This window comes from Meriones unguiculatus (genome assembly GCF_030254825.1).
Source record: "Meriones unguiculatus strain TT.TT164.6M chromosome 5 unlocalized genomic scaffold, Bangor_MerUng_6.1 Chr5_unordered_Scaffold_121, whole genome shotgun sequence".
NCBI lineage: Eukaryota > Metazoa > Chordata > Mammalia > Rodentia > Muridae > Meriones > Meriones unguiculatus.
The window spans coordinates 1-71,932 of NW_026843572.1; the positions used below are offsets into that span (position 1 = coordinate 1).

A 71,932-nucleotide genomic window follows, 5' to 3' on the forward strand; every position below is an offset into this window, starting at 1 on the left:
GAAAATCCAACACTGTCGTCTGGTCTCCTCAGGCACCAGGCATGGATGTGGTGCACACACCGTATTCAGATGATGCACCCATATGTACAAAATAAGACTAAAGAAATCTCAATCAATTTTTAAAATTATTTTTAAACCCATAGAGCAGGTGTTTAGTGGTTGAGTAAGGGTCTTCCTCGCTCTAAATTTTTTTTAATATTTAATTTAAAAATTGTATGTGCATAAAAGTTCTGCCTACATATATGTTTATGCTCCACAGAAGTGCAGCAGAGGCCAGAAGAGGTGTCTGATCCTCTGGAGCTGAAATTGTTTTGTGAGTGTGAGCAGTCACGCCCCTATGCCCATAGGTCACACCCATGGCATCACAGTCCTCTGCAAGACCAACAAGTGCTCTTAAGCAGTGAGCCTCTGCTCCAGCACTGCTTGCACTCACAGTGCAAACGTGATACCACTACTCTGCCGCCGGTCTTTGCTGTGTATCACTTGAGGAAGGTGCCAGTGGGCACTCTCTTTCTGTCCCCACACCACTGACAAAAACATTTCCATATGTGAACATGTTGTGTGAGACAGCCTGAGTCACGGGTCCTGAGTCACTCATAATTGGCTCTAGAATAAACAGTCTCTTCTTCCCTGACAGGTAAGAACTAAGTTTAGCATTGACTATGGACACTGAGGGCCTCTGGCTCTCTCAATCCTGACCCTGTCTCCTAGAGATTCTGCCCCTTAGCACACAGAAACCCCTGACCTCACCCTGGGTGCCCTTTCTTCAACAATGCCCTCAAACTCAGAGGTGCAGCGACCCACCCAGATGGTCACTGGTTTGTGGTATTCAGGGCAGGAAAGGGTTGGTAATTATATTTCCTTTACGTTGTTGTCTTTCTTCCCAAGTTGATTCCTGTGGCACAATAAAGCTGGTCTCCCTTATTCCACCCTCCAGTTAAAGCTTTTTGTCTACAACACTTAGCAGTTTTATTTATTTCACTGCAGTTCGTTTAATTCCATGTGACACTTTCTCTCCTATCTTGTGACTGTGTTTTGTAAATTCATGAGCTTAGGGGCAGGAGAAACCTGATGAGCAGGCTGCTTACACAGCCATCCAATAAAGCAGGCTTTTCAAATCTCGCAACTCCACCCCTATGCAAGGCAATGAACAAATGCAAATGGTACTTCCTCTCCTCGAGGTTTTATAATTCCTCGCCTCTCAGCTTTCAAGTTTCAGTCTTCCCATAGCTGAAGCTCAGCTTCTCAGCTCTGAAATGGGAACCCCAGACACATCTGTGGGCATGCTCACTGCCACAGACTGCCTGCCGGAAGGACAAATGGGTATGTATGGAATTTGAGCAAACTACAAGAGCAGAGAGGAGCTTCATTGGGGAAGGGACAGCAGAGGAGCGGAATCTCATGCCAGTGAGCCTGTCACAGTGGATCTCTGAGGAAAAGAGAGGCTGCAGATAGGATTAGCTATGGGGTTGATACATTAGTTATTCTAATTGAGATACAATACTTGAATAGTTCCTTAGCAAGAGAAAAGAACAGTGACTTACCTTACAGGAGCCAGAGCCACAGACACAGCTTTTGTTTTGTTTTTGTTTTTGTTTTTGCACTTGGCTTGCTAGTTCACTTTTTTCTCACGGATCTGGTAAATTATACTCTGGTGGATTATATCAGGTTGCTGTAGAAGATGCTTGTTCTAGATGTGTAATGTTATGGAACAAAATAAATAAAGATGATTAGGCATACAACAGATCTTCTATATGAAAGTGGTTTATTAGATGGGGAGAGAGAGAGAAGGGAGAGTGCAAAGAACAGGACATGATGGGGGAAAGATAGTGAGAGAGAGAGAGAAGGGGAAAGAGAGAGGGGGCGCCCCAATAGAGAAAGGGGAGAAGGCCAAGAGAGAAAGGACAAAGAAAGGGACCACATGTCGGGTTGTCCCTTTAAGGGACAAGGTAACCAGGTGCGGCCACCTGGCTGGTGACACGTGATGACATCATAAATCGCTAGGCAACCCAGAAGCAGGTTTGGTTCTAAAATCCTAACATTCTTCCATTTTTTTTTTTATAATTAAATAGTGATGAAATTGGGCTGCTTCTCATGTAAGGTAAGTTAAAGTATATATAAATTTAGGTTGATTGGAAGTGGCTCTTGGTTGCCATGTAAGGGGTTAAGAGAGAAAGAAATAAGAGCAACAAAATAGCCAGATTACATGGTCAAGAGGAGGAGGAGAAGCCTCTGCCCTGGAAAATTTAGGGTAGAGGGTTGTCAGTAGAGAGTTGCCAGCCATGCAAGGCAGCAGGTAGGGACAGAGGAATGCCGGGAGAATCTGGAACTGCTTGTCCTGGTCCTGAAGCACATCATTCCAGCCTTTTGTTAATAGTAAGTGAATAACGAGCATAGATTCTCTTCTGGCTACTTCTTGCTGACACTGGGGCCGCTGTAGGGAGGTCAAAAGGCTGAAATGCTGGCCAACTCCAGGAAGAACAGGCTGCTTTGATGCTGTCCAGGGTCTGTAAGAACATCCATGGCTGGGAGGGAAGGTGCTGGTCCAGCTTGTTGGAAGTCTGTGAGGTCAGACTGGAACACTTGTGGTGGCTGCTTTGGTGCTATTGTGGCTATAGGAAACATCTGTGTCTGGCAGAATACTGAAACATATATATATATAGGCAAAAGATTAAGTAGGTTATAGAGAAAATCCTTTAGGAATGGATTTAAAACGTTTGGGAGAGTGAACAGATGTGGGTGGTTTGGATCAAAGAGACTTGAACATGGTAACCTTCATTTCACTGGGGGGACCTTCATTTACCCAATCATTGGCCGTAATGAAAAAGGCTTTGTTTTGGATCTGTCATTGAGGCGAGGTTTGGTTACAGAAGTGTGAAAACTTATAGGCCCTAGCAATAGCAGGCACTAGGTGTAGAAACCTGAAATTCTCCAGAAGATATCCCAGAGGAGAATCTGGAGGAATGGGAATCTGGGCATTTCTCATTGGGAGGCAGAGAAGCCAGTGACCTTCCAAAGGCATCTCAAAGGTAAGGTATGACTCAGTAGAGATGGTCCTACCTGGTCCAATAGCTCATCATCTTTTGGCCAGAGATCAGGGGCACAGTTGCCCAAGCAAGCACAGTTCACCTAGTGCTAGGATTTTCCTGTGTGATAGAGGGGAGAAGGGATGTGTGAGTGTGGGATGCTCTCCCAAGGGAAAAGAAGCCCTAAATGGAAGTCCAGCAGAGAGGGCCAACAGTAGCCAGTGAAGACTATGGGTTGGGGGGTGGGGTCCTTCTGTCTCAAAAGATAGTGGGGAGTTGCTGGACGTTCAACAGTCAAGTTTCCCCTATCAAGAGAAGCATTTTAAGCTGATAAATAAGTTGAACTCACCAATCCAGTGGCTGGTCAATGAGGAGAACGCACCAATCCAGCCCATGTTGCATGCAGCAAGCACATAGCGATCTGGTAGCCAGGAAAGGGAAGTCCCAAAACCAGGGAAAGGGGAGAAGTCCCACCCTCTGAGATAGGCAGTAAGTGTAGTACTTATCTGGAACCCAATTGACCTGAGAGGTGGATTTGGGTGATTTCCTGCAGCTTACAAGAATTACATTTAAGTTTTACAAAGGGGATAAAACTTTAGACATGTTAGCATCACAATTGTAATCTGCACTGAAATGTACATTGTAGAAAAGGCAGTAGAGATACACATTTGTGTTAATGGCACAAGCATTCTTAAAGGTAAACTCTGAAAAGGCACAAGCCTTTCGTGAAGTAGAAGGGAAACTCACTTGAGTTTTAGTATAATACTTTTAGTATAAGCACACATTATGGAGATTTAAATCTTCAGCTTAGAACCATAATAGTACTTAATATAGTGGAATGTTTTTGTATTAGAGTTAGATTAGTAAATCAGAGCTCTATTGATAAGGCCAAAACTCTGGACAGTCAATACAACAGTAGCATAGGAACAGGAGGAACTATTAAGTAGTTTTATCTATTCAGGATATCTTAAATTACCTTAGACCTTGCAACCTTTATAAATTGTATTTACCCACCTTAAAACATTTTTTTAGACATTTAAACATTTATAACTTGCATTTGCCAACCTTAAGATGCCTTTTTAGACTCTCAAATAATATATATTTTTTTGAGGGGGGCCTTTGTGGCTACTTATTTACCATGAGACCTAGGTGAGACTGTTACGAAGATTCATTGTCCTTTAGCTAAATAAAGCGATGGTAAAGGTTACATTTAGGCCTGTTTTTTTAGTCTGGCAACAAAGCATATTATGTCTAGACCTGACAATAGCAGTTCTACGATTTAGGCATAAGGCCTCGTCTCCTGCATATGAAGAGAACTGGGAAGGCATCTGAAATGTCCCAACACAGAAGTTGGCAAAATGTCCATGGGACCCCATTGTGAGGCCAAAACAGGCCTGTAATGTTACTCTGGGTTAGGTGAGAGTGATGGAGGTCCCTGAATCAAGGAGCCATATATTTGTCCTCTGCTAGGCCAATGAGCTGAAAGGTTGGAAGTGTCTATGGCTCTTCTGCTGGTTGAACCTCCATGGCTGGGCACAGAGGACAAGCCTGTTTGGGAACGTTTTGACTTCCAGAGGCCAGTCTGCTGACAGGCAGCTATGGCTTGTTGAGGCAGCTGTAGGACCAGTGTCCCCTTTGGCTGCATTTGAAACAGTCACCTGGTGGAACTGTCTTTTGGCCATACCCCCGAGGGATGGGACACTGCAGACCTCTGTCTTTTGTGTGGGAATGCCAGCAGCCTCAGAGCAGCAGCCAAGGTCTGGAGCATAGTTATTGCTCTGGATGAGCCAGTCAGGAAGGCTATTATTTTTACCAATTCCTGTATGGTTACTCAAGGACCATTCCCAGCTGTTTATTACAAATTGCAGTGAGACCATGTTTCCATCTGTAGCACTATAAATATATATTTGAACATCTCTGAGATGACTATTAACTTGCATTTGTTAACCATTAAATATTAGGACTTTAGGTTTTGTCCTTGCTAAGTTGGAGTCTTAAAAGTCATAAATATAGTAAATTAAAGTGAGAGCACAACAGTTTTCTGTAGGATTTAGTATATAAAAAGTTTATAGATTATAAAAGTCTAAGGTTATACTATAGATTAATAATACCATTTTTAGAAAATAAGACCAAGCATATTTTAACCTTTTGATAGAGATACAGCACAATGACCAAGTTTTAACATAAATACCTATAAAATTAATAGAGCTTAATTTAGAATATTGGTAGAAACCTGTATGTAGTAACCCCCAAGTTAGGAGTTTTAAAACCAACAATTTAGTAGAACAGTATAAAGCAATTTTAAAAAATTACATTTGAATTTATTATAGGAAACCCATTAGCCAGAAGGCCTAGTGGAGAATCTGGATCATAGGTAGCACATGGCAGAAGAAACAGCAATAGCATTTATTAATTTAGAAACTGAAAAGGCATAGGCAGTTAGATATATATTTTAAACAAACTTAATTTGAATAGATATTTATAACCTTGAAATTTTATTTTTATATAAAATTTATTTTGAAGCAGGGTTGAATTTTAGATACTAAAACATAACTGAATATTTTTAAAAATCCATACCAATTTAAAATGAAGCTTGTTGTTGTGACCTCGTCTAAAAAATAAAATAAACAGTTAATTATCATTAAGGAAGCCTTGTAAACCCAATGAGAAAAATTATATAAATCATTATGTAAGAATTTAAATCGTATATATATATATATATATATAATTTTTTAAGAGCAGAATGTACAGAAATCAGGAAGAAAAGATCTTTTTAAAGCTTGGAAATAACACCTTAGAGTAGTCAGAATTTTGAAAGACAGGAGTGGTGGCGTGGCTTGGAGTTTTGCAGGAGGGAGGGGTGATTACATGGCTAGGCAGAGTCCAATTGCCTGGAGTTAAAATGGCCACGGTAGCCATGTGGAATCGGATAGTGAAGCTGTGGCTCTGCCCATTTACGCCCCAGACCAACATGGAGTCAGAAGTCTCGCAGGAGATTCAAAATCTAGTTCAAGGGAGCTCGGGCAGCTGTGCGGGGGTGGGGGTGGGGTAGCCATTTCTTACCTAAAGCAGCTTGCCAGATTTTCCCAAGCCCCAGCAGCTGCTGCCGCCAGTAGCAGAGTGAGTTGTAGCAACAGGTAGCAGCCTCAGCCGGGAGGCTAACTTCCCAGGCTAACTTCGTTGCTGCTGCCACTGCCAGCAGATGTGCCATGTGCGATAAGACAGCTGAAGAAGAGTGAACATTTTCAGGCATAGATAGAGCAGAGAGAGAGCTGTTGCACAAATTCATTTTGTCCTAGAGGAATTGAAAAGGGTCTGGCGAAGCCATGGGACCCATAGTTTCACGGCACCAATGTAAAGTTATGGGACAAATTGAGTAAAGTCGATAAGGCATACAACAGATCTTCTATATGAAAGAGCTTTATTAGGTGGGGATGGGGAGAGAGAGAGAAGGGAGAGGGAGGAGAACAGGACATGATGGGGAGAAAGAGAGAGAGAGAAGGAGAGAGAGAGAGAGGGGCACCCCGATAGAAAAAGGAGAGAGGGCCAAGAGAGAAAGGACCAAGAGAGGGACCACATGTTGGGTTGTCCCTTCCAGGTGTGGCCACGTGGCCAGTGACGCATAATGACATCATAAATTGCTAGGCAACCCAGAAGCAGGTTTGGTTCCAAAATCCTAACAATATGTCCCCTATGAGTGAAGGAAATTCAAACAACAGCTTTGCATTGTGCACATATGACAGTTGTTGCCTGGGATGCTGGGGCTTGTGCTTTGGTATCACCGGCCAGCAGTGACACCTGAATGCCACCTGAGAGAGGGCTTGGAGAGAGAGGGGGGGGGGAGAGAGAGAGAGAGGGCGACACAGAGAAGGGCACCAAGTCTACATGCTAATCCAGGTGTCGATTTAATGGACGTCAGGTTAACACTTACGTAGGCAAAAAAGTACAAGCAGTTTGTCATGTAGGAGCTTTACTTGGTCAAAACATAGGAGAGCTCACTCAAGGTTACACAGAGCCTGCTGTCTGGTTACTATGGTTGCACAGAGTTTCTCAGGGTCAGAGCAGTCCGCCGTAGGACCACCAAGGTCAGTTTACGAGGGACTGGACTTTGGAAAATAGCCAAAGCCAAGAGGCCAAATTCCACTGCTCAGATGCCATTAACGCCAAATTTGCCATTAACTCCAAAAAGGCTGTCACACTTTAGAGATCTGCTTTAATTAAAAAAAGAACTGGAAGGGGGTGGCATAGGGTGGGGGCTGAACCCACCCAGGACCAAATCCTTTGCAATTTGAGCTCACAGTAAAAAATAGAAAAAGAATATAATGAGGTTCTGTACTTTAGTCTTCGGAAAAGAAAGAAAATTGTTTCTTTTGTTTTGTAAATGTCTATGCTTCATTATATTTCATCCTTTTATCTTCTTTTTTCCTTCTTCCTCCACCTTATATTTTTTTCATTTAGGGAGAGAATATTGAATTTTGAGAAAACAAAACTGATATCAACCAAAACACCAAATTCATGGCAAATTTTAATGTTCATAACTTAAACCAAGAATTCTTCTAACTGAAATTACTATTATTGTTATTATTATTATTAATGCCGATGATGATGATGATGATGATGGATCGATCAATTGACTGACTGATTGTTTGACAAAGTCTCATACTTTCTCTCAAGCTGGCCTGGAGCTCGTACTCCCTGTGCAGGGTTGACTTTTGAAATCCAATACTCAAATGCTTACCCAGTGGGAACATTTCCTGTTGTCTAAAGTGCACCTCTTGTGTAACTGGAGGGTTTTTTTGGCAAATTTACTCTTTTGAAACCACAACTGGTTTTGGCACTGATTTTTTTTTTTTAAATAAAGCTAAAATCTAGGCCAACAATGTTTCCTTTGTTTGTTTTTAATTTTTTATTTAACTTTTCTTAATTACACTTTATTCATTTTGTATCCCCCCATAAGCCCCTCCCTCCTCCCCTCCCGCTCCTACCCTTCCTCCTCTTTCTGCATGCATGCGCCTCCCCAAGTCCACTGATAGGGGAGGTTCTCCTCTCCTTTCTGATCTTAGTCTATCAGTTCACATCAAAAGTGGCTGCATTGTCATCTTCTGTGGCCTGGTAAGGCTGCTCCCCCTCAGGGGGAGGTGATCAAAGAGCAGGCCACTCAGATTATGACAAAGGCAGTCCCTCTCCCCATTACTATGTAACCCACTTGGACACTGAACTGCCATGGGCTACATCTGTGCAGGGGTTCTAGGTTATCTCCATGAATAGTCCTTGGTTGGAGTTTGAGTCTCTGGGAAGTTCCCTGTGTTCAAATTTTCTGGATCTGTTGCTCTTCTTGTGGAGTTCCTGTCTTCTCCAGCTCTTAATATTTCCCACTTCTTACATAAAATTCCATTCACTCTGCCCAAAAGTTGGCCATCAGGCTCAGCATCTGCTTTGATAGTCTGCAGGGCAGAGGCTTTCAGAGGCCCTCTGTGGCAGGTTCCTAGGTTGTTTCCTGTTTTCTTTTTCTTCTGATGTCCATCCTCTTTGCCTTTCAGGATGGGGATTGAGCGTTTTAGTTAGGGTCCTCTCTCTTGCTTAATTTCTTTAGATGTACAAATCTTAGTGGGTTTATCCAATGTTGTATGTCTATATGAGTGAGTATATACTGTGTGTGTCTTTTTGCTTCTGGGATAGCTCACTCAGGATGATCCTTTCCAGGTTTCACCATTTACCTGCAAATTTCATGATTTCCTTATTTTTCATTGCTGAGTAATACTCCATTGTATAGATGTACCACAATTTCTGCATCCATTCTTCAGTTGAGGGGCATCTGGGCTGTTTCCAGCTTCTGGGTATTACAAATAAAGCTGCTGCGAACCTTTCCAGCATGTGTTGTCACTTGAGGTTTTGATCTTGGCCATTCTCATGGGTGTAAGGTGAAATCTCAGGGTTGTTTTGATTTGCATTTCCCTAATGGCTAATGACATTGAGCATTTCTTTAAGTGTTTCTCTGCCATTCTATATTCCTCTACAGAGAGTTCTCTGTTTAGCGTTGTTCCTCGTTTTTTAAGTGTATTACTTGGTTTGCTGCTTTTCAGCTTCTTTAGTTCTTTATATATACTGGATATAAGTCCTCTGTCAGATAAAGGGTTGGTTAAGATTCTTTCCCAATCTGTAGGCAGTCGCTTTGTTTTGATGACGGTGTCCTTTGCTTTACAGAAGGTTTTCAATTTCATGAGGTCCCATGTATTGATTGTTGCTCTTAGAGCCTGTGCTGTTGGTGTTCTGTTCAGGAAGTTTTCTCCTGTACCAATGAGTCCTAGGGTATTCCCCACTTTTTTTTTTTCTAGCCAATTTAATGTGTCTGGTTTTATGTTGAGGTCTTTGATCCACTTGGACTTTAGTTTTGTTCAGGGTGATAAGTATGGATCTATTTTCATTTTTCTACATGTACACATCCAGTTGGACCAGCACCATTTGTTGAAGATGCTATCTTTTTTCCATTGTATGGTTTTGACGTCTTTGTCAAAGATCAGGTGTCCATAAGTGTGTGGGTTTATTTCTGGGTCCTCTGTTCGGGTCCATTGATCCACCATTCTGTTTCTATGCCAGTACCGTGCAGTTTTTAAAACTGTTGCTCTATAGTATAATTTAAGATCAGGGATGGAGATACCTCCAGAAGATCTTTTATTGTAGAGGATTGTTTTAGCAATTCTGGGTTTCTTGTTATTCCATTTGAAGTTGAGAATTTTTCTTTCCAGGTCTGTAAAGAATTGTGTTGGTAATTTGATTGGAATTGCATTGAATCTGTAGATTGCTTTTAGTAAGATGGCCATTTTTACTATATTAATCCTGCCAAGCCATGAGCATGGGAGATTTTTCCATCTTCTGATATCTTCTTCTAATTCTTTCTTCAGAGACTGGAAATTTTTTTCATACAAGTCTTTGACTTCCTTGGTTAGGGTTACTCCGAGGTACCTTATGTCATTTGTGGCTATTGTGAAGGGTGTTGTTTCCCTAATTTCTTTCTCAGCCCTTTTGCCTTTTGTATACAGGAGGGCTACTGATTTTTTTGAGTTAATTTTGTATCCAGCCACTTTGCTGAAGGTGTTTATCAGCTGTAGGAGTTCCCTGGTAGAGTTTTTGGGGTCACTCACGTATACTATCATATCATCTGCAAATAGTGATAATTTGACTTCTTCCTTTTCAATTTGTATCCCCTTGATCTCCTTCAACTGTCTTATTGCTCTAGCAAGGACTTCCAGAACTATGTTGAAGAGATATGGAGAGAGTGGGCAGCCTTGTCTTGTCCCTGATTTCAGTGGGAATGATTTAAGTTTCTCTCCGTTCAGTTTGATGTTGGCTATAGGCATGCTGTATATCGCCTTTATTATGTTTAGATATGTGCCTTGTATCGTTTATCTCTCCAATACTTTAAACATGAATGGATGTTGGATTTTTCAAATGCTTTTTTAGCATCTAGGGAGATTATCATGTGGTTTTTTTCTTTCAGTTTGTTAATATGGTGGATCACATTGATGGATTTCCGTATATTGAACCACCCCTTCACACCTGGGATGAAGCGTACTTGGTCATGGTGGATGATATCTTTAATGTGTTCTTGTATTCGGTTTGCGAGTATTTTGTTGAGTAGTTTTTTGTCAATGTTCATAAGGGAGATTGGCCTGAAATTCTCTTTTTTTGTTGGGTCTTTGTGAGGTTTAGATACCAAGGTGACTGTGGCTTCATAGAATGAGTTTGGTAATGTTCCTTCTGTTTCTATTTTGTGGAATAGTTTGAAGAGAACTGGAGATAGCTCTTCTTTGAAGATCTGGTAGAATTCTGCGCTGAAACCATCTGGTCCTGGGCTTTTTTTGGATGGGAGACTTTCAATGAGTGCTTCCATTTCCTTGGGGGATATAGGACTATTTAAATGATTTACCTAGTCCTGATTCAGCTTTGGTAAGTGGAATTGATCAAGAAAATTGTCCATTTCATTTAGATTTTCAAATTTTGTTGTGTATAGACTTTTGAAGTAAGTCCTAATGATTGTTTGGATTTCCTCAGTGTCTGTAGTTATGTCCCCCTTTTCATTTCTGATTTTGTTTATTTGGATGGTGTCTCTCTGCCTTTTAGTTAGCTTGCCTAAGGGTTTGTCTATCCTGTTGATCTTCTCAAAGAACCAGCTTTTGGTTGCATTGATTCTTTGAATTGTTTTATTTGTTTCTAATTGATTGATTTCAGCCCTGAGTTTGATTATTTCCAGCTGTCTACTCCTTTTTGGTGTGTCTGTTTCTTCTTTTTCTAGGGTTTTTAGGTGAGCCATTAAGTTGCTTGAATGAGGTGTCTCAAATTTCTTCTTGACAGCACTTAGTGCTATGAAGTTTCCTCTTAGCACTGCTTTCATTGTGTCCCACAGGTTTAGGTATGTTGTGTCTTCGTTTTCATTGAGTTCTAGGAAGACTTTAATTTCTTTCTTTATTTCTTCCCTGACCCGGCTGTTATTTAGTAGCAAATTGTTCAGTTTCCATGTGTGTGTAGGCTTTTTGGTATTTGTGTTGTTGTTGAGGTCCAGCTTTATTCCATGGTGATCAGATATGATACAAGGGATTATTTCAATCTTCTTGTATCTGTTGAGGTTTGTTTTGTGATCAACTATATGGTCTATTTTGAAGAAGGTTCCATGAAGTGCTGAGAAGAAGGTAAATTCTTTTGTGTTTGGGTGTAAGGTTCTGTAAATGTCTGTTAGGTCCATTTGTTTCATGACCTCTGTTAGAGATATTGTTTCTTTGTTTAATTTCTGTTTAGTTGACCTGTCCTTTGTTGAGAGTGGGGTGTTGAAGTCTCCCACTATTAGTGTGTGGGGATCTATGTGTGGTTTAAGTTTTATCAATGTTTCTTTCACAAATGTGGGTGCCCTTGTATTTGGGGCATAGATGTTCAGGATTGTAATGTCTTCTTGGTGGAATTTTCCCTTGATGAGTATGAGGTGTCCTTCCCCATCTCTTTTGATTAATTTTGGTTGAAAGTCTATTTTATCAGATATTAGAATGGCTACTCCTGCTTGCTTCTTGCATCCATTTGCTTGGAAAGCAGTCTTCCATCCCTTTACCCTCAGGTAATGTCTATCTTTGTGACTTAGGTGTGTTTCTTGTATGCAACAGATTGTTGGGTTTTGTTTACGCATCCATTCTGTTAGTCTGTGTCTTTTTATTGGAGAATTAAGTTCATTGATGTTGAGAGAGATTAATGACCAGTGGCTGTTAGATTCTTTGAATTTGATATTGGCTGTGGTCATATGGTTGTGTGCTTTGTTGCTTTTTGTTTTACTGTAATGAGGTTATTTATTTCCTGTGTTTTCTTGAAAGTAGGTAGTTTTCTTGGGTTGTATTTTTCTTCTAGTGTCTTCTGTAATGCTGGATTTGTTTGTAGGTATTGTTGAAAGTTGTTTTTGTCATTGAATATCTTGTTTTCTCCGTCTATGAGGACTGAGAGTTTTGCTGGGTATAGTAGCCTGGGCTGACATTTGTGTTCTCTTACGGTCAGCATGATATCCATCCAGGCCCTTCTGGCTTTCATAGTCTCTGTTGAAAAGTCAGGTGTGATTCTAATAGGTTTGCCATTATACGTTACTTGGTCTTTTCCTTGCAGCTTTTAGTATTTTTTCTTTGTTCTGTATACTTACCGTTTTGATTATTATGTGGCAGGAGGATTTTCTTTTCTGGTCTAATTTATTGGGTGTTCTGTAGGCCGCTTGTATTCTTACTGGTTTCTCCTTTAAGTTGGGGAAATTTTCTTCAATGATTTTGTTGAAAATATTTTCTGGGCCTTGGAGGAGGGAATCTTCTTTTTCCTCTATTCCTATTATTCTTAGGTTTTGTCTTTTTATGTTGTCTTGAATTTTTTGGACAGTCTTTGTCAGGAATTTTTTAGATTTAACATTTTCTTTGACAGATACATCTATTTCTTCCATTGTATCTTCCACACGTGAGATTCTTTCTTCCATTTCTTGTAGCCTATTGGTTATGCTAACCTCTGTGGTTCCTGCTTTCTTACTTAAGTTCTTTCTTTCTACAATTTCTTCCATTTGTGTTTTTTTAATTTTTCCAATTCTATCTTCAGATCTTGAGCTGTTTTGTTGATTTCCTTCATCTGTCTGGATGTATTTTCTTGTTTTTCTATCAATTCCTTCAGCTGTTTGTTTGAACAATCCTCTGTTTCTTTTATTTCATTCAGTGATTTAAGCATTTCCTCTCTAAAGGCCACAAACTGTTTGGCTGTAGCTTCCTCTATTTATTTTCGTATTTTATTTGTTTCCTCTGTTATCTTCTTCATGATCATAGATGTTAGGTCATCTTCTCGAATTTCATTTATGCTGGGGTGTCTAGGGCTATTTGCCCCTGGATAACTGGGTTTTGGATATGCCATATTGCTCTGCCTTTTGTTGGTTGAATTTTTAATCTGTCCTCTACCCATTGGGCTATGTTAGGTGTTTGAAGTTAGTTTCTGGTGGTTCCTGGAATCCTGTGGTGGAGAGAATCCCTTTGGCAGGAAGATGGTTTCTCCTGAAGGAAGCCTTCTCAGCTTTTTGGATATAGTCACTGGATGGCCAGTGTTTTTCAGGAGTTGCTACAGCTCACCTCAGGCATAGAGACCTGGGTGGTAACTGTGGTTCTTATTAGTCAAGAGGACTCTCTTCTCACTGGGAGAAGTCCTGGGATAACTGTCCTGCTTCTGGGTTTCTTGCTATAAATTTAGTGATTAGCTGCTGTAACCTGTGTGTTCCATGGTTTGGTCAGTTTTCCAGTCTTTTGTAGGTCTAAGGTTGGGGCTCTGTGCCCCAGAACCCAAGGGTTAATCTGTGGCGGGTGAGTACTGCTCTCCTGGTAACAGCAGGCTATCTGGGGCACAGCAGGTCCCTGGGTTGGGCCAGTGTGTGGGACCTTTTCCGGGAATATACTGGGTTGCCTACATCTGTCCCCTTTGCTTCGTTCCTTGTTCCTTGTGAGGGTTTCTGCAGACAGTGACTCCAAGACACTGGTGTTCTGGGGCACACAGTTCTGTCTGTAAGGACTAGTTGGTACTAAGCAGGTCTCTGGCCTGATGGCACGCGTGCCCACCTGCGAGTCTGAGGGGGCTGGGTTCCCAATAACTCTGTGCTCCCTTGGGCTTGGGCCCGGATCCGTGATGGCTGGGCATACTCACCTGTCTGCGGTCTGCTGTCTGCAAGACTTTCCCCATTCAAAGCCTAGGTGACCCCAGCAGCCCGGTTTCTTCCTTCCCTGTGGGGCCCTCTCCGGACAGGGATTCCCAGACTCTGTCCCACTGGGGTTCGCAGCTTGTCTGTACAGGTGAGCTGGGCGTGCAGCCGCTCTCTGCACGGCGGGAGCTCAGTTGTGATGGCGGCGGATACCTGTGGTCAGCGAGACTCCTTCCAGGGAAAGACTGGGTGACCCGTGATCAGACTTGCAACTTTCCTTCCCCGTCGGGTTTTCTTGCGACTGGGACTCCCAGTCTCAGGCACCCTTGTGCCCACGGATCAGCCTGGGAAAGTGATCGGGACAAGCAGGTGTGTGCCTCTGGCCAAGAGACCCAGTGCCCATGTGACCCGGGATCTCTTTCGGGTTCTGGCTGGGCGGCCCGAAAGTGAACCTGACCAATTCCCACACCCACGCCGTGGGAGCTTCCCCTCACCTGGGAAACAGGATCGCTATAGTTTTAGGGCCCAGAGTTCAGTCTCCTGGTCGCTGCATGGAGAGTGCTGTCCTGCTCCTCAGACACAGTGCTCTCCCATCACCGCCATCTTGCCATACCCCTGTTTGTTTGTTTGTTTTTTAAGAGATCATTTTCAACATTGCTTTCTAATAAAGACATGAAAGTTTTGCTCAAACTGTGTTATAAGAGGCGTTTGAATTTAGAAAGAGATACGTGTATACAGCATGAGAAAGATGGATGACAGAATTGCCATGTATGTATCAAAATGAAAAAAAAAACAGTATCAGAAATTTTACATGTGTAAAAACAGAAGATTATTGGTAAATCTTACTCGTAATACTGTATAAGAAATGTGTGGTGTGGAATCCTGTTTGAACCTGGGGCATTTGATGCTTGAAGTCTCCTCCAGAAGACACATCAGGTACTGTTCTTTAGCTCAATCCTAAACTCTCTAGTATAGTTGCTTATTCTTTCTTTCCTTTTTTAATTGACATTTTACACTCACACACACTTTTCTTGTTTCATTATGGTGAATGCATTAGAAACCCCCTCAGCTATTCTCAGGAACACTATACTTTACTGTGAACTCCCTCCTACTGTGCCTTTGACACCAGAGCTGTCACCTCTTTATGGTAAATATTGCCTACTTCCTCTCTACTCTCCCAAGCCCCTGGTAAGAGATATTTATACCTGAGTGTGTATTGTAACACTGCTGACAGTAGCAAGCCCATGGAACCCATGAGCATCTATCAGCGGATGAATGGGGGAGATTGTGGCATATACTTCCACATATACTGGAACACTATGCCCAACAAGAGAGCATGGGATGATGTTTTCTGTGACAGCATGGGTGACACATTTAGTGAAATTAGTTAGTTATTGAAAGCCTGACACTGCTCATGAGTCAGAGTGGTAACCTAAAAGGCAAGAGTATATATTAGTTCTGTAGAATTTGGAAGAGGTTTTAAGTACAACACTAAACCTGGAAATCATAGGTTAAGTCATTTCAGTTTTGAAAGTGTTTACAAATCTGATTTTTTTTTTAAGTAATCTTGGGAATGGGGTGACAAGAGGAACAGAAAATGGATGAAAATAGATTTTTTTCACATGCAGACAAGTGTTGGAACTAGGTACATGAGAATTTAGCATATTATTTTCTCTATTTTTTTTACAGGCTTGTAATTTCTTATAGTAAATTCATTGTTTTTAAATGTTAAAAAATAGAAGAGAAGAAAGCATGAGGAGGGACTTATAGATGAAAAGACTTTCAGTGGTGCAGTGAAACAAGTAGGGCTTTATTGGGGAGATCAAAGGAACTTTGCATATCAACTTAATTAAATTAAAAAAAATCACAATAATTGATCTTCTAAAGACATTTCTGTGTAATATAAAACAACAACCACCACAGCAACGCTTTCCACAGACTTGCTTGCAGTATAAATAAAACACAAGACTTTTATATAGTTTAAAGCTTTAGGTCTTTTGCTGAGAGAATCTCTTAGCTAGCTTCTAACTTAGAACCTAACTTCCTGGCCTGTCTCCCTGCCACGTAGGTAGCTCTTTACCTCCATGCTCCTGTTGACAGTCCTGTTCCTCTTCATGTCTCTTGATTCTCTAGCCACTGCCTCAGTCCCTCCTGAATCTGCCCGCACAGAACTTCTGCCCCTATATTTCCTGCCCCAGCTATTGGCTGTTATTATAACCAATCATCAGGAAGACAATGCCAAGTCCATCCTTTTGGTTGCTTAAGGTATTGGAGGCTGCCAGATCTTCATCTTTAGGCAGATGTGGAAGGACAAGCATTTACAAGTAGAAAACCCAGTAATGGGCCATAGAAATTACAATACTGAAATCCTGCCAGCACTTAGCTCTTTGACAGCACAGAATTAACAATTGAAAATACAGAGACTGAGAGACCAAAGAAATAAAAATTAATTTTTTGGGTATTGGTTTAGGGTTTGAAGCACAAGCCTGAACGAAGGCCAGCCAGATGGAGACATGTCCAGCCACCTGCAGGGTAGAACAGCATTTACCACATTCTTTTTCTGCCTTCTAGAAATACAGTTGCTTGGAAACTGGCCCAGATGGCCAGGCAAGAACAGTTTATGGATTTGGTGCTTAAAGTAAACCAATCATTTCGAAGGTTGATTTCCATTACCCAATCATGTAATGCCAAGGCATGTAACTCCCTATGTGCAGTTTTTCCCTTTAAAAACCCTGTTCCCATAGACAGCCCCGACGTGCCTGCCCTGACTCTCCTGCTTCCACAGGAAGTTTTGCAACCCAGGCTTGAGCTTGTATCTAATATACCCTCATGTGTTTTGCAGCAGAGTCGATTCTTTGGGGGTCTCATGAACTGGGCATAAAAAGACCTGGTCCTTGGTTGTAGTATCAGTCTCTGCAGGGCCCACTGGGCCCAAGTATTTTGGCTCTGTTGTTCTCCTTGTGGAGTTCCTGTTCCCTCCAGGTGCTTCCTTCTCCCTCTTCTTCCATAAGGATTCCAGCACTCTGCCCAAAGTTTGGTCACGAGTCTCAGTATTTCCTTCCATACCCTGGTGGGTAGAGTCTTTCAGAGGCCCTCTGTGGAAGGCTCCTGTCCTGTTCCTTGTCCTCTCCTGCTTCTTATGTCTATCCTGTTTGCCCTTCTGAATGAGGATTAAGCATCCTCCTTAGGGTCCTCCTTGTTGTTTAGCTTCTTTAGGGCTATAGATTTTAGTATGTTTATCCTATGTTATATTATACTAAGGGCCATGTATAGAGAAGACCTAGACCCCCAGTTCAAAGGAAAACCATTGCCTGCTCAGTTTCCAAGTAGGTTTCCTGGTAAAGGGTACAGGGGCTGTCTGTGACATGAACTCAGTGGCAGTCTGTCTGATCACCTCCTCCTGGGGGGTGCAGCCTTGCCAGGCCACAGAGGAGGAGGATGCAGCCAGCCTTGATAAGACCTGATAAACTAGGGTCAGATAGAAGGTGAGGAGGTCCACTCTTATCAGGGAACTAGGGAAAGGGCATAGGGGGAGAAGAGGGAGGGTGGGGGAGACTGGAAGGAGACAAAGGATGGCGCTGCAGAGGGGATACAAAGTGAATACATTTTAATAAAAAATATATAAATAAAATTATATTTAAAAAAAAAGAAAGAAAATACAGAGACATGCCAGGTGTGATGGCACAGCCTGTAATCCCAGCACTTGGGAGGCCGAGGTAGGCAGATCTTTGTTCAAAGCCAGCCTGGTCCAAGAAGTGAGTTCCAGGATAGCCAAGGTCTTATACAAAGAAGCCTACCTGTGTTGGACAAAACAAAACAAAACAAGAAAACAGAGAAACACTTTGATACAATGTGAAGAAAGATCACCTCAACAAACAATGAAAAAATAAATGTTGAGAATTTTGTATGTAGCCAAAATACAAAGGACATTATATGATGCTTAAAATCCTCTAAGCCTGAACATTGTCTATCTTTTTAGTTTAAGCACAGGCTCCCTTTTGTCTTGGAGATGTGGAAAAGTGAGTAAATATAGTGGTTAAATTCAGTGGAAGTTTTTTCAAGAGTAGAGTTTAGATTCAGTTTTGTTTAAGTTCAATTCATTTGGTGTAAGTTTTTCTGAGTTTTGAAAACATAATAATTATTGCTCTATCACAATGAAATATGGACCTATAACTCCACCTAAATTTGCCTCAGGCCCTTTGCAGACTTTTCCCAGACATTCCCTTCCTCTGTTCCCAAAGAATTGTCACCCTTGGCCTGACATTTGCCTTTTCAGAAGCTGTTCACCTGGATTCCTGCAGTCTGACAGTCACCCACAGGCTTCAGTTGTGTGTCAAATACAAACGATTGCCCTTTGATTGAAAGAGACCATGTTCTAAGCATCATTGGTCTAAGAACAGTTGTGGATTCAGAAACACAAAAGCAGCTCAAAATACCACATCTGCTTTTAATCTGCAGAAGTTTAAAAAAAGAAGCCAATGGAAAACATGTGGATTAAATTAGCTCAAGCAAAAACAAGTTGGTGACAGTTAGAGCTATCAAAAACACACATGCAAACACACACTCACACAAAAAAGTAAACCTACAACTGTGTGATCAGCCTTGTAGGATAAGCAGCAGGACAGCTGGTTTTATGGTTCCTGACTCTAGAGCTTGCTGTGGACACAGAGCCAGAGATGAACGAGGGCAAGCATATGGTCCACTTTGTCTTTTTAATGCCTCTGCTCCGGTGCTCAAGAATATTGTTGACATCCTCAGTGTTGGAGGATATTTGGCCTATGGCAAAATGTGAATTTAAAAAACATTTTTAGTTTTTTATAAGAATCTCCAAAGTTGCTGTCAATGCTCATGTGAGGCAAACACAGGTTTTCATTTCTCTTGTGAGAATATGAAGGTAGCAGGGCCAGGGCAAACAGGGAGTATATTTTCATTTTAACAAACTCATGATGTGTTTTCAACTGTCTTTCCCCAAACCTGGTAATAATGCACATACTCAATGCACGATCTTTGATAACGGGTGGATACTTAAGTGTTTGACCCATTCTTCTTCTTTTCTTCTTTTAGTCGCTGAGTTCTCGAGCTCTCGAGATGTTCTCTACGCAACTTCACTTTGATCTATGTCTTGCAGAGATTGTTTCTAAACCCTCTTTGCAGAACTCAGGAAGGAGATTATTTTAATTAGTCCAAAGTCTAAATGTTTCTTTTTTTTTCTAATGTGGATAAGGATTTTGGTATTATACTTCAGACATGTTTAGTCAAGACAAGTTCACAGAGATTTTTTTTTTCCTCTCTCTTTTCCTCAGATAGTTTTATAGTCTCATGGTTCATGCTTGGGTCACCTCTCACAGAGGTAATGTGAGCTTTTAGAATATGAATATAGAGACTGTTTCAGCATTCTGTGTTGCAAAGATAGGTGGAAGGTGCAGGCAGGAAGAAGCAAGAGTGGGCCAGCATGCCCTGTGCACAGGGAGGCCAGGGCATCCTCCTGGGAAGATGGTAAGTCACGCCCAAATGTCGACTTGTTTCTCAAGTTGTTTTATGATTATTTTTGTTTGTTTGTTTGTTTTCTTGCTATTATTTTGGTTATTATTATGATGGTTGTTATCATTATTAACTTTAATATTTTGGTTTATGTCTCTACACTTTTGCCAAAACCATACTACTTCTTTGTTTCTGACACTGTGATTTGTGGTGGTGTTGTTTCTGCAAATTTGGTCTTTTTTTTTATATATATACCAAAACATTTAATTGAAATACCTGTATACAAAATATTATCTCCAGACTCTCACACTTTTGAACTTAAACAGCACCCACCCCTGATGCCTATTCACACCAGAGTCACAGAAACACAGCTGCTAAAAAAACTAAGGGCTTGACACTCTGTTGCCTACCCCCCGCTTTCAGAGCCAGCAAGCAGACTGTACAGGTCAATAATTTAAAACCCAACTCCCCAGCGCAGAGTGCCCAGGGTGGCAGGGTCCCCCAGTCCCCCTAAATTAGCCACTGTACAAGTTCTTCCTCCCACAGACACGTGGGTTGGGGACCTACTCCAGGTGCAGGACTTAGGATGGGGTCTGGACTAAACAGTCACGATTGGCTTTCCTGTACACCCCAGGACCCTGGAGGAGGTGGCTGCTTGGAGGAAGTAACCTCAGCAAGTAAATTAAACAACAAATAGCCCCAGCAGGGCAGGGGCGCCCTCCAGGGTGGTCACACCATAAATAAGAGACCCTGGCACTGTTTTAAGTTGTGCACCAGGGAGGCAGACAGGCCAGCAGTGGCCCAGCTTTTGCATTGCTTGTGCAGACATGCCCAGACGAACACCATGAGACTGGGGGGAGGGAGGTGGCTCAGGGCGCTCCATTTCAGACACAGTTGGTCAGGAAGGCTGCCTCCAAGATGGAGCAGCAGGGTAGGGGTTTCTGGTTCAAGTATCCATCCAGGGCAGACAGGACCTTGCATAGCCCGCATCCATCTTTGGACAGAAGAGCTCAAGAAAACGCAGGCCCTGTGGAGCAGCGTTCAAAAAGGCACTCACAGCAAAAGAAACAGGCCTGGTGCCAGGGGCAAAGGTCGCCAGGTGTCAGAGGTCATTGCTTTTGCAGGAGTCATCCCAAGCAGAAAATGTTGTTTCTGGGAGAGGGCCGGCTAGGCTGAGCCCAGGTCCCCAGTGTGGAGTCCAGGATCCTCCTCCTCATAAGCTCTCACAGCTGCAAGTGGTGCTGGCTCTGTCATCAGTGTCCAGGGCACAGAGCCGAAGGTCACAGTTCTCTGGCATGCTCCCCTCGGTCCCCAGCATCCATGGATGGGCAGCAGTTTGGTGCAGTAGGCCTCTCTGAGGGCCGCAGGGAAAGACACCACTCAAAAAGCTGCTGGCACTTGGGAGACCCTCCACTGGAAGAACAGCCTGCTGCGCAAGATCATCCTGGTCGAAGGGAATGTCCCCCCACACCATGTCGTACAGCAGTACACTCAGAGACCACACAGTGGCAGAGCGCCCGTGATAGCGACGATAGCGGATCCACTCTGGGGGGCTGTACACTCAGGTACCATCAAAGCCAGTGTAGACAGTGTCCCTGAGCAATGCGCCCGAGCCGAAGTCGATGAGCTTCGGCTCACCGGAGCGCAGGCCATTCAGCAGATTCTAGGCTCCTTGATGTCGCGGTGCACGACCCTACAATTGTGGCAAGTACCTGCGCGAAGAAGCGGCGCGCCAGCGGCTCGTCCAGGGCGCCCCGTTCCGTGATGCAGTCGAAGAGGTCTTGTGCCGGCTCGGGCCGCCCCAACACCAGCGGGAAGCGGTCTGGCAGCTGGAACCAGTCCAGCAGGAGGAGGATGCTGCGCGCGCCGCGCGCCGCGCCCCCTTACGCAGCGGCACCACCTCAGGGACACAGCCACTCTGAGACTGCCCCACTCAGTCACCCGCTCCTTCGCCACGTGCCTCACGGCCACCGGGAGTCCGTCGGGGGTCTATGCTGCCCGCATAGACAGTGCCGAAGCCGCCGCTGCCCAGCACGGCGCCCACCTGGCACACCTTCTCAAAGCTCTCCTTGTCCGCCTTGGCTGGCTGCAGGATCTTCACCGGGAGGTGGTCCACGCCGCCAGGCCCGCAGAGGTGCGCCAGGGAGCTGAACTTGGACAGCAGCATCACGGGTGGCCTCGCGTGCAGTGCCGCCTCTGACACGTTCGGCACGGACACGGGAGGGCGGTCTTCCTGACCGCAGACAGAACAGCGGATCCCGCGGCCCAACGGGGCGGCCTCGCGGCTCAGTTGCCCAGTGGCCTCGCTGAAGCACATAGAAGGCAGCTGGCAAAGCGGCTCACATTTTATTTATTTTTTTTTTTCTAAACTGCTCAGCTGTTCTTTTGTTTTTTCATGCAATTTGAAAATTATTTTATGCTGGAGAGATGGCACATGTGTAAAGCACTGTCTGCTCTTGCTGAGAACCTGGGCTCAGTTCCTCCTCATGGCCCCTCACAACTGTCAGTAACTCCAGTTCCAGGGTATTCAAGGCCCTCTTCTGCTGTCCTCAGGCATCAGGGAAATACACAGTACACAGACATACATCAGAAAAATCACCCCTGTGTATTGAATAAAAATAATTTTAAAAGTGTGAAATTACCTTGCTGATTTTTTTGAAATGCCCAGTATCCATAAACGTGTTGGTAAGAGTTTCTTGAATTTATAACTTATTAAGAGTTTTTGATATTTTAGACCAATATTACTTTTTTACATGATTTTGGTAAACTTGTTTAAATGATTGCATATTTCACCCATTAGTTATGTCAGTGTGTTCTATTACTTGTATGTTGTTATTTAATTAATTAACTTACTAGGTTCTTTAGGAACAATCCTTATATACTCCAGGCTGACACCAAACTTTGTATGTAGCCAAGGCTGAACTCCTGACTCTCCAGCTTCTGCCTCCCTAGCACTGGAAATACAGAAGTGTGGCCAACACGTCTGTCTCATTGGCTGGAGCAGGAGCTACACAAGTTGTCATTAGCTGTCCCATGTGGGAGCAGGGAAACACACGTGGTTCCTCTAGAAGAGCACCTTACCTCTCAGCCATCTTTCCAGCCTCTGGCTGATCCCTCGACCTGCCCCCAGGTACCCCTGAGCAGTGGTTCCCTCAGTCCTGACAATGCTCTCCTTGTGGAACTCACTCTATGGGTCATTTTGTTTTGCTGTTTTTTTTCCCACCTGAACTTCACTCTTTCCTTTTCTTGCTCTTTCACTGGCCCTTAGTTCAATAACTGGAACACTCCGTGTCAACAAATCTGTTCCCTGTCCTTTAGTCTTCTGTGAGCCATAGACACCATTTAGAGACCAGGACCTTCTATGAAAGGCTATACGGTGACAGAGTACAAGCCAAATCTACAGATGACTCTGAGTACATTTATCTTTTTCTATGAAAGGTTCCTGAGATTGATGTTCTCATATTGATTTTTTTCAGATAAAAAGCTGCAAGAAAAATATCTCAGCATCACATCTCCTGAGGCTCCTGCTAAGCTTTACTGCTGCTATGTAGTGATCACAGTCCTCACTGTAGCTGTGACTGCGCTTTCTGTTGCTTTGGCAGGTAAGTGACTTATTCTCCAAATTCTGTAACATTCTGTCCACATTGACATTGTCAGTAAATACTTACTGACCACTGTGAGCCAGGCACTGTGGGAAGGGCTTGAGAAAACACACTGGAAATTCCTGTTCTCTGGGAACTCAAGCTCCAGCAGGAAGCTGCAGTGAAGGAACAGCACAGGCTGTGGTGTGCACAGGAGGCCAGGCTCAGCCTCCCTGGGAAGATGACATCAGCAAGCTCTAGACAGAGATGCAGGAGACACTTTTCCACCCAGGGTAACTGTCCAAGGCAGAGAACAAGAAGAGCAATACCCAAAGGAGGAACCTCAAGGAAGTGTGAGGACAGAGAGGAGTAATATGGCCAGGAAGATACAGTGACTCTCCCCATTACCAGTGGTATTAGTTACCATGTTCAATTGTGTTTTCAACATATTAAATGGAGACTTCCTGAAGTAATCAATTTTTAGGATTTTAGTACCACATTGTTCAGAATACTGTGATAAAGTCTCACACTGTCCTCTTAGGCATGTGAACCATCCTTTAGAGCAACATGTCCATACTGTGTATGCTACCTTCCCAACAGTTCTCGCTGCTATCTCAATCATCAGGCCGACTGTCAAAGTAGGTGTCCATACAGAGTGCTTGTTGCTGTAGCAACCCCCACTGTAGGAAACAATCATCCAAAGCACAAAAATGAAGATGTTATAGAAATCAATGCACTTCCAGGGAGCCCTGCTGTCAGTGAGCACCTGAGAGGGAATGGGACTCAGACCCAGGGTGGGATACCTTTAGATAAAGGCCTCTTATGCTCAGGAGAGGACTCCAATTAGGAAAGCTACAATCAAATTCACACCTCACATCTGAGCACAGGAGGGGAGGCCAAAAAGAGACAAGACAAGCTTGTTATAATTCATTGTGTTTTCTAAATTTTAGTAAGAAAGAATGAACAGGGCCCAGTGAAAAACACCTATGCTGCTTGCCCAAGACACTGGATTGGATTTGGAAATAAATGTTTTCATTTTGCTGAATCCACAAGTAACTGGACCTTCAGCCAGGCCTCCTGTGTGGCACAAGAGGCCCAACTTGCTCGATTTGACAACCTGGAGGAGCTGGTAATGATCAGGGATTGGGCTGTTTCTGTGTTCTGTTGACTATATATTGCCTGGAGATAGGGAGGATAAAGATGAAGCATGAGGAAGTTTCCTACCTCAAGGAGGTGGAGACATGGGGAACATGTGTGTGTGTGCTTTTGTGATGGTCACACACTTCTGGATGAAGCTCTGAGACACTGAAGAAACATTACTGCATGTCGTGCTCAGTCAGTCTGAAGGTCAGAGGTGCCATTTTACCCAGATACCTGGTGGTCATGAGTGTTTTTCTGCAAGCTGGCACATGCTGTATACTGAAGGTGACTACTCTTAATCATGGTAAAGGGTGGCTTAGCCAGGAACTATGCCATCCACAGTAGAGTGTCATTAAATTTCATACTTTAATCCAAATGAGGTACTATAGAATTACAGATGTCAACTGGGTCCACTGAAAGCTGGAGGCTGTTACACCTCTGTGACCCTCAGTTACACCCTCCTGACATCTCTAGAGGAAGCTGTGGAGTGGAGAGCCTCAAGGATCATCTGAAACAGAGACACACATGTATTTGCTTTCTGTGTTTCATGACAGGGTTTCCTAAGGAGATACAAGGGGACTTTGGACTACTGGATCGGCCTGCACAGAGAGTCACCACAACTCCCTTGGAGATGGACAGACAACACTGAGTATAATAGCACGTATGTTTGCAGATGCTTTTCCTTCTACTGTGTTCATGTGCTGTGATCACATGTGAGTTGTGGCTCTGAGAGATGAATGGCTGCTTAACGTGAGGCCAGCTGTACTGGAGAGGAAGAATAATAAACTCTTGGGTTGGAGGTGTGCCTGGGAGGGAGGGTGTGTGCTACACACAGGTGTCAATCCCCAGCAAACTCCACATCCCCACAAACTTAAATCCTTTGGAGATTCTCCCATGTATTATTGGCCCTCATTTCCAAAACCTTTACTTAGTGTGATTTTACTCAAATGATGATGGCACCTGAGGGAGGTACTGTCTGCTTCTTTACCAACTTAAAACTTTTTGTTGATGATAAATGCCCTGTGTGGGATGTAGACAGAACCTCAGATGGGCAATGAGGGCTCTGAAACCCTAGAAAGCCACTGAAGAACTGTAAGGCAATACTCATAAGTCCTTGCACAGCTATACCTGTTCACAAAAGCAGAGACTCCAAGGGCACTGGAAAACCACCCCTAAAGTCTTGTTATCCGTTGGCACACAGGATAGTTCTTGGATTTGAACACATCTGTTTTACCAGAGTGGTAAATCATAGACCCATTCAAGTCTATCATTAAAGCCTTTTCAGAATTTAAGAAATGGGGTTTCCTCTATATAAAATGTTTCAAAACAGAATTGAAAATCCCCCTTCATGAGGGGATTCCCCCCCCCATCTGCAGTTCAATTGAACATCTCAGCAAGTACCAGTCAACTGCTTGGTACACATGTTACAGGGTTCATCTTGAATGAATGACAAATGTGTGACATTCATAAAAAAAAAAAAAAGGCCTGGAAAAATAAAAGCTGCTACGTGTAAAACCGGTACAGGATTGTCTTTCTTTGACAACATTCATGTTACAAATAAGCAGTGGAGATGAGTGAGATTTCGTTGTAGGAGTGATTGCAGTTCTGGGCTCTGCGGACTTACTGATTTTCATTTCTTTTCAGATTTCCCATCCGGGGAGTGGCAAACCATGCCTACCTCAGCAACAACGGGATCAGCAGTGCCAGGGTCTATGTAGATAAAAGATGGATCTGTAGCAAGCCCAACAGCTATAACCTCCATAGCCAAAATCATTTTTCTAGCCTTTGCCAAGAGATGCTTGTTGGCACTCATATATTTAGTTTAAAGTACAATTAAAGTTAGTGAACCCTACTTTTATTTTTGTGCAGAGAAGTCCTTCTTTTGAGTCTATGAGACCACAAAAATGAGTTCCTAAAGTGTGTGTGTATGTTAGAAAGTGACACACACCTGAGATACCAGCTACTTAAGAAACAGGAGAGACACAGGTTCACAGTGGGAAGCAGAGGATCAAGCTCAGCTGATGTGTGGTTTTACTCTTTAGATAAAATGATGCTCTGACTAGACAGCAACAACCAGGTAAATCTGGAGCCTGTCATGTGGCAGGAGAAAGGAACTCAGCCAAACCCTGCTTTTGTTTGCACTGGACTCAGACAATGGCTGTGGTATAAGCTCTAGCTATGTGAGCCTCACAGCTCATTCCACAGAAGTGCTTATCTAGCAAAACACACCATCAGTGGAGTGGGAAAAGGACATGTGAGGAGATGAGGGAGGGAGAGAAGGCGAGATTGGGAGGGGCCCAGGGTGTGGTTACAGCTGGGATACAAAGTGAGTAACATGTAATAAATAAAAAAAATTATATTAAAAGACACACATGGCATATACTCTCTTGTAAGTGAATACTAGACATATAATACAGGATAAACCTACAAAAATCTGTACACCTAACGAAGCTGAGCTAAAAGGAGGACCCTGGGTACGATGAGCAATCCTCACCTAGAAAGGCAAATGGGAGGGACATTGGAAAAAGGAGAAAACAGGAAATAGGACAGGAGCCTACCACAGAGGGCCTCTGAAAGACTATACCCAGCATTGTATCAAAGCAGATACTGAGACTCATAAACAAACTTTGGGCAGAGTGCAGGGAATCTTAGGAGAGAAGGGGGAGATAATAAGACCTGGAGAGGACAGGAGCTTCTCAAGGAGAGTGACAGAACCAAAAAATCTGGTCACAGGGGGCTTTTCTGAGACTGATACTCCTTCCAAGGACCATTCATGGAGATAACCTAGAACCCCTGCTCAGATAAAACCCATGGCAGCTCAGTCTCCAAGTGGGTACCCTAGTAAGGGAAACAGGTACTGTCTCTGACATGAACTCAGTGGCTGGCTCTTTGATCACCTCCCCAAGTAGAGGTGGGCTTACCAGGCCACAGAGGAAGACAATATAGCCAGTCCTGATGAGACCTGATAGGTTAGCGTCAGATAGAAGGGTAGGAGGACCTCCCCACTCATGGACTTGGAGAGGGGCATAGGAGGAGATGAGAGTAGGGGGTAGAGTTGTAGGGGGTAGAGTCGGGAGGGGAGGAGGGAAGGGGTTACAGCTGGCATACAAAGTGAATAAATTGTAACTGATATAAAAAAATAAAAATTTAATTTAAAAATTATATTTAAAAAAATGAGTTCTACAGAAGAAAGCCCAGGCCAGCAGGGGGCACTGGAGGCCTTGTGTGGCCTGTGCAGATCTTTTTGCTAAAGATCATCTGCAGACAGCAGCAGAAAACTGTTTTCAAAGTCCTGACCCCCACCCGAGCCATCTCACATCTGGGTTTATAGAACCTTGATTAAAGTCCTTGCTCTTGACTCTGACACCCGAACCCCAGAGTTAAAGAACATGGGAAGGGAACAGTTGTTTTGATTGACACCTCCAAATAGTCAAGTAGTAACTGATTAAAGCTGTCATAACGAGAGTGACTCTAGGTAAACTGAGCTCTGCCTGTGTGACATCTCCCACTCTGTGGAGATGCACCAGCAGACCATGGGCAGAGGCTGGGACATTGGTGCTAGACTTCCCAGTATGCCGAGCTGCGAGAACCTGGGGCTGCTGGGAAAGTTTCCTGTCATGGCAACAACAATGTACCAGGACAGGGACTTCTCTCTTTCCCGTGTTCCGTAGACCTCTCCGTTTTAATTTTCTCATCATTTCTTTTTCCACACTTCTCTATAGTACACTGTGCACGTACAAACTGTAGGAAGTATGCAGGTAAATATTTTGATGTTTCAGTAGAAAATAAATGAAATCTTTATATTCTTCACTGAGAAAAATTAAAATAAAGTGTTTATTCTGATAACTCTCTTGGATGTCCATTTTTCTAAAAGAAAACTATTGCCTCATTTACATTTTTGTGATCAAAAGAAGAATAAGATTGAATTTACTATATAAAGAGGCATAATAATATTTCTGTTAAAATAAACATTGTCAGATCCTGATCACTCAATGTAAAATTTAATTAATTCAATTGAAGCATATACTGTGTTCAAATAAAATTTCAATTAAAATGATTTTTAAATTAAAATAATTATTTTGTGTGTCTGGATGTTCTGCTCCTATCTGTGTTTGTCCACCATGTGCATGCAGTGCCCTTGACAGCAAGAGGGAAGAGTCGGGTCCCCTGGGATGGAGTTACAGATGGCTGCAAGCTGCAGTCTGGGTGCCGGATCAAGCATAGGTCCTCTACAACAGCTATCAATGTTCCTAAACACTGAGCCATCAGAAAATCTCAGTATTCTTACTTGTCAGAAAGAAATACTTGACTGCTTGCTGATCATAACTTTCTATTATATCAACACCAGAGAACAATGCATTTGTGAAATTTTTTTTTAGGAAAAAAATCTCTAGGAAAACCTTTCAGAGAGAAGCAGTACTATACATCAAGAGTTAACAAGAGCAATATCTGCAGCTGTTAAGAGCTGAGTAGGTATGAGCAGGAGGGAGCCAGGGACATACGTACCCATCGCTCTCTAGTTAGGGACATCCTGACCAGGGAGGCCATCAAGGGAGCTACAGCTGTGTCTAGGTTGCTGTGTCTCCTGAGGTTTGCAATGCTCCTTTATACTCACACATCCTTGAAGCTCCAGTAGGAGAGTTAGGCACCAGGGAACTTTCCCAGTGACTATACATGCCACCAGTGAATATGCTAATGAGATGGAAGAAAAACTGTGCGGACATCTTGGCTCTGGACAATTTCCTTAATGGAAGATAGAGGAAATTCCCCAGATGGGAACTTACCAATGACATCATAGAGTTGGGACCGTAAGAACCATCTGTAAATTGCACTATGCAGAGTGCAGTGCTCTGCTGCCCACCTCCAGGCCAGCCTGCTCCAACGTTGCTCTGGAGTGTACTGTACATTCCAGCATTACTTTGCCTTGTTAAACAAACTTGTGCTCAAACTCTCTTGGGAGAATTCTTTCTGTGAGAAGATGAGAACACAGGAGAAATCTGTCACCTGGAAACAATGACCCCATCAGAGCTCAAATCTGAGGGGAATATTCTCATAATTGATAATGTGCACGCAGCCTCTTAGAATAGTATTGACACCAGCCTTCTGATGCTGCTCAGGGTGAGCTGAGTCCTCCTCCATGGGTCAATTTAGCACATGTGGGTGTTAGATCTGAAATCAAGCGATCAGAAAGATACCTTGGTAGAAATATTTTCACAAGAGACTTACTTTAAGAAGAAAACAAAATAGCTATTTATGTCATTTTTGTTTCAGCAATAACTTCTTATTGGATGGGTTCTTACCGAAATAATCTCAAGAACTCAAGCTATGAAGGTGAAATTTCACCAGGAAGCCATGACTTACTGTATCTCAACAGGCTGAAAACATCAGGTCTGATTAAGATTATTACAGCTGTGCATACCCACTTATGAAATCCGGGTCAATATTTATTATGACAGGAATCCTCCACAAAAGTCAGGGTTAGGTACTCAAACCCCACCCTCTGCCAACTGCCAAACAAGAGTTGACACTTTGAGGAGGATATGAAGGAAAGGAAAGCTGCTTACCATGGTGGGAATGAAAACTAATACATGTGTCATGAAAAACAATAATAAGATTGGGAGAGGACAGGAACCCCACAAGGAGAGCAACAGAAAAAGAAAATTTGGACACAAGGGTCTTCCCAGAGACTCATACTCCAACCAAGTACCATGCATGGAGATAACCTAGAACCCCTGCACAGATGTAGTCCATGGCAGTTTAGTGTCCAAGTGGGTTAGATAGTAATGGGAAGAGGGACTGCCTCTGTCATAATCTGAGTGGCCTGCTCTTTGATCACCTCCCCCTGAGTGGGGAAGCAGCCTTACCAGGCCACAGAAGATGACAATGCAGCCATTCCTGATGTGATCTGATAGACTAAGATCAGAAGGAAGGAGAGGAGGACCTCCCCTATCAGTGGACTTGGGGGGGAGACATGCATGAAGAAGGGGGAAGGAGTCTGGGACCAGGAGGGGAGGAAGGAGGGGCTTATGGGGGATTCAAAGTGAATAAACTGTAATTAATAAAATAATAAAAAAAGAAAATAAAAAGAAAAACAGTATGAGGTTCATTCATGTCTTCAAAAATTAAAAAAAAACATCTGTTTCACTAGCAAACAATCTCACTCTCTCCATCTCTCATATGTCCTCAAGCATGGTTTTCTTCTTCTCAGTGGTCTCTTCGTTGTGTTTCTCTTCATCTTCAGGTAAAGGATTCCTTTATAGATCTTCTAGGGAGCTTTCTTGGTGGCTGAGATTTCTTTAGCCTGTTTTCATTCTACATCTTTACATCCATCAGGAACAATTTCAGGATTAATGCATTAAATGTAATATATAATTACTCCTCCCTTATTTCTTTGGGTCTTAAGGGTAGTTTTGAATAAATTAGTTCAATAGGATACATTTTAAAAACAGCAACCAAGAAGTGCAATTGTATATACAGTGGAAAAACCTCAAACAACATCTTTGTTTATTTTTGCCTATTTCTTTCACCAATGTAACACTGGCTGATTGGTGAGGCTTCCCTTCTTGTTGGTGTTAACATTTCCTACTGCTCTCACCAACTTACATTGAAACCCTTCCTCTAGGACCTTTTCCCTTTGGGTGAGATAGATCTCTACCAGCACAGTCTCTCTTTCTCTTGCATGGTGACTAAGAGTTGCTTCCAGTGAACCTACACTTATATACATTAACTTGCCTTGCATGAGGGACACTCCACCATCCTCATTTCAGCCTCACCACCAAACCCTAGCTCTCCATTTTGTAATTAAACAAGAGGAATATTATTTTGTGCAGGAAATTCAATTGTCCTGCCCTCAGGGGCCTTCTGGGTTCTGAGAAGGTCCTATGTCACCATCAGCATCCTATGTCATCACCTGGGCCAGGTGCTTCAGATATATAACCCATCTGCCAATCCCACCTTTCTCTCCCACCAATCCCCATCTCTTTCTGCTTCAATGCTTGCTTCTTTTCCCTTTGTCCTCAAGAACAGAGGCAGTGGCCAATGACCCCTGGGGCAAGAAAGACTCACAGGCCTCAAAGGAACACTGATATCTTCAATGGCCTCAAAGGCTACTGTAGCATTCCCTGCTCAAGACATCAAAAGTCATTCATTTAAGTGATGGGCTAACACTGATGAATTCCTACAATGTATTTCTGCCTTGAAAACCTAGGGCCACAATTCCAAAGCTGTTCAGAAGTCATGCTTAGTGTCAGCTACACCTCCTGCACAGCAGGCAGGAAGGCAGCTTGCTTAGAAGATAAGAAAACCAGAGCTCTTCCTGGCTTCTGAACTGTGGACAGGAAGGAACCAAGAGGTTTCATGTTTCAAGGAGAATTGAAACTGTCCACCATTGGGACCTTTGCTTCTATAGCTGCTTGGCCCATGTAATGGGTATTCTTGGCTGTCCACTTGACTACATTTGGATTTAAGTAAAACCCTAAAATAGAGAATTCATCTGTGAAGTGTTTTTGCTTAATTTGAAGTAGGATAATCCAATTCTAATATGGATCACTGAGGTAGAAAGGCATGGCTTCTTTAGGTCTGTAGATTTTAGTATGGCTGTCTTATATTATACAGCTAATATCTGCTTATAAGTGAGTGTATAACATGTCTATCTTTCTGTTTCTGTGTTACCACACTCAGGATGATCTTTAACTTCCTGAACAGAACACCAACAGCTCAGGCTCTAAGATCAACAATTAATAAATGGGACCTCCTGAAACTAAAATGCTTCTGTAAAGCAAAGGACAATGTCAACAGAACAAAATGACAGCCTACAGATCTTCATCCACCTTACATCTGATAGAAAGTTCCTGTTCAGAATATATAAAGAACTCAAGAAATTAGACACCAACAAACTAAATAATCCATTTGAAAAAGGGAGTACAGAGTTAAGCAGAGAATTCTCAACAGCGGAATATCGAATGGCAGAGAAACACATAAAGAAATGCTCAACATCCTTAGTCATCAGTGAAATGAAAATCAAAACGACTCTAAGATTCCATCTTACACCCATCAGAATGGCTAAGATCAAAAACTCAAGTGACAACATGCTGAGAAGCATGTTAAAGGAGGAACCCTCCTCCACTGATAGTAGGAATACAAACCTGTACAACCACTTTGGAAATTCATCTGGATCTAGTGCTTTCTCCAAAAATTGAGAAGAGTACTACCTCAGGATCAAGCTATACCACTCCTGGGAATATACCCCAAAGATGCCACACCATTAAACAAGGACATTTGCTCAGCTTTGTTCATAGCAGCTCTATTTGTAATAGCCAGAATCTAGAAACAGCCTAGATGTCCCTCAATGGAGGAACGGATACAGAAATTGAGGCACATTTATGCAATGGAATGCTACTCTGCTATTAAAAACAAGGTAGCCATGAAATTTGCAGGCAAATGGATACATGTTGTTTCCCCAAGGCTTGCTCAGCTCTACCAATAAAAGAAAAGAGAGGGAGAGGAAAAGGCTAGAGAGATGGCTCAGTAGTTAGGAGTACTTGTTCTTGCAAAAGACCTGGGTTCCATTTCCAGCACCCACATGACCACTCACATCAGTCTTTAACTCCAGTTCCATACACACACACACACACACACACACACACACACACACACATTTATACAAACAATAAGCACATATCAAATAGATATAAACGTAGTCTTTTTTGTTTTGTTTCTTTACTTTATATGTCAATCACAGCTTCCCCTCTCTCTTTTCCTACCAGTCCACTTCCATCACCCATCTATCTCCTTTTCCCCTCCCAACTCCCTCTCCCCTCTCCTCCTTTTCCCCACCTCATCTTTTTTTTTCTCAGAGACCAGGAGGTCTACCATGGATACATGCCCCCACCCCCTGTTGGCAAATCAAACAGTTATAAAACAAAACGGAGAGAAAGAGATAAAAAGATCAGGAGATGCTTTGTAGCCTGTTATTTTTGTAGTCCTTTTTGGGACTCATCAGTTCAGTGTATTTAACTGTATAAAGATTTTAAATACTTTCTTTTTAGGACCCAATAACATGCATGCTAGTGCAAAATTAAGTATTGAGTACTTAAGGAGTTTAACTCCAATTTGATGTGAAATAAATCCAATAAAATGGTGAAATTAACCATTCTGATGGGTGTAAGGTGAAATCTTGGGGTTGTTTTGATTTGCATTTCCCTGATGACTAAGGATTTTGAGCATTTCTTGAATAAGTGTTTCTCTGCCATTTGATATTCCTCTGCTGAGAATTCTGTGCTTAACTCTGTACCACGTTTTTTAATTGGATTATTTGGATTCCTTCCCTCATCTCATGGGATTGGGAAGGGATGAGGGAGGGGAGTACAGCCGGGTGCATAAAGTTTATACAAGGTGTATAAACTGTAATTAATATAAAAATAAAAATTTAATAAATAATGAAATATAAAAAACATAGAAAATAAACTGTGATTTATAAATAAATAAATAAATAAATAAATGTGGTGAAATTAAAAAGGTATTTGTTTATAAAATAGATTATACTTAGAACAGTATAATTATACAATTATACTTATAACTGTAAAACTGGAAGTAAAAACATTAAAAAATGAAGAAAATTTTGCCAGGGTCTCTTAAGTTTTAAAGAGCATAAATTAAATTTTAGTTTCAAATACATTTTAAATTTCAAATTCATTTAAATTTTAAATTTTCTGTGTGTTGATATAAATTTTGAAAGGAACGTACAATATGTTTCCCAAATTATCAGATGCTACAGATTCCTATCTTTCCTATCATTATGGGAGCTTTCCCATACTTCACTTCTCACTTGTGAACCTGTGACTCTCCTGTTTCAACCCTTAAGTAGCTCACCTTACAGGTATCTGTCACCATATAACATCCACACACACTTTTGGGAACTCATTTCTGTGGTCTCATAGACTCAAAAGAAAGACTTCTCTGCACAAAAGTAAAAGTGGGATTCACTAACACAATTGTACTTTACACTTAAGGTCTGAGTGCCGACATCTATGTTAGACTCAACCATGTTCTACTAATCCCCTGTATGTGCACTTCTTCAAGATGGTTTTCATTTGGGATGTCAAGAATATTCTAAGTTCCTTTTGATAGCAATGTGGGAAGATGTGAAAGAGAAGCAACTGTAGATGACAGGCTAAAAGCATGTTTTGGCAAAGGCTAGAAAGGAGAAAAAGAATTTTAGCACTGGAGGGTATAGCTGTTGGGTTTGCTACAGATCCATCTTTGATCTGCATAGACCCTGGCACTGCTGACCCCATTGTTGTTCAGGTAGGCATGGTTTTCCTTTCCCCGGATGGGAAACCTGAAAAGAAACCAAAAGCAGTAAGTCTGCGGAGCCCAGAACTGCATTCACTCCTGCAACAAAATCTCACCCATCTCCCTGCTTATTTGTAACATGAATGTTGTCAAAGAAAGACAGTCCTGTGCCAGTTTTGCACCTGGCAGCTTTAGTATTTCCAGGCTTTCTTATAAACACCACACCTTTGTCATTCATTCATGATGAATCCTTTAATATGTGTACAAAGCAGTTGACTGGTGCTTGCTGACATGTTCAGATGAAGTGCAGGCATGGTGGCCTCAGGGAGAGGGATTTTTAGTTCTGCTTTGAAGCATTTTACATAGTAGGAAACCCATTTATTAAATTGCTGAAATGGTTTTAATAATGGACATGACTGGGTCTGTGATTTACAATTCTAGTAAAACAATGTGCTCTAATCCAAGAACTATCCCCTGTGCCAACGGATAACAAGACTTTAGGGGTGGTTTTCCAATGCCCTTGGAGTCTCTGCTTTTGTGGACAGGTATGGCTGTACAATGACTGATGAGTCTTGGCTAGCAGTTCTACAGTCTTTCGAGGGTTTCAGAGCCCTCACTGCCCATCTGAGGTTCTGTCTACATCCCACACAGGGAATTTATCATCAACAAAAAGTTTTAAGTTGGTAAAGAAGCAGACAGTACCTCCCCCAGATGCCACCATCATTTGAGTAAAATCACACTAAGTAAAGGTTTTGGAAATGATGGCCAATAATACATGGGAGAATCTCCAAAGGATTTAAGTTTGTGGGGATGTGGAGTTGGCTGGGGATTGACTCCTGTGTGTAGCACACACCCTCCCTCCCAGGCACACCTGCAACCCAAGAGTTTATTATTCTTCCTCTCCAGTACAGCTGGCCTCACGTTAAGCAGCCATTCATCTCTCAGAGCCACAACTCACATGTGATCACAGCACATGAACACGGTAGAAGGAAAAGCATCTGCAAACATACGTGCTGTTATACTCAGTGTTGTCTGTCCATCTCCAAGGGAGTTGTGGTGACTCTCTGTGCAAACCGATCCAGTAGTCCAAAGTCCCCTTGTATCTCCTTAGGAAACCCTGTCATGAAACACAGAAAGCAAATACATGTGTGTCTCTGTTTCAGATGATCCTTGAGGCTCTCCACTCCACAGCTTCCTCTAGAGATGTCAGGAGGGTGTAACTGAGGGTCACAGAGGTGTAACAGCCTCCAGCTCTCAGTGGACCCAGTTGACATCTGTAATTCTAAAGTACCTCATTTCTATTAAAGTACCAAATTTAATGACACACCCCAGTGTGGCTGGCATGGTTCCTGGCTAAGCCACCCCTTGCTGTTCTTAAGAGTTGTCACCTTAAGTATACAACATGTGCCAGCTTGGAGAAAAACACTCATGACCACCAGGTATCTGGGTAAAATGGCACCTCTGACCTCTCAGACTAACTGTGAGCACGACATGCAGTAATGTTTCTTCAACGTCTCAGAGCTTCATCCAGATGTGTGTGACCATCACAAAAGCACACACTCACATGTTCCCCATGTCTCCACCTGATTGAGGTGAGAAACTTCCTCATGCTTCATCTTTACACTCCCTATCTCTAGGCAATATATAGTCAACAGAACAAAGAAACAACCCAATCCCTGATCATTACCAGCTCCTCCAGGTTGTCAAATCGAGGAAGTTGTGCCTCTTGTGCCACACAGGAGGTCTGGCTGAAGGTCCAGTTACTTGTGGATTCAGAAAAATGAAAACATTTGTTTCCAAATCCAATCCAGTGTAATGGGCAAGCAGCATAGGTGTTTTTCACTGGTGTCTGTTCATTCTTTCTTACTAAAATTTAGAAAACACAATGCATTATTACAAGCATGTGTTGTCTCTTTTTGGCCTCCCCTCCTGTGCTCACATGTGAGGTGTGAATTTGATTGTAGCTTTCCCAATTGATCTGTAGGAGTCCTCTCCTGAACACAATGGGCCTTTATCTAAAGGTCTCCCTCCCTGGGTCTGAGTCCCATTCCCTCTCAGGTGCTCACTGACAGCAGGGCTCCCTGGAAGTGCATTGATTTCTATAACGTCTTCACTTTTGTGCTTTGGATGATTGTTTCCTACAGTGGGGGTTGCTACAGCAACAAGCACTCTGTATGGACACCTACTTTGACAGTCGGCCTGATGATCGAGATAGCAGCAAGAACTGTTGGGAAGGTAGCATACACAGTGTGGACATGTTGCTCTAAAGGATGGTTCACGTGCCTAAGAGGACAGTGTGAGACTTTATCACACTATTCTGAACACTGTGGTACTAACATCCTAAAAATTGATTACTTCAGGAACTGTCCATTTAATATGCTGAAAACACAATTGAACATGGTCACTAAAACCATGGGTAATGGGGAGAGCCACTGTGTCTTCCTGGCCATATTACTCCTCTTTGTCCTCACACTTCCTTGAGGTTCCTCTTTTGGGTATTGCTCTCCTTGTTCTCTGCCTTAGACAGTTACCCCGGGTGGACATATGTCTCCTGCATCTCTGCCTAGAGCTTGATGATGTCATCTTCCCAGGGATGCTGAGCCTGGCCTCCTATGCACACCACAGCCTGTGCTGTTCCTTCACTGCAGCTTCCTGCTGGAGCCTGAGTTCCCAGAGAACAGGAAGTTCCAGTGTGTTTTCTCAAGCCCTTCCCATAGTGCCTGGCTCACAGTAGTCAGTAAGTATTTACTGAGGTTGTCAATGTGGATAGAATATTACAGAATTTGGAAAATAAGTCACTTACCTGCCAAAGCAACAGAAAGCACAATTACTGCTACAGTGAGGACTGTGATCACTACATAGCTGATGTAAAGCATAGCAGGAGACTCAAGGGAGGCAATTCTGAGACATTTTCCTTGGAGCTTTTTACCTGAAAATATCAACATGAGAACATCAATCTCAGGAACCTTTTGTAGAAAAAGATAATTTTACCCAGAATCACTGTAGATTTGGATTTCACTCCCTAGTGTAAACCCCCTTCACCAATGGTCTCAGTCTGAAAATGATGACTTTGGCTCCGAGAAGACTAGAGGAAAGGGAAACGGAATTTTTGTCACAGAGTCTTCCAGTTGTTGAACTAAGGGCCAGTCAAAGAGCAAGAAACAGAACGAGTGAAGCTCAGGTTGAACAGAGATATCAATAAGGTTATATATAGATTTCGTTCCATAAGAACAGACCTGGTTAGGACATAGGGTACATAACAATAAAAGTATAAAAGCAACCTGCCAGGTGTGGTAGCACAGGACTGTGGTTCCAGTACATTGGTAGTAGAGGTAGGAGAGTCAGGAGTTCAAGACCAGTTTTGGCTAAAATTGAGTAAGACTGAGATGAACTAAATTAGACTTCATTCTTTCAACCTGTCTGTGTATCTAACTAACTAACAACTAATTGACTAACTAATCCAACAACCAACTAACTCTTAGGGGACCAACCAACCCACTAACTCTTATGAACAAAGTACATGGAGTTCAACATATTAACAGAATAAGAAAATTAAAAACAGCATTTCAATAAAATCAGCAAAATCATGTGCAAAATGCAATGTAAATTCAAAGTAGCATTTATCAACACATTCGGAATTAAAGCAACTTCCTTATCCTATCAAAAAGTTTTTTGCTGGGTAGTTATATGTCAACTTGACAAATGCTAAAGTCATCTGAGACAAGAGAACTCAAACAAGAGAACATCTCCTGTGGGTGTGGTAGCAGAAGCCTTTATTCTCAGCACTGTGGAGGCAGAGGCAGAAGAATCTCTGTGAGTTCAAGGACAGCCTGGTCTAGAAAGTGTGTCCAGGATGATGCATGGGCTCTGTTACACAGGGAAATCCTGTGGTTTCCAATTTTTGTTTTTAATGTTTCTTTCTTTCTTTCTTTCTTTCTTTCTTTCTTTCTTTCTTTCTTTCTTTCTTTCTTTCTTTCTTTCCTTCCTTCCTTCCTTCCTTCTTCCTTCCTTCCTTCCTTCCTTCCTTCCTTCCTTCCTTCTTTCGTTCTTTCCTTCCCTTCTTCCTTCCCATACTAGTCTTAGCCCCATCCCTCCTCACTTCACAGTCCCACCAGCCCTTCCTCTTCCCCATCCCTTGCCCCTATTCCTCAGCAAAGGGGAGCCCCCTTCCCATCCACCCCAGCTCCTCAAGTCATATCAGTGCTGAGTGTGCCTACCTCCCAGAGGGGAAGTAATTGAAAAGAGAGTCCATGTCAGAGAGAGACCATTCTCCCCTTATTAGGGGACCGACATGAGACCTGAACTGCTCACCAACTACATCTTTGTAGGGGGCCTAGGTCCAGTCCATGCAAGGTCCTTGGTTGGTGTTTCAGTCTCAGCAGGTCCTTCCTGGCCCTGGTTAGTTGGCTCTGTTGGTCTTTTTGTGAAGTTCCTATCACTTCTAGGTCATATTCTCCTTTCCCCTACATTTTCCTAATTAGTGAAGGGCCAGCCCATCGTGGATGGTGCTATCCCTGAGCTGGTGGTCTTAGGTTCTAAAGGAATGCAGGCTGACAAAGCCACAAGTAAGTAGCACCCCTCCATAGCCTATATCAGTTTCTGCCTCCAGCTTCCTGCCCTGTTCCTGTCCTGACTTCCTTCAGCCATAAAGAGGGATATGGAAATAAACATCAAATAAACCATTTGGTCCCTAAATTGCTTGGGTCATAGTGTTTTCTCCCAGTGATAGAAATCCTAATTAAGACATGTGTCTATGATACACCAACAGAAACATCCCACTACAGCCAGCATGAATGTTTTCCCCAGTAACACAGAACAAGGTCAAGGTGTCTGCTCACTGTTCTAGTGTGACTCTAAAGTCCTATCCAGCACAATAGGGCAGGAATAACAAATAACAGTCAAGCCTCATAAAGATAAAGGAGTGCATGGATATATCTACATATAAATTTCTATTAAAAAGACTCAAAAATAATGAATGATATTACAGTGCTGTGGGAAAACATGTCAACATACAAAATGACTTTGATTTTTATATAGGAATAATTGTCAAATGCAAACAAATATAGTATGTTCACAATCAGTTTCTAGAAGAACAACAAGTGCTTTAACCTCTTAGCTATTTCTTCAGTTCCTACCATGGGGTTTTTAAAACCATCAGTACATTTTAGGTACAATTTCTTGAGGGAGAGAGAGAGAGAGAGAGAGCCCTTTTTAGGGACAAGAGCAGAGTGTTCATTATACTAAATCCAATTTATTTTTCTTTGTGTTGGTAAACAATATACCACATCTTTTGGATTTTGGGTCCACAGAAACTTTGTAACACTTTTTCTTTTCTTTTCTTTTCTTTTAATCTCATCTGTATTTACCTTTTTTTTTTTTCGTTGCAAAAGCAAGAGGTTTATTAACCATTGTACAACGGGGTCCTTTTAAAGCAGAATGTGGTTGGGCACTATTTCCATTCACAAGCCTTGCTGAATTACAAGACCTAGGGAAGAAGCTTAGGGATTGTACTTTGAAAAACAAGCCATAAGGGGAATTCTTGTCAAGTTGTTTTTAACTTGTGTTCTTCTAAGACTAGTACATGCAGAATTAAAACCACAGGGGACTAAAAAAAATTGTAAGATGAAACTTAAGCCATCTTAATTTTTGTCCTTTCTAAACATGTATATCTCAGAACACTTAAAGTGACAAATGATTTGGTCTAAGGAATCCAGCTCAACAGCGAAACACTTCAGACCACAAAGTTAACAGTAAGTTACATTATGTCTTAAACATTCTATCAACCTGTGGAATCAAACCTAAAGTATCACAGTATCACAAGTAGAAAGAAATTGTATCTTACCTTAGTTTTCATGCCATAGATGCTTTAAATGTTAACAAAAATAAACCAAAACCCTGGAAAATATATCATCAGAAGGAATGAGGGTCAGTGTAAACACATAGTTCTTCTGGTGAGGCTTAGTCTGCTTCTTCCATGCGGGATGTGTCTTCTTCCAGGGGTGGCATTTCTTCAGTTACAACAGCACTGCTGTCATCCACAGTAGGACCATCCTCACCGACACCTAGACCAAGCTTCATCATCCTGTAGATCCTGTTAGTGTGTGTCTGGGGATTTTCCAGACTGAAGCCAGAAGACAGGAGTGCAGTTTCATATAGCAAGATGACCACACCCTTCACAGACTTGTCATTCTTGTCAGCCTCTGCCTTTTGCCTTAAGGTTTCAATAATGGAGTGATCAGGGTTGATCTCCAGATGTTTCTTTGCTGCCGTGTAACCATTGTTGAGTTGTCTCGGAGGGCCTGAGCTTTCATGATTCACTCCATGTTTGCTGTCCGCCCATATGTGCTTGTGACCATACAGCGTGGGGATGTCACCAATCGGTTTGACACAACCACCTTTTCAACCTTTTTCTCCAAAATGTCCTTCATAATTTTGCAGAGGTTTTCAAACTTTGTCATTTTTTCTTCTTGTTTATTTTTCTCCTCTTCGTCTTCTGGAAGTTTTAGTCCTTGTTTGGTAACTGATACCAACGTCTTGCCCTCAAACACTTTTTCTCTGTAGTTGTACTTTAAACAAAGATGTCCTCTGAATTCAGTAATCAAATTCCATGGCTCTCTTTTTCAGTCAGGTAACATGCAAAATTTTCTTTAAATATTCCCGCCACAAAAACACCCATGTGGGTGTTTCACTTCTGAAAGTTTATTTATTTATTTGTTTATTTATTTATTTATTTGCATATGTGGCCTTTAGTGTGTTATGGAAAATCCCAAGCATATACAGAAACAGAATGATAAATTCTCACCTCAGGCTAACTTCTCTCACAGAAATATAGTGTGTATATGAAACTGTGCAGCAAATAAAAGTGGTTTCAGCTATGAGAATAATTGGCTAAACTGAAAAAACATCTACATTCCTCTCTACCTTGTTTTTTGTTGTTGTTGTTAAGTATGAACACTGTATTTAAGGAAAGCCAATATTCTTTCACTAAACCAAATAGGGGAGCAAAGAAAAATTAAAGTAATGGAAGAAGGTAGAGAAAATAAAAATAAAAGAATAAAGCAGACAGTTTTCAAATACAGAAGACAGTTTCCTTTCTGAAGACTGAAACATAAATTCCACAGGATCCTTTGTTTCAATAATGTACCACAACATAGATGTGCCAGAGGAGCCCCTGGTTGGGGGAGGGGGTTCAGCCAGCCCCCCAAGGCACCTCACCTCCCTCCTTTCTTTTGAATCACAGTGGGCCTGAGAACTATGAGTCCCAGCACCATAGATGACATCCCCAGCTGTGCACATTGAAAGTTGTGCCGTTAGAGTTTCCTTCACTCTGGGACATAACGAGCATGTTCTGTAGCAACTTCCTGTATTTCACTAGAGTGAAGCAGCAAGCTAAACACACACCCACACCAAACACAGAGTAAAGAAAAGAATGAAAAACAAAACGAAGACTAAATCAACCAACCAAACCAAAAACAAAGCTGTGGCTTGGGCTCTTAGAATAAATTTATTGTTTGTTTCTCCTGCCCAGAAACACTTGAGCATTTTATACTCTGTTAGAGAAACTAGTATAACAGAGGCCTTCAATCGTGACCACTTCAAAGTGACCCACCATGACAGGCTAACAGGCAAGAGGGTCAGCTCCTATGTGTTCCTGGTGAATCTCCCCTCTGTCCTTTTAGTTTGGTTCAATCACATTGAAATACTTACCCATGTCTACTTCTTGCAGGCAGTCTGGAGTAGCGGGCTCTGTCTTCAGCATGCCCTTGGACGCCTCTTCAGTCTTTGCAGCACCCATCTGTGAGCCAAGAGGAAGTCTCTCACTGAATTCAGGAAGAGGTTTGAAACTTGAAAGCCTGGAGAGGGAGAAAAGCCTTGTGTTCTCTATGTGCTTCCTACTATGCACTTTACCAACCCAGCCCAGTCAGGTGATTCCTCAATCACTCCTTATCAGTCCTTAGCAAGTCACCTCTCAGCACATAGCTTTCTGTTTGGCAGAGAAACAGAATTACAAAGTAGGAGGTTATGTCAAGAAATGAAGTGAACTTTAAATAAAATATATGAAACTGATGAATGCTTTAGAATTTGAAAATGTTCCATACTTATCACTGATTCTTTAAGAAAAATACTGCTTTGATGAAAGTTGCTGTTATTACTTGGAGGAAGTGTTTATTTTACAACAGGGTCTCACTCAATAGCTCTGGCTAGCCTCAGTTATCACTGTGTAGACCAGGATGGACTCAGATCACAGATATATGCTTGGCTCTGTCTCATAAGTCCTTATATTACAAATTCAAGCCACCACACTCAGCACATGTGTGCTAATTTTAGAACAATTTTACTCATAGATTATCTAGATTTGGCTATTTGAATAATATTCAATACTTATATTTCAGGGATCTGCTGAAATGCAGATAAAGGCAACACACAGCTACAGAGCTATGACCCATCCAGGGACCAGCTACTCCATTCCTCAGTGTGTGCTCCACAGAGGGCAGAAACAGATTCGTATGAGAGGTCTCATTGCATTATGATTTGCAATAAATAAATTGGAAGGATACAACATTCATGTCAGCATTTCAGCATTTAGCTAAGGACCTAAGTACAACAGATAAACAGGAAATAGCACACAGTGCATATTTTGAGGTGTAAGGTGTGGAGTGTGTTATGGTCCCCTAATGGAATGGACAGTGATAATAGAAGGAAAAGTCCTGTCATATCCAACAACATGATGATGATGTGTCCTTCACTCTGCTTTTTTTTTAAAGAGAGAAGCAATAATAAACACCTAGAGAGACCGCTAAACATATGTTTTATTAGCTAAAAAGACAAATATATGAATTTTCAGGAGTGATTCTTAATAAAAAGAGTGTTTGTACCTATGTGGTAAGATGCTGTGTAATACATGGTAAACAGCTTCATTTTTACCAAGTGCAAACGCATATACTTACACATGCCATAAGTGTGCAGTGTATAAAAAGCAAGAGCCAAGAGAAGAGGAGTTAAAAAAACAGTGGTTTGCTAGTGTAAGAGTGTTACTTCAAGAACACGGAACACTTGTCCAGAAATAATGAAACTCAAGCCAGATTGAAGTGGATTCTGCTCTTCCAAAGAACCAGTGTTTATTGTGGCTGCAGCTTTACCAAGCTTCCAGCTCATCCAATATTGCAAAGCCCAAACCTGCATCAACTTCAGCTCTGCGGGCTCTCAGTTGATATCAAAATCACTATCTTTTCAGTTAACACAGCCTGATGGTGTCTGCTTCCTCTGAAAATCTTGCCTCAGCTACCACCCAACTTTGCACATAAACTTCATCATTTAGATAAGGTTTTGTCTTAGACAATGAGCCAGACTGTTCCTGATTTTCTTCTCCTATCTAGTCTAAAGGTTGGTAAAAGTTATAAGGACTGAAATGTCAGATCATAAGCAAATAAGATCACTACAGGAAGGCAGAGAGAAAAAGAGACTACGGATTGAAGAGCAAGATGGTCCTTAAATATTAGAATCTGTTTTCAAGACAGAGTAGTAATGACTTGCTTACCTGAAGTTGAGTAGAAGCTTCAGCAGATGTTCCCTGCCATTGCTGACTTCCTTTCCCCATCCTGACCTTTGACCAGCATTTCAGTCTTCCTGGGCCCTGATCTTGGAGTCACAATTTGTGATCTGCCATGTGGATGCTGATATTGAACCTGAATCCTTTGGATCCTCCGTGCTCTTGACCACTGAGCCAACTCTCTCTTACCTTTAATCCCGATCATTTGATCTGGAAAAACCACCTCTAACATCGGCCACACCATGTCCTAGAAACCTTTGATGGCTTTCTTGGTTGTCAACTTGACTAATCCAGAAATGGAGTGCATACCTCTGAGCTCTTTTTACTTGGTTTGAAGTGGGTGAATCCACTTCTATTTCAGACCTCTGCAGTAGGAAGACACACACCTTTGCCTGGATTTTGAGGCAGGAAGACTTTAATCTTTAATCTTTGCCACAACTTCTGCTGGAAACCTATGTAAGGGCATCCAAAAGGAAGCTTTTGCTCTTTGCCTGCTTCCTCTCACCTTGCTAGGAAGTCCAATTCTTCACTAACATTAGAGCAATGTTTCTCAATATGTGGGTCATGACCTATCTAGGGGTCACATATCAGATATTTCCATTATGATTCATAACAGTAGCATATTTACAGTAATGAAGTTACAACAAAATAATTTTATGGTTGGGGTCATGACACCATGAGGAACTGTGTTAAGGGGTCTCAGCATTAGGAAGGTTGAGAACCATTGCATAAGAGCGTACTTGTTTGGGATGCGCACCTACAGAAAGTCAACTGAGACATCCAGCCTCATAAACCAAACAAATTCTGAATTTTTGGACTAGCTGGGTCGCAGCCTGTAAGAAACTTCAATAAGTACCCTTTCTATACGCACAGAGAGATTTATTCTGGAAGTTCTGTTACTCTAGAGAACCCTGACAAATACAGTGATATATGTTGCCAAGGAAGGATAGGGTGCAAAGGACCCATAAGTCATGACAAAGGTTACAGAGAGGATTGTTTTTCTACTTTCAACTCTGCTATAGTCTTTTTAAAAATGTGTGTGTGGTGAATAAGTTCATTAAATTGTACTGGACAGTGAAAGTCTAAAACCATAATCAATGATCCATGACTTCAGGATGGCTATTCCAAGTGTGGAAAAGTTCAATGAAATACTTAGGGTTTGGGACTTGGTAAGTGAATGGCTAACAGAAAGTGCCAAATTAGTGGTTTTTGTCTTTATAAACTCCCTGTTCACTCAGCTAGGGGCCAATTCTAGACTTATAGTCACAAGAGTATGTGACCCTGGCCAAGTCTGTGTAGCTCAATAAAAATTTCAAATCCATAAAGATGTCATCCTGGCTTTCTTCTCTTGGGTGAGAATACCCCTGTTTACACACGATGAGGAAACTTTGACTTCCCTTCTGGGCTCCTTGGCAACATGCACTTTCTGAAAATGACTAAGCAGTTCAGTGTATCAGATCTGAGGACATACTGATTGGGAGCAGTTTTGTTCAAGATGAAATCAGGTATCCTGAGGCCACAGCTTTCAACTTGGACAAGACAGCGTGACCCCAGTACCTAAGCCAAAAAACTTCTGTATACAGGGCTGAGATTCTGGCATCAACTCACACACTTTGCTCAGAGAAGGGCAAAGCCATATTTGTGTGCAAGATAGTTGGTATGCACTTGTCAGGGCACATGTGCCTGGGACCTTCCATAGAGAAATGTAGCTCAGAAAAAGGGAATCTTGAAAGGTAACGGGAACAAAGCAGCAAATTTCCCTACCCTAGATAGTGGCCCTAGACCCTTTCTACATCTGAGTTATCCTGTCTGAACCTTAATTGCCCCAGTGCCCAATCTATATACAAAGAACCAAGAGTACCAAAATAAAGGAAAAATAAAATAAAATAAAATAAAATAAAATAAAATAAAATAAAAAAATGAAAGATACTCAACAGGAAAGAAATGGGTGGTGGTTCTTGATGTAGGAATGACCTGTACCTTTATCAGGCCCATGGTTGCCTAACTCCAGCAACAAATGATGGGTCTTCACCAGGTCCTCTGACTGCCTAAAGATAAGACTCACAAGGGCCCTATAATTATGGTTGTTCTATTTTCTCTGCTTTTGTTGCCAGTGTAAAAATCCCCATACCCACATAAGCCAGAAAATTAAGAAATTCTGAAACCAGAGATCTCATAGCCAGTCTATCTGCTGAGACCCAACCTGCCTTCCAGGTAGATTTTTTTTTTAAATGTTGCAACTAGAGCCTACTGGGGGATGGTTTTCTTGTACGTGGGAAAGGGTAACATCTCTGCAGCAGTAGGTCCATCAGTGAAGAAAAAGTTCTATGATCTATTCAGTATGCTGCCTGATTGATTCCATCCCCCCATCCAGGAAAATAACATCTTGCTTGATGGAGCTGTGAAATTTAATCTTCCTGGGAACACACTGATCCCTTCATAAACCCGGAAAGAAAACCACCATTTCCTCCCTGTATTCAGAGCCCATGCACTCTCATATCCACAAAGGTTAGGGCCTATCAGGAAACCAAAGGTCATTATTGAGAAACTGGTAGAACCTGGGGACTCAGGTTATACTTAAAAGCTTTGGACCCAGACCTCAAAATTACCATCCAAAAGAAACCTGGACATAGAGTTTTCTAGTCCATCAGTACAAAGTGACCATTGGCACCTCCAGAATATGAGTTCTCAATGATAGTAAGCCCCCAAGGTCCAATTTCACCTGGGATTCCTTTGCAAACCTCAAAGATTAAGATCCAAGAGGCAACAGAAGCCAGTCCCTCAGTGTTCAGAGTGCTAGAAAAATTAGATTAGTTCCTTAACCATTCTCCAGTTGGATATAGGTCAGAACAGCTGCCTATGGCTAGATCCGAGGGCCCTATATTATCTTGAGAATGAAACTAATCAACAATAAGCCCTATTTCCAGCCATAACAGCTATAAATGGACCAACTAAGCTCACGTGGGTAACCTCCAGAAAATGGGTGCCTGTTTAATCTCACCAGCATATACTCTAGATAATTCTGTATGAAGATTGTTGTAGCCATACATACCAGGTCAACCCCAGGAATGGCCGTTAAGTGTATCTCTAGGCCCAGAGACAACCTGGCTTGTTTGTACTAATTAATGGCTTAACCACGTGCGTATCTTCTGAATTGGTTGTACTGGTGGAAAACCTACTCCTTTGTGACCTTGTGCATATTATACTGCAGGTGTTCATCTATAATGGAAAAAATAAGACAGGGCCCAAGTCAGTCTAGGATCTGGGCTTCCCTATATACTATGAGCCAGCTCCATTTTCATTCCCCTGTTGGTAGGGGCAGGCATCACAGCCTCCATTGCAGTTGGAACTTGAGCTCTATTTATGTGAAGTAAAAACTTTGAAAATCTCAATGTTCATGTAAACATAAATCTGGACTATCTATCAAACTTAACTTCTCCTTAACAGGTCCAGCTAGATTCCTTAGCCACGGTTGTTCTTCAGAATTGAAGAGTATTGGACCTCCTCTTTATGAGACAAATAGGTCTGTGCATGGCATTGGGAGAAGCCAGTTAGTTCTATGCCAATCCGTCAGGAATAAGTAAAGACAGTTCAGCCATGGGGGGTGGGGTGGGGGAAGGAGGGAGGGGGAAGCCTCCAGGAAACAGAAAGGAAAGAGCCAGCAAGAATCTAACAACTGGTACCAATCATTGTTCTTCTGGTTTACTTACACTCAGGGCTGGGCAATTAATACTTTTGCTCCTTGCTTTCATTATAGGACCCTGCTTACTCAACTGCCTAGTTAGCTATGTAAACAGAGAATAAATTCTGTTAAAATACTACCTAAGGGAATGATATAACCACCTGCACTCAGGTAAATCCATGATTTGACTCATGCCCATTGAACCAGGGAGGGACTCTAACAGGCCCCTAGGGCTTGTAGGTTACCAGGCCTTAGCACAACAGACACCATGATGAAAGTACCGTTCAGGCCTTGGAACCCAGAATGTAGACAGCACCACCTGCCAAAATGAGAACCAAAACTTAAACCATTAAAGTCCGTAGTTCTGGGAAAGCATCTAAATCTTAGTTTTGGCTTCTGTAGTTTTCTTCTGGCTAACTGCTCTTGATAAATGAGGTTTGTCAACCCAGTATAATATTTTTTGTGCTCAAAAGTCACCCTGAAAAATATTTGAGATTACACTGGGTTCCTGAACACTGGGTTTAGTCACTGGCTGGCTAAGTAAAGAACTTATGTTTTTTTTGAACTCATGTCTGAATGTTTTTCTCTGATGGATACCTTATAACCTGACAAGTAGATGGGAAGAAATAATCATGTCCAGGACTGATACCAATAAAATATAATTAAACACACAAAAAAATCATTCAAAGAATCAATGAAACAAGGAGTTGGTTTTTTGAGAAAATCAGCAAGATTCCTAAACCCTTAGCCAAATTAATTAAAAGATACAGAGTGAGGTTCCCAATTCATAAAATTTGGGAGTAATGGGAGAGGATATAACAACATACAGCCAAGTCCAGGTTAGTAAAAACATACTTTAAAAATCTGTAGTCCACCAAATTGGGAAAACCTAAAAATAATGGAAAAATTTGTTGGTTAATAAATATTACCTATCAAAGTTAAATGCAAACCAGACAGACATTTAAACAAACCTATAATCCCTAGTGAAATAGAAGCAGTAATTGAAGTTCTACCAACCAAAAAACAAAACAAAACAAAATAATAATAATAAAAAAAAAACAAACCCAGAGCCAGAGCCAGATGGTCCAGAGCAGAATTCTATTAGAATTTTAAGGAAGAATTAAGGCCAAATATCCCTCAAATTATTTAATAAAATAGAAGCAGAAGAAACATTGCCTAATTCCTTTTACCAGGCTATAATTATCCTGATATCTAAACCAGATAAAGACCAATTGGTATTGTAGTCCATTTTCTTAATGAACATAGATACAAAAATTTTCAACAAAATATTTGCAAACTGAATCCAAGAACACATCAAAAAGACCATCAGCCATGATGAAGAGGGCTTCATACAGAGATGGGGGGGTCATTCAACATATATAAATCAATAAATGCCATCTACCAGATATTCAGACTGATGGAAAAAAAATCACAAAAGACCTGGAGGGTATAGGAGCTCCACAAGGAGAACAACAGAATCAGGAAATCTGGGTCTTTTCTGAGACAGATACTCCAACTAAGGACCATGCATGGTTCTAATCCCTGCACAGATGTAGCCTATGGAATCTCAGTCTTCATGTGGGTTCTCTAGTAATGGAAACAAGGACTATCTCTGACATGAACTCAGGGGTTCATAACATGACATGGCTCCTTCATCACCTTCCACCCTGGGGGAGCAGCCCCACCAGGCCGCCGAGGAAGACAGTGCACCCAGTCCTGATGAGAACTGATAGGGTAGGGTCAGATGGAAGGGAAGGAGGACTTCCCCTATCAGTGGACTTGGAGAAGGGCATGGGAGGAGATAAGGGAGGGAGGGAATGAGGAAGGGGGCTACAACTGAGATACAAAGTGAATAAACTGTAATCCACCTTCCCGATGGTGAGTGCTCTCTGTCACGAACAATTCCACATTTGGCTAAGGCTGAGGATCTGGCTTGCTTCCATGTATGTGGACCTATCTGCATTGCCCACGTGGCACGCCTGGGTTGGCTACCCAGAGGCTATTTAAGCTGTGGGCTGGCTTTCCCCAGGGTCCGAGGATTGTTCAAGGTTCCTGAATAAACTGCATTGAAAAAAAAAAAAAGAATGTAAGACAAAAAATATATATATATATAAAAATTAAAAAATTAAAGAAATTCTTCTATGATTATGGAAAATGATAAAAATTAAATATTTATATATTTAAGTAGCAAAGAGCACCTGAAATCGCTGTAGATGAGTTATTGTACTCATAGTTTCTATCACATAAGCATACATAGCAAAACATGATTTATCTGGGAGATTAGGTGTATGTACTAAATTCCCAACATAGAATCTTAAACCTAGCTCCAAGTGTGAATTTCTTCCTCATGGTTGACTCAACAGTTTCAAAAATTCATTTAAGAAATAAAAATGGATGTTAGTTAAAAAAAAAAAGAAAAGGAAAGGAAAAAGAATCACACAATCATCTCATTTGATAAAGAAGACGCCTTTAACAAAATCCAACATGCCTTCATGACAAAAGTCCTGAAGAGAGTATGGTGACAAGGGACATGTGTCAACACAACAAGATGGTTTGCAGTAAACCACAGCTAGCATCAACAGGAATAAAGAGAAACTCAAAGCATCTCCACGAAAATCAGGAACCAGAGAAGGATGTCCATTCTGCCTGTATCTAGTCAATAAAGTACTTGACATCTTAGCTAGGGCAATGAAGACAACCAAGAAAGTCAAGGGGATGCAAATAGGCAAGGAAAAAGAAGCGTGTCTCTAGTTGCAGATGATATGATACTATAGGTAAATGACATTAAAAATTGTATTAGGAAACTCCTACAGATGATAAACACTTTCAGCAATAGCAAAGACATAAAATTAACTCACAGGGAAACAACATCTTTTATAATAGCTTCATTTTTAAAAAAAATATCTTTTGATAGTTAACCAAACAAGTGAAAGAGTTTTAAAACATTGAAGAAAGAAATTGAAGAAGGTATAAGAAGATGAAAACATCTTGGATGCTCATGGATCACTACGATTCATATAATGAAATGGCTGTTCTACATAAAGCATTTTCCAATTCAATGCAATACCAAACAAAATTCTTCACTGATCTTGAAAAGACAATCATTAGTTTTATATAGAACCACAAAACCAATACCAAACAAACAAAACAAAAAAACAAACAGGATAACTAAAACAACCCTGACCCTTTAACACAGGACTGCCAAGAGAAACACTGTCTTGAAAAATGACAAAGAAAGAAAGAAAGAAAGAAAGAAAGAAAGAAAGAAAGAAAGAAAGAAAGAAAAAGATTTTCAGGTAAATGGATAGAGTTAGAAAAATTATCCAGACTGAGTTAACCCAGACCCCAAAAGGCAAATATGATTTGTATTCACTTATATGTGAATGTTAGCTGTTACGTTCTCAATAAGCAGATTATAGTTCAGATAATTACAGAGGTTAACTATAGAGTAAGGAACTAGGTTGGAGGGAAATTTTTTCCTAGAAAAGAGAAATAGAATAAATACTTCTAAATGGACAGCCACATGGGGACTGTAATGGGAATATTAAATAATGAGAGTGAAGGACCAGGAAAACAAGGAAGGGATTATGGGAAGAGACAGCTAAAACTAAGGGCCATTTGAGGAGCTTTATTGAAGTTGTTATAGTGAAAGCTTCTTAAAATGCATTCATATATGAGATAAATCTAAATGGAATAACTAAATATTGGGGAAACTAAGCTCCAACTAGACATCTCTTGCCATGAAATGAACCTCCAGTGTGGGGAATGCATTACCTCTGATCAAGTTTTTGTCCAAGGGGGTCCCATGGAAAACCCATATAACATGAGCTTCTGGACACAAAGTGATGGTGAGGCCCATTTGCTGAATGCAACACTGCATAATTCGCTGAAGAGAAGTCTAGCTGGTGACCACCTAGGGCCTCCGTCCCTGCTGACTGGCGTTCATGGTAATGGAAGGCACTATTCATGCTGCCAGCAGAGAAAGGGTTGTACCAACCCAGATACAAATACTTCGATCTACAACGGTTACCAGCCTTTGAGATAAGCTGATGCAATAATACCTCAAAAGTTGATGGAATTTTTAAGGCCTACTCCATAAGATGGAACCCATGTCTGAGATGACAAGTGGCCAAGAACCTGAGATTAGGTAGGCCATGGATGTAGGGAAAGCTAAATACTACTGTCCTGCTAAAGGAACACAGCAATAAAATGATTCCTAATGACACTGTGCTATATTCACAGATCATTGCCTTGCTCAGTCTTAATTAGAGATTAACTGTGTGGTAAGTGGGACAAATAAAGACACTCACAACAGGACAGTGTTCAGAAACAGAGGGACCACAGAACACTCAGCCCTAAATGAAAGATCTTTACCAAATACCTTTCCTTGGGGTCTGGTGAAGTCTGCAGAAGAGGATGCAGAAAGATTGCAAGACCCAGTGGGGATGGAGAACACCAAGGTATGAGACCTAGAATCAACAGGACTGATGGACATATGAACTCAGAGAGTACAGCAGCATGCTCAGGGCCTGATCAGGTGTAACTAACCCAGAAGGATGCGTCAGTGCAGAGAGCAGATGTGGACACGAGCTCCCATCCCTAAATCCAGAAGCTAACTCCAATTGATATACCCCCTGCAAAGAGAAACTATTTCTCCACTGGTCTCACTGGACACACAAATCACATTTAGGTCTAGGCCACATACCCAGAAGCAAGCAGATGGCCTACACAAAACAAATGCAAAGTATTTTTGGAGGTGTTTTGTCTCATAGTGGTTTTCCTGGATTAATCATTTTAAACTTACATGTCTTTTGGTTACACATTATGGTTTTGGATTTTGTGTTTCTATGGGATTTCTATGTGTGTAAATGTGTGTCTCTGCATCTGTGTGTGTTTCTTGTGATTTTGGTTCTTTTTTTCTCTTTGTTTTGTCCTATTCTGGCTTGTTTGTTTCTCTTTCACCTTATTACATTAATTTATTTTTTACATTCTTGTTTATTTTTTAATGAAAGAGAGAAAGAAAAGGTGTGATTTGGGTGGGTGGGAGATAGGAGGATCTAGAAGAAGCTGGGAGAGGAGGGAAACCATAATTATAATATACTGAATGTAATTACATCTATTTTAAATAAATAAAATTGAAAACAATGTGGTTAAAACAGCTACAATTCAAATAAAATTTTAAAAATTGTTTGAGATTATAATACATAACATTCATCCTTCTATATTCTCCCTTTAACCCTCCTATATATCCACTTCTTCCTTGCTCTCTTTCAAATTAATAATCTATTTTACATTGTTTGTTACTGCATGTAAGCATATATATATTTATATATATATGGAATCTGCTCAGTCTGTATAATGTTATTTGTATGTAGGTTTTCAGGGCAGACCATTTGACATTGGATAACCAACTGGTGTGCTCTTCCTCATTAGCATTTCTTAATTGCCTGTAGTTCTTTGTGTGGGCTGAGCCCCAGTTGGCCATTTATTCTGTGTATTTAAAGCAGGTAGTCAGCACAGCTAATGTTTATGCACTGAATGGTTTCTACCATCTTTCATCTTTGGTGGTGAGCCCAGCCTTTAACAGCTGAGCCATCTCTTCAGTCCTCTGACATCTTTCTATTTCTATTTCTAATTCTTCCTATTCATGAATCTGAGACATGCTCACAGCCCCCAAAAGGGAAACACATTTTTACAAATTTTTACATTAAACTGTGATGCAACACCTTCCTCAGGAGTCTCTTCCGTTCTTCCCAGATAGAGTCGGCAGCTGTGCACTGAAGAGACAAGAACATCCCAGTTCAGCTAAGGAAACCAAACAGTTTTCTGTGGTTGCTCAAGGGACAGGATTGACTTTTAGGTCCATCCATTACAGAAAAGTCCTTGAGACAAATGTGGGTGATGAATCACAAAGCTGTACATACATAACAAAACGTCCAGGTAACTTCTGCCTCACTGCTCTTGGACCCTCTGCTTTTGATCACCTGACATTGTAAAGAGACTAGATGAATGATGAGCATCAAAGACAGTGTTTTATGAGGCAAAAGTTTTGGAGCAAGTTTTGGAGCAAAAGCAGATCACACTCAACCATCAGACCCTTGAATCCTGATGGTTGTTTAAACTCACACATGTGTAGTTACAAGAGTGATGGTTTCAAATATATACCTTTCTTAACCCCCTATCCTATATGCAGGCCACCTTAGATAGAAAAAGGGACTTTTCATAAGTGAGTAAATAAAGACTTTGAAATGGAGAAGGGGTGGAGAGGGGGGCAAGGTCTCACTACATAGCCCTGGCTGGCCCAGAACTCAACATGTAGCACAGGCTACCTTCAAACTCATGGAGATCTTCCTGGTTTTTATCTCGCAGGTGCTGAGGTTAAAGGCTTCCATCACAGCCCACAGCTTACTAAAATATATCACTGCACCCAACCTATAAAACTCTGATATTATATTATATAACATACACACAGATATACACACATATATATGTACTGATATCTACCCGATAACCGCATCTAAACAATGGTGGCTAAAGGAATACTCTGACCATGGAGCAGCTGGTTGCTGCAGCTCACTGCTGTTGCCATGCATAGCAGAAGCATATGTACCATTTATTGCTTGCCAATATTGCTGCCAGGAAAGCTACAAAGTTCAAATTTCATATCTTTCAATTAATAGTGAGTCCTTGGGATTATGAAAAGACAGTAACAGCTGTCCTGATGGGGGCAGCAGTGTCACTCAGAGGTTACTTTCTAGTGAAAGTAGATTTCTATTGCTGTTCTTTTCATTTTTTCTTTTTTATTTATTTATTGCAATTTATTATAGTTTATCCACTTTGTATCCCAGCTGAAACCCCCTCCCTCATCTCCTCCCAGCCCCACTCTCCCTCCCTCTTCTCCTTCTTTGCCCCTTACCTATACACTGATAGGGGTGGTCCTACTCCCCTTCCATCTGACCCTAGCCTATCAGGTCTCATGAGGACTGGCTGCATTGTCTTCCTCTGTGGCCTGGTAAGCTCACCTCTACATGGGGAGTGATCAAAGAGCCAGCCACTGAGTTCATGTCAGAGACAGCGCCTGCTCCACTTACTAGAGAACCCTCTTGGAGACTGACTTGCCTTGGGCTACATCTGAGCAGGGGTTCTAGGTTATCTCATTGCATGGTCCTTGGTCTGAGTATATGTCTCTGCCAAGACCCCTGGGCTCAGATTTTTGGTTTTGTTGGTATTCTCGTGGAGCTCCTGTCCCATCCAGGTCTTTCTATTTCCCCTTTCTTTCATAAGATTCCCTGCAAGCTGCCCAAATGTAACTGTGGAGGACCAGGACATTACACATGTATAGAGATTAGTAAAATACATTCATGGGAAAGCTTACTTGTAATATAGCCATCTATGACCTATTTTACATATGAAAAAGCCCTGTGATAGCAGCTACAAAAAATTTTCAAAATATGGGATTGTATACAGAGTAATCTACGTTTTCTTGTTATGTGACTTAGAAGCTAGTTTGTGCATGAATATTATTCAAGCCATGGTTACAACTGTTAGTATTTTGGAACACAACCTGCTTCTGGGTTACCTAACAACTTATGATGTCATCATATGTCACCAGCCAGGTGGCCACAGGTGTGGTTTCCTTGCCCCTTAAAGGGACAATTGGACACGTGGTCACTCTCTTGCTTCTCTTGCTTCTCTCCTCTCTCTCTCTCTCTCTCTCTCTCTCTCTCTCTCTCGGGATGCCCCCTCCCCTTTTCTCTCTCTCTCCCTATCATGTCCTATTCCCCCCTTCCCTCCATACCCACCTAATAAACCTCTTGCATAGAAGATCGGTTGACAGCCTCATTCTTTTAATAGATCTAACATTGGTGCCATGACTCAGATAGTGTCTCTCCTGGCTTTGCTAGGACCCCTTACAGACTCCTGTAATCTAATAGGATGATTTCAACCGATTTTCTCTGCTCTATGTCTAAAAACCCCTACTTGCACTGCTCTCATGCAAACACTTGCTCTGGCAGCAGCTCAGCGCCCACGTTCCACTCCCGCTATGGCTCCTGCTGCCGCCTGCACCAGCTGACAGCGACACTCTGCCCCGCCAGTGTTCCGAGTCGGGAGACTCACACAACGCAAAAATCAACTTTGGAAGATTTGGGGCACTGCTTTAGGTAAGGAATTTCTAAAAACCCAACATAGCTGCAGAGATTTAAACATTTCCTGCGATACCTCCCCGCCATGTTGATTTTCGGAGGAAGTGGGTGGAACCATGGCCTCACCATGGACTTTCACGTGGTTGTGGTGCCATTTTGAATTCAGGCAAATGGGCTCCATCTTGCTGTGCGCTCCCCCTCCCCCGCCAAGCTGCTTTCGTTTTGCTTCTAGCTCCATGCTTTCTTCTAACTAAGAGGCTATTTCCAAGCTTTTTTCTTCCTGATTTCTATACACTCTATTCTTATATTTTAAAATGTTTCAAATTCTTAATCTAATGCTTTAGATAATTTTCTCATTGGATTTACATTTATAAGCCTTAATCATAATTAACTTGTTTTTTTTTTTAATCTTTTAGAGTAGGCCACAACAATGAGCCTCATTTTAAATTGGCATGGATTTTTATAAAAATTCAAAGTTACATATTATTATCTTATGATTCAATCCTTCTTCAAAGTAAATTTTATATAAATAATACAATTTCAAAGTTATAAATATCTATTTAAATTAAGTTGATTTAAAATATAAATCTAAACACCTATGTCTTTTCAGTTCCTAAATTAATAAAGGCTGTTACTGTCTCCTGCTATGTGTCGCTCAAATATAATTTTAAAATTGCTTTATACTGTTCTATTATATTGTTGGTTTTAAACTTATAGCTCAGGGGTTCATTATTACATACAAATTGTTTACCAATATTCTAAATTAAGATCTATTAATTTTAGAGGTATTTATTTATGTTAAAGCTGGGTCAATTTGCTGTATCTCTACTATCAAAATGTTAAAATATGCTTGGTCTTGTTTCTAAAAATGATGTTATTAATCTATAGTATAGCCTTAGACTATTATAAGCTATAAACTTTTATATACTAAATCATACAAAAAACTCTCAAGCTCTCACTTTAATATATTACATTCATGACTTTTAAGGTGCTAACTTAGCAAGGACAAAACCTAAAGTCCTAATATTTAATGGTTAACAAATGCAAGTTAATAGTCATCTCATATATATATATATATATATATATATATATGCAAACATGGTCTCACTGCAATTTTAATAAACAGCTGAGGATGGTCCTTGAGTCACCATATAGGAGTTGGTAAAAATAGTAATAGCCATCCCGACTGGCTCCAGATCTTAGCTGTGCTCTGAAGCTGCTGGCATTCCCGCACAAAAGACAGGTCTACAGTGAGCCATCCTGACTGGCTCCAGACCTTAGCTGTGCTCTGAGGCTGCTGGCATTCCCGCAAAAAAGGCAAGAGTTTTACATAGCCAAAAGTCAGTTCTGCCAGGTGACTTTTTCAAGTGCAGCCAAAGTGGATGCTGGTCCCTTTGCTGATGCAACATGCCATAGCTAGCTGCTGGCAGACTGGCCTCTGGAGGTCAAAACACTCCCAAGCAGGCTTGTCCTCTGCTCCCAGCCATGGAGGTTCAACCAGCACAAAAGCCACAGACACTTCCAGCCTTCTAGCTCTTTGGCCTGGCGGAGGACAAATGGCTTCCTGACTCAGCAACCTCCACAACTCTCATCCTGCACTGAGCAACATCACAGGTCTGCTTTTGATCTCACAATGAGGTCCCACGGACATATTGCCAACTTCTGTGTTGGGAGACTTCAGGTGCCTTCCCAGGTCTTTTCACATGCAGGAGACCAGGCCTTAAGCCTAAGTCCTAGAGCTGCTATTTTCAGGCCAAACACAGTCCAGACTCAAGAAACAGGCCTAAATTTTAACCTTTTACCATCCCTTTAGCTAAAGGACAATAAATGTTCATAGCAGTTTCAATTATGTCTCATGGTAAAAACTAAATACAAAAGTCCCTTTCAAAAAAATAAACATATTTGAGAGTCTTTAAAAAAGTGTCGTAAGGTTGATAAGTATAAGTTATTCATGTTTGAGAGCCTAAAAATGTGTCTTAAGATTAGTGTTGCAACTTATAAATGTTTGAGGGTCTAAGAAAATGTTTTAAGTTTGGTAAATGCACGTTATAAAGGTTACAAGGTCTAAGGTGATTTAAGGTATCTTAAATAGGTAAAAATACTTAATATTTCCTCCTGTTGCTATGCTACTGTTGTATTGACTGTCCAGAGTTTTAACATTTATCAATAGGGCTCTCATTTATTAATCTGACTCGATACAAAAACATTCCACTATACCAGGTACTATTATGGTTCTAAGCTCAAGATTGTAAGCCTCCATAATATGTATGCTTATACTAAAAGTTAAGATCAAGTGAGTTTCCCTTTTACTTCATAAAAGGCTTTTGCCTTTTCAGAGCTCACCTTAAAAAATACTTATGCTAGTAACACAAATATGTATGTCTACTGCCTTTTTCTACAATGCAGAAATTGTGATGCTAACATGTCTAAAGTTTTATCTCCTTCTTAAAACTTAAAAGTAATTCTTGTAAGCTGCAGAAAGTCCACCTAAATCCACCTCTTAGTTTAATTGGACTCCAGATAAGTACTGCACTTATTGCCTATCTCAAAAGGTGGGACTCCTCCCTTTTCCGTGGTTTTGGGACTTCCTTTCCTGGCTACCAGACTGCTATTTACTGCATGCAACATTGGCTGGACTGGTGAGTTCTCCTTATTGACCAGCCACTAGATTGGTGAGTTCACTCCATTTTTCCAGTATAAAATGCCTCTCTTGTTAGGGAAGCTTGACCACAGAGTTCCGGCAACTTCACACTATCTTTTGAGACGGAGGGACCCCCTTCAGCCATAGCCTTAACTGTCTAGGGTTGACCCTCTATGCTGACCCCCATTTTGGGGCCCCACTCTCCCTCGGGCAGTAGGTCCCCACTCGCACATGGTTCCTTCTCCCCCTCTCTTGCTTGCTCGCTCGCTCTTGGGAAGACCTAGTGCTAGACAAACCGTTGTACCCTCGGCTGTGCCCTGCTGGGGATCTGTGCCCAGGTCCTTCGCCAAAAGCTGATGAGCTATTGGACCATGTAGCACCTCTTGCTTGAGTCACACCTTGCCATTGGGATGCCATTGGAAGGTCCCTGACTTCTGCCCCCAATGGTAGACGCCCAGATGCCCGCCCCTCCAAATAGAATGTCCTCTGGAGACTTTTAAGCTTCTACACCTAGTGCCAGCTAGCACCAGGGCCTGTAAGTTTACACACTTATGTAACTAAACCTCCCCTCAATGACAGATCCAAAACAAAGCCTTCTTTAAATACTGCCAGTGATTAGGTAAATAAAGGTCCCCCCAGGTAGACAGAGGTTCCCATGTTCAAGTCTCATTGATTCAAACCTTCCACCTCTGTCTGCTCTCCCAAAAGTTTTCAATGTATACCTAAAGGATTTTTCTCCATAACCTACTCAACTTTATCTTTTGCCTATATATATATGTTTCAGTGTCCTGCCAGACACAGACTGTTTCCTATAGCCACAAAAACAGTGCTAAATCAGCTTAAAGTGTTTAACTCTGACCTTACAGACTTCCAACAAGCTGGATTTCCACCTTCCCTCCCAGCCATGGATGTTCTCACAGACCCTGGAAAGCATCAAACCAGCCTGTTCTTCCTGGATTTGGCCAGCATTTCAGCCTTTTGACCTCCCTCCAGCACCCCCAGTGTCAGCAGGGGGTAGCCAGAAGAGAATCTATGTCCGTTATTCACTTCTCATTAATAAAAGGCTGGAATGATGTGCTTCAGGACCAGGATAAGCAGCTCCAGGTTCTCCCAGCATTCCCCAGTCTCTACCAGCTGCCTTGCATGGCTGGAAACTCTCCTATTGACAACCCTCTACCCTAAATTTTCCAGGGCAGAGGCTTCCCGTACTCTTGACCTTGTAATCTGACCATTTTGTTGCTATAATTCTCTCTCTCAACCCCTTGCATGACAACCAAGAGCTGCTTCCAATGAACCTAAATTTATATACTTTAACTTACTATATAAAAAGCAGCCCAAGCTCCTCATTTTTTAATTATAGAAAAAGGAAGGAATGTTAGTATTTTGGAACACAACCTGCTTCTGGATTACCTATCACTTTATGATGTCATCATATGTCACCAGCCAGGTGGCCACACCAGGAAGGCATGGTTTCCTTGCCCCTTAAAGGAACAATCTGACACATGGTTGCTCTCTTGCTTCTCTTGCTTCTCTCTTCTCTCTCTCTTGGGGTACCCCCTCCCCTTTTCTCTCTCTCTCCCCATCATGTTCTGTTCTCCCCTTCCCTCTATACCCACCTAATAAACCTCTTGCACAGAAGATTGGCTGACAGCCTCATTCTTTTAATAGATCTAACAACATCAAACAAATTTCTTTTGTGAATTAACAGTGTAGTGCTATAGTTTTCTCTGAGAAATATTCCATCCTGAAGAAAAACTAGGAAGACAGGAAGGTAAACAACTCAACATAGCTTTAGGGAGTCCCTGCCACTGAGCACAGTTGCTAGGCCCCTACTCCGCAAGAGTGTATATGGAGTGAGGACTGCTGAGGATCACTCTCAGGCAAGCCCAGCAGCATTGCCTAGAGGAGGCACAGACCAATTAAGCCCCCAAGTAAGGACACAGTGATGATTTAAATGAGAATGGCTCCCATAGGCTCATGTATCTGTAAGCTTGGACCACAGTTGGGGAGAATTAGGAGGTGTAGCCTTGTTAGAGGAAGTGAGGCCTTGGAGATGTGGTCCTGTTGGAAAAGGTATGGGTGTTTTTTGGAGAAGGTGTGACCTTGTTGCAGAAGTTGTGTCACTGTGGTGGAGGTTCTAAAAGCCCACACCATCTCTAGCCGGCTCTCTTTTTTCCTTGTGTTGATGCATGTAAGCTGTCAGTCTCTGCTCCAACTCCATACCTGCCTGCCAACTGTCAAGATCCCCACCAAGATGGTCATCAGCTCACCATCTGAAATTTTAAGCAAGCTCCCAATAAATTCCTTCCTTCTTTCTTTCTTTCTTTCTTTCTTTCTTTCTTTCTTTCTTTCTTTCTTTCTCTTTCTCCCTCTTTCTTTCTTTGCCTTGGGTACTGTGTCTCCTCACAGCAACAGAAAAGTAACTAAGAAAGCTGTTCTCTAGAGGCCTCCAGTGTGTCCCAGAGTTCCAGCTTTTGTGAGCTCCCCATGTTGGCTTGTGCTTTGGTGATGTGTCTGTCTTTGAATCAAGTTTGATATTGAAAGTAACTTCCCAGCCATATTTATATAAGCGATGCTAAGAAAACTCATTGGTTTACTAAGTTGGACTTTGAAGTATCTGTCCTTTGGTCTGTCATGGCCTCCCTATCTTAAGAGAGTTTATGTGTATGTGTTGAATTTCCTTAGGAGAGTTTGTCACACAACAACCATGCACAGTTTAATGATACAAAGTTATTAGTTCCTCTGAATTTTTGTAAGAATATAGCTTCTTTGTAACTTATAATCTATATTATCCAAGAGGGAATCCCACAGTCACTGTCATGAGAACACACCTTCCCTACATATATGGTTTGAACACTCCTGTGTTTATACACTGTGCTGTTCTCTGAGAAGACAGAAGTGAAGTGAATTGCTCACAGGATCTTATGTGTTTACTAGAAATAAAACAGACTACAAAGCAAAAATGGCTACATGAAGTGCTAGCAGAATACTGAGGAAGGTACATTCCTGAGTGAGCCATGCTTATATTAATCTGAGAATGAAAAAACCGATTATGCCCAGTGGTGGTGACACATGCCTATAAACTATAAATTTCTGGGCACTGTGCAGTATAACTGCTGGACATGCTACAAATCCACTTCCTATGTGTGTAGTCTCTGCTGCTGATCATTCAGGTAGGGGGCAGAGGCAGGCAGATTTATAAATTCAAGACCAAACTGATCTTCAAAGAAAGTAACATTCAGGACTGCCAAGGATATACAGAGAAATCCTGTCTCAAAAACCTCAAACTAACTAGCTAACTAACAACAAACTTAAACATAGACTACGAAAACAGAACTTAAAAATATTTATTTAATTTCAGTATTTATTTGCGTGTGTGCATGTGTACGGTTCAAATTTGGGGTCACAGGACAACTTGCTGCAGAAGGTTTTCGCTTCCAACTTGTGGGTCCAGGTGTCAAACTCAGGTTGTCCGTCTTAGTGGCAAGTGCCTTTACCTTCAGAGCCATGTCCCTGTGCCTGACCCAGTACTTGATAGGAGTAAATCTCTGTCCTCTGTAGTGATGCACAGCTACCATCCCAGTCATCTGGGGGTAAACTGTGGCCTTGTTATGAAACAACATTTACAAGAAGGGACGGTGGTAAGCGTCAGTAGTGCAGCATTTGCCTAGCATGCGTGAGGAGGTAGAATTCAAATGTCCATAGACAAAGTAAGAAGAATTGCTCGTGACCTGCTATTTCGTCCTACTTGGGACTCATCAGTACAGTGTAGCACCTGATCTGATTTCTTAAAAATATTTTGTTCTTAAAATTCAACAATGTGTAAATGATTACAAGATTAGGCATCAAATATTTTGAAGGAGGTTCAGGAGTTAACGGTCTCCTGATCTGAAATGAACCTAATAAGAATAAAATTCAAATGGCTTATTCATATATGAAATTCTCAAAAAAAATTAAATTGGGTAAATAAAATGGCATTTGCCTGTAACATATTCTTATTCTGTTTTAATTTAAAAATGAAAACTGAGAAAAAAAAGTGTAAAATCATCTTGCAATGCTATTAAATCAAGGAGTGAACAGCACTGATTTTAATCCTGTTTAGATCTACCTTCATATTGGTCATTGACAATTGTAGATGAATGATGACCATGTTTATAACAATCTGTGGAGGCCACCTACCAATTATCATCCTTCTTTTGATTATTGAGTCATTTCCATGGGTTCAGTCACCCTACCTTTTTAGGTCTACTGCATTCAAAGCAAGAATCAATAAACAAATTCATATCTGATCATAAATTGGACCTCACTAACACAAATGTGTTTATAATTTAGGTTGGAGAGGTGAGTATGAGTATTAACCCATACTCAAACCCTATTTGATTTAGAGTCATCTGTGCTCTCCTAATTCCTTGTGTCTATAATCCTCTAAGCCAGTTTTCATCATTGCTGTGAACACATTACTGATGGGTTTGATAATGATTTGGTAGATCAGGAGTAGAGCAGCAACTGTAGATAGCAGGTCACAGAGCATCTGTTTCTCATGCATGCTTTGGCACATTCCCTAGCCTGGATTTAAAATTTCTGGGCACTGTGAAGTACAGCTGTTGGACTTGCTACAAATCCACTTCCTATGTATATTGTCTTTGCTGCTGCTGATCCTACTGTCATTCAGGTAGATACCTTCTCCACCTTCTCCTCCTCCTCCACCAGAGAGAATCCTAAAGCAAACAAACAAACAAACAAACAAACAAAAATTTCTTCACAGGTGAACACTGCATTCAAACACCTCAACTAGTTTTGCACCTAGCATCTGTTACATCTTCAGGGTTCCACTTGAACACCACACCTTTGTCATTAATCCATGTGGAAACCTGCAATGAGTACAAAGCTTTTGACTGGTGCTTGTTGTCACATTCAAATGGAGTGCTGCCATGGGCGGCCTCACTGAGGGCGATTTTCAGTTTTACTTGAAGTATTTTACACATGTATAAAAAGCAGGTGAAATCCCACTTCTTAGTATATTTCTGCAAGGTCTTTGATGGTGGACATGACTAGGTCTGTGTTTTACCATTCTGATGAGATGCTTCCATTCAAAATGGCTAGCTTTGCTCACACCCAAGAGCTGTCTCTGTGCTCTTTGATGAGGAGGCTTCAGGAGGTTCCCAGTGGCCCTGGAGTCTCTGCTTCTGTGAACAGGTGCAGCTGTGCAAACAGAGGACTGACAAGTCTTACCCATGCAGTTCTGCACTGGCTTCCTGGGATTTGGAGCTCTCCCTACCCATCTATAGTTCAGACACCAAGTGTTTATCAGCTCAGAAAAGTCCATCATTGGTGATGGACCAGAGACCATCTACCTCAGATGCCATCCTCAGGCTAAAGATTTTGAGTGAAATCACACTGAGAAAATATATTGGAAACGATGGCTAATAATTGGGAGCACTTATATAGACGTATAAGACAGTCCTTAAATATTAAAATCTCTTTTCAAGACAGAGTAGTAATGAGTTGCTTACCTGAAGTTGGCTGGAAGCTTCAGCAGATGTTCCCTGCCATTGCTGACTTCCTTCCCCAATCCTGACCTTTGACCAGCATTTCAGTCTTCCTGGGTCCTGACAATCATGTCCTAATTTCAGCTGAGAAGCAATGATAATTACAGAAGAGAGTGTCATCCCTTATCATCAACAATGTCAGGTCCAAAGGAAACTGTCAAGTCCTGCAGGACCACCCTGGGCTGGAAAAGTGCAGGCTCTGCTGGAGCAGTCTGGAATACTGGTCCAAAGCAGGGGCTCAAGCTGTTAAGGAAAATTAGGATACCTGAGGAAATTCTGTCAGAAACATTTTTTTTATTGACTATTGTGAAATTTTGCCAATTCTTTCCTGAAAGGAAAGGACCTGAAAAGGCAGTGGTTATTATTTTGAGAAATATGAAAATCAGTCTGCCAATGAGATGCAAGAGCTTGAGGCCCAGGAGAGTCCACAAATGAGAGTTCTGCAATAAAATTGGCCTCTGGAATTTATGTTTTTGCCAGCTCATGTATATGTTTAAACATTTCTTCAACCTGGATGGGCTGGTTTACATCAACTGTTCAACAAGTCCAGGGCTTCCTGGTTCTGCATTGTGAATGCAGTTTTAGAGAAGTTTGCAGGCCCCAGCTGATATCTGGATGCTGTCTGTTAGCTGAGTAGAAATCTGCTGAGGTGGATACAGTATAGGGACAGAAGGTAAAGTTAAGGAATTTAGGGGAAAATCTTTCTCTCAGGTGTATACTTGAATCTTCCAAGCCTGTGGTCCTGGTAGTTGGTTGGGGGGTGTTGAGGAAGACCCAATACCATGGAAGGATCAGGGATGATAGTAGGAGGGAAAGTTTAAGCTTTTGAGTGATGGGAGTACTTATTTAAAGTCCCGTTTGACCTGTGGCAGATGGAGCTAAGTCAGGACTCCCTGAAGCTTACATAATTTTTTTTTAAGTTTACCAAAAAAAAAAAAACAAGAAAAAAATGAAACAAAACAAAACCAGATAACATTTTAGATAAGTTAGCATGACCATTGTAATCTGCAGTGAAATCTCTAACTATAGGCCTTTCTATGCCAGCTCCTGTTCTGAACAATGACATGCAGACTCATATTTCTTTATGAATGCTTTTGCCTTACACTAGGCTTATTCCCAACTAGCTCATAACTTAATTATCCTGTTCATGCTAATATAAGTTCCACCATGTGGCTGGTTATCTCTCTTCATTCTCAGATCCCAATTCCTCAGTCTCAGATCTGAACTTCTCAGCCTGAGTCTTTCCCAGAGTTCCACTCTTTGCCCAGAAGTTCCACCTTACTATTCTGCCTTTTGCTATAGGCCATGGGCTTTTCATTTTAGCTAATCAGAAGGTGTCGTAGGCAAGCAAGGAAAGACAGAGACACATCTACACAGAGTTTACAAAAACATTATTATCCAACAGAAATCCTTATTGTAGATAAAGCAGTTAACATCTGTCTGAAAATAGTTGGAAGAAACTCATACCTTTGAGTCATAGGTAAAGCTTAGTGACACAAAAGGATGGGATCTTTTAAGTCTATATTTAGAAAACAATGAAAGGAAGTCTTAAAGCTTGAGCCTGTAACTGTGACAAGAGTAGAAAGTGTGTTATTAAGGTTAGATTAATAGCTCATTAGAATTCCATAGGTAATAGGTGAAAATGTGAACCTTTGTAATCTTAACCACGTGTATCATCTTTAAATCTCATATTCCCCATTCTTTCACAACTTTCATTTACATAGCCCAAAACACTTCTTTACATCCTAGCACTTACATCACTTTCACATACTTTAAATCACTTTCTTAGATCCTCACAACTTAATTTCAAATCTAGTCATTTATCAAGAGATACAGGTGGCCGGTGCCTGAGAGCAGGCATTGAAATCAAGTTATTTTAAATAAAAAAAAAAAGGAAATAGTAAAATTTTAGTGTTAGCAGCATGATAGCTTGAGTCTGTCCTTACACTGTTCTGTGATTTATCCCATGAGTCTGTCTTTTCAGCAGGAGACCTTGTACCTTTGGAGAATGCAAGGCCATGTTTTTACATAGAAAATGGACAGATGGGGAAATGGGGAGGGTAGGAGGAGTTGGCTAAAATCAGCTTATTGCTTCTAAACTGCTAAAACTACAGCTAGCCATCAACATCATCAGATATCCTGGAAGAATACATTTCAACATATAATCCAAGAGCCCTCTGTATCAATTAAAATGTCGTAACTACCTGGACAGACAGCCCAGGTTCCTCCATGGTGACTTTAGTGGCTTTGTGGGGGCAGAGGGCATCAGTCTTTAGCTGTCATTCAGAGCAGTAAGTCCTCTGCTTACACACAGAGGAGCATCAGCCTTCTGCCACCAGACACAGGTCTGAGAGACTTTTCTGTGGACGAGGAACTTGGAAACTCACCTACCTTTGTGAGGAAGAATAGTCAACCCCACACTGTCCATTGTTTGTGCAGGATCCTGACAGAAGGTGAGACATGGGGCACCTTGGCCCAATGGTCAGTGTTGCCACAGGCCAGGTATTTTGCATATCTGGAGAAGCATTGTCATTAAACACTTTAAATGCCATATTCAGCAGAACTCCTTGAGGGTTTGAGGGCCATCCTCTACTTTATGAAGTATGCCTGATTTTAAGCAAACTTTACTTATTTTTAGTTACTTGTCTCAGTCTTAACTTGAAATCATACATGAAAACATATACAAAGCTTGTCTCTGTAAGTGAATTATATTTGTACTTAGCATGACTTCAGGCATAGTTCTGAGCACATTAAAGAATTTGGTCATTTATAAGTTAACTGACCATTAACTTATATATCTTGTTTCTTGTCACCGACCTGCAGTGACACCTGAATCTCACCTGAGTGAAGGCTAGGGGGAAAGAGACAGGGTGACACACAGAAGGACACCAAGTCTAGATTCTGATCAAGGTGTTCACTGAAAGTCAAGTTAACACTTAAATAGCAGGAAAGTACAAGCAGTTTCTCACGGAGGCAACTTTACTTGGCCAAAACTTAGGAGGGCTCACTCAAGGTTACACGGAACCTGCTGTCTGGTTACCATGGTTGCATGGAATTTATTATTTAGTTCTCAGGGTCAGAGCCCTCTGCTGTAGAACTGCTAGGGTCAGTCTCTGAGACACCAAGCTTTAGATTAGAGGCAGGGCCAAGAGGCCAAATTCCGCTGCTCAGATGCGCACTCCAATTTAGCATTAACTCCAAATGGGCTGCCACAGTTTCTCTTTAACAGTTTACAACAAGTTAATAATGTTTATAACGTAAGAATCTCGTAGTTTTATCCTTGTAAAGATTGAGTTTTAAAAATTTGAATGGAAGACCTTTTAGAATTAAAAAAAAAGTACTTATTCATGAATAAAATTCACAAAAAGACTGGAAACCTTGCTTTTCTGATACTTTCTTAGAGTACCTTTATAGAACATCACAGTTTGTTGTATGACTGAGATTATGGAAACAGCTAAAGCCCAACAAAGTTAGTAAAGACGGAAAGGCTAGCCACACATCTTTAAGTCAGTTCCTGCTAGTCTGAATAGACCTCGAGAATTCATAAACCTTATTATCAACCATACTTAATTCATTACATGTATGTTGTTCTATATCTAAAATGGTCTAGAAGCCCCGTGTTAAACAAAGTTAACAAAGACATAAATGGTCACATATACATCTCCAAGTCAATTTCTGTTAATCTGAGTAAACCTTTTTAAACTTAGAAATGTATTAAACCTTTGTCAAACCTTCCTTAGTCATCAAACATGTTGTTAGTAAGTCCTATTTTTATAAACAAGAACTGAATATAACTTACATATACAGCATGTTGTAGAAAATCTATTTTTAAATCAAAAGTTGAATCCAAGTTACATACAAGCATGCTGTAGAAGACTAAATTACCTATATATAGATTTCTAAACTATTACCTTTTGTTATGTTTTAAACTGACTTTTTGGTACAGGTATTACAAATTCTCAAACCATGCCCATTCTAAATCCTAAGATATGAGAGTTCATATATAGTTTTAAGAGGTTTTTTGAGAGTAGAGGGTAAAAAAAGGTTTATAAATAAGAGAATGTTGACAGTAGTGAGTACCAAAAACGGAGAAATAAGAGATTTGGGGACACTTTGCTTCTGTGGTGGCCATAGTTGTTGCAATCTGTGAGAAATTGGAAATTGAGTATGCCATCATTGGCCATTAAACTGTACTGAAGCCAAGCCATTTGCAGTAAGAAAACAAACTGCTAATGAAGTCTCTGAGTCTGAAGAGGAAAAGAAATTGGAGAAGACATATGGGTAGTATGTAGTATCCCTCCAGGCCATGGATGTTCTCACAGACCCTGGAAAGCAGCAAAACAGCCTGTTCTTCCTGGATTTGGCCAACATTTCAGCCTTTTGACCTCACTGCAGCACCCCCAGTGTCAGCAGGAAGTAGCCAGGAGAGAATCTATGTCTGTTATTCACTTCCTTCTTTCTTTCTTTCTTTCTTTCTTTCTTTCTTTCTTTCTTTCTTTCTTTCTTTCTTTCTTTCTTTTGCCTTGGGTACTGTGTCTCCTCACAGCAACAGAAAAGTAACTAAGAAAGCTGTTCTCCAGAGGCCTCCAGGCTGTCCAGTGTGTCCCAGAGTTCCAGCTTTTGTGACTCCCCTTCCTGGGTTGTGCTTTGGTGATGTGTCTGTCTTTGGATCAAGTCTGATCTTGAAAGTAACCTCCCACCCATATTTCTATAAGCGATGCTAAGAAAACTCATTGGTTTACTAAGTTGGACTTTGAAGTATCTGCACTTTGGTCTGTCATGGCCTCTGTATCTTAAGAGAGTAGATGTGTATGTGTTGAATCTCCTCAGGAAAGGTTGTCAGACAACAACCATGCACAGTTTAATGATATAAAGTCACTAGTTCCTCTGAAATTTTGGTAAGAATATAGCTTCTTTGTAACTTATGACCTATATAATCCAACAGGGAATCCACAGACACAGTCATGAGAACACACCTTCCCTACATATATGGTTTGAACACTCCTGTGTTTATACACTGTGCTGTTCTCTCAGAGGACAGAAGTGAATTGCTCACAGGACCTTCTTATTTGTTTACTAGAAATAAAACGTTCTCCCTGATGCTTCTTCCCTAGTGTTACCAGCTCAACCTGAAACACTTAGAGAAGGCATGAAAAGGTCGCTCCTGGGGAGGTTTTCTGTCTATTTGGTTTTGACTGGTGTTATAACAGCAGGGAGGTCCCACAGGAGGGCATCTGGCAGACTTCAGTGAGGCAGAGCTACCTCCCAGAGAAGCTTGGGGAAAGGCCTTTGGACCCCTTATGGCTGTCAGTGTCTGACCAGTCACAGCACTTTGGATCAACCAGAGCCTTGACTCTTGGACCAATCACAGTATTTGAGGCTTAAATTTTGGAGTCACAGCTGGACTCAGCGTCATAGAAGTATTTTTGCTAGACCAGCAGGGGAGGTATTCTGCTCTACCCTGGGTGAAAATGGTAGCTGTAACATCACCAATAGGATTTGCTGGAAGAGGTAGAGACAGGAGGATCAGAATTTCAAGAACAGCTTTGGAAACATGTTTTGTTTTGTTTTTTCCTTTTCACATTTTCAACATGAAAGTGTGACTCCATGGTCACACATCACTCCATAGCTTCCTGCCGACAGCCACAAAGCCCCTCCTTCTACACAATTTCTCCGGGATACCCACACCCCAGCTAGCACCAGCTATTCCAACAACTCCAGTCACCCACCCCACCCCACTGCTCACAAGCCCTTGCTCACACACAGGTACAAAGCCAGACCTTCAGGCCTGCCCACACCTCATTCCACACTCCTCTCCTGATTTGCATCCTTCCCTCTGTCTGCTTTCTCAGCTCTTCTGAGCTTTAGGCTGCTTTCTCTAGTCCTGCATATATAAAGCAGAAAGTAGCAATTGCCCAGACCAGAAATGATTACTACAAAGAAATTCAGGTTTATCTGGTGTTTGTTTTTACCTCAGATTCAGGCAAATAATTCCTCAGGTAACAAAAATGTGAATATGCCCAACGAAAATATTTTGCAGTTGTTCCTACATACTTCAGAGAATGGTGGAAGGCCTATGGCTGGCTGGAGAGAAACTTCAGCCTTTGAAGGCCAGGCTCCCAACGAAAACGTTCAGAATTCCCCTCCCAGCACCCACCGCTGTCTCTCCAGATACCCTTTCTGTTGTTGTTCTTTCCTTAATAGGCTGTGCGTACTTCAGGAAAAAGGAAAAGAAGATATTTAGCAAATTTTAAAAAATGACTATTTTCATTTTTACTTTATTTTAAATTCAACTTTTAAGCCTACCCTGATTCTAATTAGTTTTCTTCAGAAACTTAAATTCATTTCAGTTAAGTAACTTCAAGTTCAGCTTTACACCAAGAACATTGCTGGAGTCTCTCTGTCATTTACTCAGGAGCTAATATGAGAAAAGGTGGGGTAGAGATTCCCCAATAGACATAAGGAGTCAAAGGGGGTGAATTAAAGCCCCAGGAAACATATTCATGCTATGTCAAGGGAGTCTTTGGTCTGTGAATTCTTCCTGACTCATGAAGGGAAGCAGTGCTCAGGGCTCCTGTCATGGCTTGAAAGTGAACTGTGTGCTGTAGGCTGATGGGTTTGACTCCATCTCATGGGGCCCTTTGGGGGAGGCCTGAGAGCTTTGGGATGTGGCTCCTAGGTAGAGAGACCTGACAGCTGCAGGTGGACAGAGTCCTGACAGCTGCAGGTGGACAGAGTCCTGACAGCTGCAGGAGAACAGAGACTTGACAGCTGCAGGTGGACAGAGACCTGACAGCTGCAGTTGGACAGAGACCTGACAGCTGCAGTTGGACAGAGACCTGACAGCTGCAGGTGGGCAGAGTCCTGACAGCTGCAGGAGAACAGAGACCTTACAGCTGCAGGTGAACAGAGACCTGACTGCTGCAGGTGGGCAGAGTCCTGACAGCTGCAGGAGAACAGAGACCTGACAGCTGCAGGTGGACAGAGACCTGACAGCTGCAGGTGGGCAGAGTCCTGACAGCTGCAGGAGAACAGAGACCTGACAGCTGCAGGTGGACAGAGTCCTGACAGCTGCAAGTGGACAGAGTCCTGACAGCTGCAGGTGAACAGAGTCCTGACAGCTGCAGGTGGACAGAGACCTGACAGCTGCAGGTGGGCAGAGTCCTGACAGCTGCAGGTGGACAGAGTCCTGACAGCTGCAGGAGAACAGAGACTTGACAGCTGCAGGTGGACAGAGACCTGACAGCTGCAGTTGGACAGAGACCTGACAGCTGCAGGTGGGCAGAGTCCTGACAGCTGCAGGAGAACAGAGACCTTACAGCTGCAGGTGAACAGAGACCTGACTGCTGCAGGTGGGCAGAGTCCTGACAGCTGCAGGAGAACAGAGACCTGACAGCTGCAGGTGGACAGAGACCTGACAGCTGCAGGAGAACAGAGACCTGACAGCTGCAGGTGAACAGAGACCTGACAGCTGCAGGTGGGCAGAGTCCTGACAGCTGCAGGTGGGCAGAGTCCTGACAGCTGCAGGAGAACAGAGACCTGACAGCTGCAGGTGAACAGAGACCTGACAGCTGCAGGTGGGCAGAGTCCTGACAGCTGCAGGAGAACAGAGACCTGACAGCTGCAGGTGGACAGAGACCTGACAGCTGCAGGTGGGCAG

The 71,932-nt window shown here is 41.8% G+C and overlaps 2 protein-coding genes and 1 pseudogene across 2 annotated transcripts; 1 reads left to right on the forward strand and 2 right to left on the reverse strand.

The window, feature by feature from the left end:
* Positions 1–1,190: 1,190 nt before the first annotated feature.
* Positions 1,191–26,765, forward strand: LOC132650319 (C-type lectin domain family 2 member D11-like). Its single transcript, XM_060375812.1, has 5 exons — positions 1,191–1,323; positions 23,169–23,294; positions 24,224–24,402; positions 24,968–25,074; positions 26,058–26,765. The coding sequence occupies exons 1-5, from the start codon at positions 1,257–1,259 to the stop codon at positions 26,248–26,250; spliced, it is 672 nt and encodes a 223-aa protein (XP_060231795.1). The 5' UTR covers positions 1,191–1,256; the 3' UTR covers positions 26,251–26,765.
* LOC132650318 (serine/threonine-protein kinase pim-3-like) lies at positions 16,001–23,937 on the reverse strand (annotated as a pseudogene).
* A 7,248-nt stretch (positions 26,766–34,013) lies between the features above and the next one.
* LOC132650320 (C-type lectin domain family 2 member D11-like) lies at positions 34,014–42,542 on the reverse strand. Its single transcript, XM_060375813.1, has 5 exons — positions 42,414–42,542; positions 37,510–37,635; positions 36,394–36,572; positions 35,717–35,823; positions 34,014–34,752 (listed from the first exon to the last, which is right to left on the reverse strand). The coding sequence occupies exons 1-5, from the start codon at positions 42,499–42,501 to the stop codon at positions 34,629–34,631; spliced, it is 624 nt and encodes a 207-aa protein (XP_060231796.1). The 5' UTR covers positions 42,502–42,542; the 3' UTR covers positions 34,014–34,628.
* Positions 42,543–71,932: the final 29,390 nt, after the last annotated feature.

Coding starts and splice junctions, on each gene's coding strand:
- LOC132650320 (XM_060375813.1), bottom strand. CDS start 42,501: ATGGGTGCTGCAAAGACTGAAGAGGCGTCCAAGGGCATGCTGAAGACA. Junction 35,824..36,393: donor TTGACAACCTGGAGGAGCTG/GTAATGATCAGG, acceptor GTTTCATGACAG/GGTTTCCTAAGGAGATACAA. Junction 34,753..35,716: donor AACACTGAGTATAACAGCAC/GTATGTTTGCAG, acceptor GTTTCTTTTCAG/GTTTCCCATCCGGGGAAAGG.
- LOC132650319 (XM_060375812.1), top strand. CDS start 1,257: ATGGGAACCCCAGACACATCTGTGGGCATGCTCACTGCCACAGACTGC. Junction 1,324..23,168: donor CCTGCCGGAAGGACAAATGG/GTATGTATGGAA, acceptor GATTTTTTTCAG/ATAAAAAGCTGCAAGAAAAA. Junction 24,403..24,967: donor TTGACAACCTGGAGGAGCTG/GTAATGATCAGG, acceptor GTTTCATGACAG/GGTTTCCTAAGGAGATACAA.